The 62,406-nt window shown below is 34.3% G+C and overlaps 5 protein-coding genes and 1 pseudogene across 8 annotated transcripts; 4 read left to right on the top strand and 2 right to left on the bottom strand.

The window, feature by feature from the left end:
* The first annotated feature begins 6,542 nt into the window (after positions 1-6,542).
* LOC127264322 (uncharacterized) lies at positions 6,543-15,351 on the top strand. The gene is made up of 22 exons (XM_051293795.1): positions 6,543-7,070; positions 7,142-7,370; positions 8,303-8,452; positions 8,767-8,948; positions 9,652-9,759; positions 10,535-10,684; positions 10,759-11,304; positions 11,389-11,463; positions 11,560-11,688; positions 11,767-11,841; positions 11,946-12,155; positions 12,348-12,500; positions 12,587-12,801; positions 12,917-13,034; positions 13,125-13,257; positions 13,334-13,529; positions 13,622-13,727; positions 13,850-13,990; positions 14,082-14,207; positions 14,344-14,461; positions 14,566-14,990; positions 15,108-15,351. Exons 2-21 carry the CDS (start codon positions 7,169-7,171, stop codon positions 14,931-14,933), a joined length of 3,501 nt encoding a protein of 1,166 aa, XP_051149752.1. The 5' UTR covers positions 6,543-7,070; positions 7,142-7,168; the 3' UTR covers positions 14,934-14,990; positions 15,108-15,351.
* A 1,237-nt stretch (positions 15,352-16,588) lies between these two features.
* Positions 16,589-20,140, bottom strand: LOC127264367 (ADP-ribosylation factor 1-like; annotated as a pseudogene).
* A 10,341-nt stretch (positions 20,141-30,481) lies between these two features.
* LOC127264470 (cypmaclein-like) lies at positions 30,482-31,700 on the top strand. 3 transcript variants are annotated; one of them, XM_051294018.1, is made up of 4 exons: positions 30,482-30,921; positions 31,011-31,061; positions 31,139-31,193; positions 31,290-31,700. In XM_051294018.1, exons 1-4 carry the CDS (start codon positions 30,859-30,861, stop codon positions 31,469-31,471), a joined length of 351 nt encoding a protein of 116 aa, XP_051149975.1. In that variant the 5' UTR covers positions 30,482-30,858; the 3' UTR covers positions 31,472-31,700. The 3 variants fall into 3 exon arrangements, with proteins under 3 accessions (XP_051149975.1, XP_051149973.1, XP_051149974.1); XM_051294016.1 differs by having other exon boundaries at positions 30,484-30,921; positions 31,124-31,193; XM_051294017.1 differs by having other exon boundaries at positions 30,493-30,921; positions 31,136-31,193.
* Positions 31,701-32,163: 463 nt separating this feature from the next.
* On the bottom strand, positions 32,164-33,705 carry LOC127264469 (uncharacterized). The gene is made up of 2 exons (XM_051294015.1): positions 33,408-33,705; positions 32,164-32,971 (listed from the first exon to the last, which is right to left on the bottom strand). Exons 1-2 carry the CDS (start codon positions 33,471-33,473, stop codon positions 32,390-32,392), a joined length of 648 nt encoding a protein of 215 aa, XP_051149972.1. The 5' UTR covers positions 33,474-33,705; the 3' UTR covers positions 32,164-32,389.
* A 16,073-nt stretch (positions 33,706-49,778) lies between these two features.
* LOC127264461 (uncharacterized) lies at positions 49,779-54,609 on the top strand. The gene is made up of 7 exons (XM_051294001.1): positions 49,779-50,226; positions 51,081-51,890; positions 52,471-52,820; positions 52,910-53,121; positions 53,511-53,767; positions 53,854-54,032; positions 54,149-54,609. The coding sequence occupies exons 1-7, from the start codon at positions 50,013-50,015 to the stop codon at positions 54,224-54,226; spliced, it is 2,100 nt and encodes a 699-aa protein (XP_051149958.1). The 5' UTR covers positions 49,779-50,012; the 3' UTR covers positions 54,227-54,609.
* Positions 54,610-57,467: 2,858 nt separating this feature from the next.
* Positions 57,468-61,639, top strand: LOC127264433 (leucine-rich repeat receptor-like tyrosine-protein kinase PXC3). 2 transcript variants are annotated; one of them, XR_007841701.1, is made up of 3 exons: positions 57,468-60,320; positions 60,402-61,183; positions 61,426-61,639. XR_007841701.1 is itself a non-coding variant. In XM_051293966.1 (2 exons), exons 1-2 carry the CDS (start codon positions 57,767-57,769, stop codon positions 60,698-60,700), a joined length of 2,853 nt encoding a protein of 950 aa, XP_051149923.1. In that variant the 5' UTR covers positions 57,468-57,766; the 3' UTR covers positions 60,701-61,639. The 2 variants fall into 2 exon arrangements, 1 of the variants encoding a protein (XP_051149923.1); XM_051293966.1 differs by having other exon boundaries at positions 60,402-61,639.
* The last annotated feature ends 767 nt before the right edge of the window (positions 61,640-62,406 follow it).

Genomic DNA, 62,406 nt, shown 5'->3' with positions numbered 1-62,406 from the left:
AAGGACTCATTTACATCCAATGTTTTTTACACCACCAAGCAACTTAGCAAGATTCTAGACCTTATTCCATCCTACAGGATCCATCTCATCTATTATAGTATTGAGCTATAAATTAGAATCCTTAGAATTTCATCTTACAAAAAATTTTCAGTATCACTTACAGCTTTTATATTATTGTCCAATCCATACAAATATAGTATGGATCTAATAGAAGCTTGTGAATCTTTATTGATTGATCTTTTACACCCATTTGAGCTAGAGGGGTGTCATTCACAATCAATTCATCACTTGACCTAGAGGTTCAACTTTATAGTGATCACTTTCAGAAATAGAATATTGAAATTGATCACTTCCACTAAGTCATATTTAAGGAACATGAGATTTCTCGATTCCACAAATCATGTGCTACATGATGGACAACGTAAATCTACACCCTTTAGATCTTTAATCCAAAATAAATTATTTCAGTAGTAACATGCATAGAGTTATAGGCAGTGTTTGCTTTGAAAATTTATTAAATAAAGAATATCACATTTTTTTTTAAAAAAAAATAGTAATATTATAGCCATAAACTAAAGTTAATTTAGGATATCACATTTGATATCGGAAATAATAATAGAATTATTAAGTGCAAATTCAAAAAATATACATTCTCATAAGTCGAATTTAAACTAATAAATTACATATTCTACCAATACAAACATGACAAAATGAATTAGTCTAGTGACATTCTACTTGTCTGTGGGCTACATTTTTACTCAATTAGACTCATCATGTACATTAAATCTAATAAAAAATATATGAATCTAGTGACACATTACCTACATGTGGGCTATAGTTTTGTTCAATTAAATTCATTATACAAAACTAAATGACATCAAAATTCATAAATCTAGTGACACATTACTTATATGTGGGCTAAGGTTCTGCTCAACTAGATTCCATTATGCAAAATGAAATAATGTCGTAATACATAAACTTAGTGACATAACATCTACCTGTGGGCTAAGATATTATCCAAGTACATTCAATAAATTGAAATTAAATGATATCATGTCCAAAACAAAATGATAAAACTATCGAATAGTATTCCATCTCTTAATTCCTATGAGTAGGTTAAAAAATATAATATGATATTCAATCATAATTAACCATACAAATAAAATAAAATTCTCGTGGATAGATCTCATCACATTACATATTATAAATTACAACTAATGTTCATAATGTGATTTCAAATTAATATACAAATAAACTCTAATTAATCAAACATGTTGTGGCTACTCCTTAATCAATACAAATTAAATATTCACCAAACATCATTAATATAATATAATATAAAAATAGTGTTATCAAATGATAAAAGTTGAACATGTAATATTTTAAAGATCCACGAATATGAATCAGACATTAATATATACAAAAGAATGAACATAACCACATGAATGGTTGAGACGAATTGGTAGGAGCAAAGTTCATATATATGTGTCTTGAATTATCTATGGTCACAATTGAGGGCTTCTTTGTATTCTCGTGTGGACTTAGACATAGGAATCCTCTATCTTATACTTTATTTATCATTGCTACTAAATTCATGTTTAGAAGCCTCGAGAAAATATTCCATGAAAATTCAACTATATTCTTTCATATGAAGGGCAGGCTACGTATTTCTTATTTAGATTATACTAATGATGCTATTATACTCACTAACACTTACGCATATGGAATATCAGCTATCATGCATTTCTTTGAGCTCTATGAAAGTATGACGGGGAAAAACATTTACAAGAATAAAATTCAATTGTTATTCTCTAAACATTGCCAAATTCAATCAAATTAGACCCCTAGTAGGGGTTCTTAGCCGGTGATCTTCCAATAACATACCTAGGTGCTGGCAGATTTTGTAACAATAAATGTGGGCCACACTCATTACAAACGTACATGTAAGATCTTTTTTAAAAAAATTTAATTTATTTAATTAAATCTAAATAAAATTTATGTTTTAATAATATTTCAAAATTAAATTTTATTTTATTTTATCCGTATCACTTTTTTATTTTTATTTTTTGTCTGCAAAACATATAAATATTTTATTTTTAATACTCCCTCTCATATCTATCTATCCGGTTACTTTTTGCACGAAGTTTTAGGAATATTAGTATTATATTGGATCGTAGTAGAAATAAAAGTAAAAAGACTAAACTAACCTTATTAGTATTGTATGATATAAATGTAATGACATTTGTGTATATTGTAAATTAGAATGATATTTATAATGTTAGATAGATAGTAAAGTTACTAAAAAGGAAATAGATATTTTGTTAAGGGATGAGCCAAAATAGAAAAATAAATATATTGTTAAGGGCCGGAGGGAGTAGAATACTTTTGGTTTGTTCATATTATATTTTTATGTGATATAATTTCTCATAACTATTATAGACAAAAAATTATGTCATTTGTAATAAACACAAAAATTTGTACAAATTATATTTAATTTGGATTTAAAGCGGATCTTATTCTCTAAATGGGTCATTTGATTCTCCTTTCGGGTTGATTTGTTTTCCAACTTGGTTTTTGATGGCTTCTTTGATCCGAAGAGATTTGTTCTTTGGTTTGACTTTGCCAGCATTTGGAGAGCTTTAGTCTCCGTGCGGACGATTCGATCGTCATCTTTGGATTTGATGTCCTCTTTGGACAATCCGAGGCTTTAATCTTTGGTTTGGATTTACCGCTTTTTGGAGAGTTTTGGTCTCCGTGTGGACGATTTGATCATCGGCTTTGGATTTGTTGTCTTCTTTGGACGATCTGTGACTTTGATCTTTGATTTGGCTTTGCTACCTTTTGGAGGGCTTTGATCTCCGTGGGGGGCAATTTGATCATCGGCTTTGGATTTGATGTCTTTTTTGGATGATCCGCACCTTTGATCTTTGGTTTGACTTTGCCGTCTTTCAGAGAGCTTTGGTCTCCGTGGTAGGCGATTTGATCGTCAGCTTTGGATTTGATGTCTTATTTGGACGATCCGCGGCTTTGATCTTTGGTTTGCCTTTTCCGCTTTTGGAAAGCTTTGGTCTCCGTGTGGGCGATTTGATCGTTGGCTTTGGATTTGATGTCTTCTTTGGACGATCCTCGACTTTGATCTTTTTGGAGATGGATTTGGTGCTCCATAACAATTTTGGTGGCGTGTCCCTTTGACTTTTGGATCGAAGAGAGCCGAGTTGATGCTTTGGTGAACAAACACCTCGAAACTTTGGGATGAACTTTGGATGTTCTTCCTTCGCTTTGATAGATTCTTCAACGGCTTTTGGAGCTTTAATCATTGAATAGGTGGATTTGGTATTCCATAACATTTTTTACAGCGTGTCCCTTTGACTTTTGGATCGAAGAGGGCCTGGTTGATGCTTTGGTGAAGAATGCGATGAATACCTTGAACTTTGGGATGAACTTTGAATGTTCTTCCCTTTGCTTTGACGAATTTCTCAACGGCTTTGGGAGCTTTGATCCTTCCTCCGGCTTGAGCATATGATGAAGAACGTTAACTCCATCGATTCGTCAACTAATATTGGATCATTTGTCCAAATCAGTGACTTTCGACGAAGAACGTTTCGAAAGACACAAAGAACCTGAAGAACAATACAGAGAGAGTTTAAAGATTACCCATTTGTTTGAATTCTCGATGTAACTTCGGTATGTCAAATGAACTGATTATGACTCTTATTTATAGGGGAGGAGTGGCCTCGACTTCCTTTTTTAATGGTGCCACGTGGCGTGTTCTAATTGGCCAATAGGAATATTTTACTCCCTCCGTCCACAAAATAAGTATACATTTACTTTTGGCGCGGAGATTAAGGAATAATAGTATTTTAATTATAGTGGGTAGGTAAAAGTAGTAAAATGACATTTTTGCCCTTACTTTTTCGGTATAAAAGTAATGATGTGATGTAAAGTAGAGGTATTTGTGGAAAAAATTGGGTATTTAATGAAATGGTTACATTGTAATTGGACGTCCCAAAATAGAAACATGTATACTTTCTAGCTGGACGGAGGGAGTATAATATTTCCTTTTCCATCAGATGTTTTCCATTCTTAACGGATTTAATTGTGCAACTTATTTTCTCGCCAAAATCTTTATATCATTGTCCTTTTTCAGAAGATTTTAATTTATATACTTTCTTTATTGACAAGATTAATTTATTTTGCTTCAAATTTATTATGGCTCTATTTATGCCCATAATATTTGTACGATATCTTGCATTTTAAGCAGATTTTTGCATTAATAGTTGATATTTATTATACAAAAATTAACATATGTGCATAATTAAATAATATATACTTATTTAATTAGAATTTTATTTTCTTTCAAAATATATAATATTTAATTGAATTTAGATATATATTTTTAGTATCTAACTATTATTTAATAAAATACAATAAATACAAATATTAATATAATCATTCTGTTTACTCAGCATTTCTCAATGAAATAATTCCTCATAAATATTATTAAAAAAATACAAATATATACACACATTAATATAATATATATCAACACTCATAAAAACTAAATCATTCAATACAAAATATTATTTGTTATATTACCAGCACAGTTATCAATATCACACAAAAAAAACCAATTCATCTGAAAACGCTGAGTGAAGACTGAATATATATATTTTTTTATTTATTAATAAAAGTCAATTTTTCAATACAAAATATTACTTTATCCATCACATTTATCGTGTGCACCTTTCAATTTTCGTCTTATTAACTTATTTTGTCATTTTCTCATTTTAGAAAGAATTATACACTTTATTTCATTTTAAATTTTTTACTTTATAATTATTTTAATTTTAATTAGAATAATTAATTATTTTTATTTTTATAATAGGATAATTAATTTCACTAATATTCTTAATTATTTACTAATTATATCTTTATTAAATCCCCATATATACAGTCAAGTGGACACCTGGAGCGAGGGAGTATTATTTTTATATCTAACATAAAAAAAAAAAAATTCATTTAGGGTGTGTTTGTTTGGGGGTTTGGATTTTGAACTGAGATTTTAATAGTAAAAATTTTGAATTGGAATAGTTGTATGATAGTGATATAAATATGAATTGATGTGATGTTTTAAATGTAAAATTAATTTTTAGTATAATATAAAAAATAAAAAAATAAGTATTTAATTTAATGTGTTTTAGAAGAAAATTTTATGTGAATAGTAAAAATCTACCAAAATTCCTCAAACAATGTGTTCTTTCTAATTTTTTGTTCACATGTTTTCTTAAAAAAATAATAAACTACACACATTTATTATTTTTATATTTTCTAATAATTTCTTATAACTCACATAAAAATTTTATTTCCGACAATTTTATAAACCAAACACACCACGGAACAAACCCTTAATATCTGTATTTATTATATTTTTAATAATATTTATGTTAAATTATACCACCTAAAAAATACACTGTGAACAAACCATAAATATTTTATTAAAAATAAAACATTATAAAATACTCAAACTAAAAAATAAAATAAAAGTGATATAATTTTAACTATTACAAAAAATAATTTCGAAATATTACTAACTACATTTAATTTATATTCAATGAAATAAATTATTTTTTTTTAAAAAATCTTATAGGTAAAATTTATAATGTGGAACCTACATTATTATGCAGTCAATTTTACACACGCGGCCTTATACCATGACATATTATTGAATTGATATAACATGTTTGTATTATAGTTAGCTGTGGATAAAAAATAATACTGTAATTTATTTTTTTCGTATAATTTTAATTTTGATAATATTTTTGAATGATATCAACAATAAAAAAAAATAAAAATATTGATTGGAACTAATATTGATGTTTATTCTTTTATGAACATTTTTATCCAAAATTTTTATCAAAACATCACACATCTACGGTGGCAGCCTGCACTGCACCAGTTCTTCTTGTTGAAATTATAAAGAAATATGACATCAGAAATGTTATTGATCCGAAATTTTAAAAAAATAAAAACGAACATCAAATTAAAATCGAATCCGAGCTTCGCAAATGACGCAATTTTCTTGAAGCGAATTCAGTCAATCGAATCCGAGCGTCGTGAATGACGCGATTTCCTTGAAGCGAATTCAGCCGCCACCTATTACCTCCCATGATAAAACAAATTGAAATGAATGACTGATTCTGCGAATCGAAACAAAAAATAGAAATTTCAGATAAATTTCGTCACAATAGAACGAATTGAACGGAATTACAAATTTTGCGAACCGAAACATAAAATAGAAATTTCAGAAAAATTTAGCAAAAATTTTGAAAGAAATTTTTTAAGTAAGAAATTTATTTATTTGTATATCACGTTTTTCACCCACTACCACGATATTAGGCTCAACCTACGTACCCCATGAGCCCTACAACCCAAGGTCCATCTTTTATATATATATATATATCCCAACCAAAGCTCAAGTATTAGCCCAATTCAATCTATTCCCTAATTTTTTTTTTTATTAATTATGGAGTCTAATACAATAAACTCTGTTTCATCTTTCCATGGCGGACAATATCCTTTCATTTCTCTTCCTCTTTCGCCAATACATCCAACGTTTCTCCCTTTCTTCTTTTTCTTGCCCCTATTGCTTCTTTCCTTCCCTTTTTTTCCCTTCTTCACGACTTCACGACTTAACGTCTTCACCCACCCTTCTGTTTCTTTCTGCCGCTCTGCCGGTGACTACCAAGTTAATACATATTTAAAGAAAAAAAGATAAATAAAAATAAATCGCCGGTTTGAACCGGCGGTTTACGGTTCGGAGAAAAATCGAACCGAAACCAAACCGTAATAAAACGTTCGATTTCAGTTCGATGGTGGTTCCGGTTCAGGCCGGAATCGCCGGTTTGTAACCGTCAAACCGGCGGTTCCAACTGCGGGTTCGAAACCGATTGGGCAGGTCCATTGACAATACCGATCGACCGATTCAACTGTAACGGCACGGTTGCAAGTTTTTCTCTTTGTTCGGAAGTAGTCCTGGCTCAACGGATTTGATTTGCTCTGAACCACCAAATGTATGTATGTATTGTGATTATTTGGCATTCATTCATTCATTAGAGTATGATTTCTGATGCGACGCGATCAGGTAGATTGATGAGATTCGCAATTGGAAATGAACGCGGAAAAAGCGTCGTCGTGTAATTTCGTCGTGAATTTCCTGCTGGAAGAGAATTACTTGCTGTCTGCTTTCGAGCTTTTCCACGAGCTCCTCGAAGATGGACGGGATAATCAGGCTATTCGACTTAAAGAGTTTTTCTCTGATCCAACTCACTTTCCTCATGACCAGATCTCCCGCTTCAGCTCCTCCCTCCGAGGTACGTATGTAATGTTCTATACAAAACAGCATTTACCAGGGTTGTAACAAATTTTATTCGTGTCCGTACATGAGGTTCGTTTTTGGTTTCATGCTTTTTTGTTAAAGGTCATTAGTATGGTAGTAGGCTTATTTATATCTCCTGACTCCTAGAGATTGATTGTTACAAGGGGACAAATGAGAAATGGAAAAAAGTTACACATATATGTTTGGAGCACATTTCCAGAATTTATATTCGTTTCCATGAAGGCATCACATTTGGCACTAAAACATATTAATTAATTAAACAACGATGCCCAAAAAGAGAGTCTGTAACTATTACTGAAGCTGCTGCTTCAAACTTGCTGAATAATTGTGGTACAATGCTTTCATCTAGGTCCACTTGACTGATGAAATTTTTCCTAGATTAGATATTTAAAACTGCTTCTTGAGGTCTTAAATAAGTTATATGTGAAAATAAAGCCACATCATTTATGCTTTAATTAGTCAAAATCATCGAAAACTTTTATATGATCCAGAGTCTTGAAATCTTTTCGAAATGAAATTATTTCAGGTAAGATCTCGCTCATGTAATGTTTTGAGAGTGATTTGAACAGTCTGACACTGATTTACTATTTTTACAAAAAAAAAAAATAGAAATATCAAGAAAGCATATAATTTGACTAACGTTCCTCTGCATCACTTTAACCTTCACTTTCCATTGAGAAACTTATTCCAATGATTTGAAGTCAATCGTTTGTTTGGGTGCAGCCAAAAAAAAGTCAATTGTTTGTTGAATAGTGTAAAAACAATGCATAAATAAACTGAATTAAGTGGATATTTAATTTTGTGTCCTTTTTTGTTAGTTTGTTAGTTTATTTTTAATTTTTACTTGTAATATCCTACACCATTTCTTATAGAGCTGTGTGTGAATGTGTGCGTGAAATTTTGCAGACCCCCAGAGTTTGCTTGATGAAAAAGTTTTGGTTGAAGACAAATTGGCTGTCGCAGAATATGAGCTTCGCTTAGCCCAAGAAGACATTCTTAAGCTCGAGGCTGAGGTGCAAAAGAAAACTGACTCCCTCTGCATTAATGAATCATGTGGTAATACAAAAACCTTTTGTGTGTGTGTGTTTGTGTTTATATTTTGTGCCTTTGATATTGGTGCATATAAAGTCTTGTTAGTCTTATGCTACACATTACAATGATTTTGCCAAAACAGATTGTGGTGTCACGAGAAGTCTTGAATGCTAATTCATTATAAGTTTCAGAAATATTATTGAGTTGAATGTGCCTGAAGTTATGCTAAAATTACAACTCATTAATCATTGTTTGTATAACAATAACAAAGTGCTATTTATGCGGGAAAATAAGCAGTGTTTTCTATTCTTGCAATTTACATGTTCAATACGATTTAGTGCCGAATGCGGAAGCCTCCATGGAAAATGGTCCATCAGTTAATCAACCAGTGAAGAGGAATATATCCTTCTCTGATTTGGGGCATCTGAAGGATAGCGAACGATTGGATATTAACTGTGCAGTGAAGGAGTATTTGGTATCAGCTGGTTACCGCTTGACTGCAATGACATTTTATGAGGAGGTATCTTAATCCTAGACTCTAATATATAGCTGAAGTGAATTTGGTTGTATGAATCTCCTGTGCTTTTGTAATAGTATCATCTGGTTATAAACTTCAGATAAGAATACATGAAGCCATAGAGGAAATAGCTTGAAAATGTTCTATATGGTTGATAAGAACTTTTGGCATGGTCAAATGGCTTAATATTGATGATTGGAATTAAAATGATTGGAAGTGGTACACACCCCGAACCTCCCCGACACCCAAAATTTTTAATTTTCAGTACCATCATAAAGTAGCTGCATCAATTTTAATTAGACAAAATTACTCATAACTTACATGTAATTTGAAAATTGTGCACCATTCTCCCTAAAATGTATGAAACTCCCTCGTGTTTTAGAAAATATTGCACAAATCCTCTTTTTAAGGGTTTCTGTGCAATATTATTGAAAATATAAAAGAGTCTCACGCAATTTTTAGGAGATTCTATGTATTTTCTAGAAAGCCAAGGAACCTTATGCAATTTTTAAATCACTGGTAAAAATAGAGCAACGTTTCCAAATTGCAAGTAAATTATAAACAATTTTGCCTTTTAGTTAAATATTATGTTGTAAAGGTTGTCTATTTACTTTCTGATCTGGGGTGAACTATTGGTATACAAAATCTTTTAAGTGCTTATCTTTTAATGTGCACTGTATTTAGTGTCTTCTATGGATTTACGCAGGTAACTGACCAGGATTTGGATGCAAGGCGAAATTCACCTGCATGCATGCCAGATGCTCTGCGACAATATTATTACCATTATATTTCTTCTACTGCAGAAGCTGCAGAGGTACCTCTTGAAAGTGCATCAGTTATTTTATAAGATTCTTAAAATATTATCAGGCCCAAACAACTCAAATTAATGTTGTTGGTATTCAGGTCTCTAGATGGAATGACATTGATATTTTAGTTTTTTTATTAGTTATTCTACTATCTTGAGTATTCGCTGCAATTGCTGAGAAGAAAGAAAATTAAAGTCTAGACTCTACTTCACTTATTAAATTGCAGATCTTCCCCTTATTTTAGTATTAAAGTTGGCAACCTAAATTAATTCCTGCATGTTGCAGTTTCAATTTTGGTATGTCAAAAAACTAGAAATTACATAAAAGTAACTAAAACTGTAAACTATCAGTACTGGCTGTTCTACCACAGTTTGCTGAACCATCGATTCAATTTTCTAAGTAATCTTGTCATTGACCCCCAGTCATACTGAACTAAAACTTTCAAATGAATAAACAAGTAATGGAAGTTCATATGAATTAGCCTTTGATTTTTAGCAACTTGATACAATTCAATACTACTTCATATGCATACAATCAGGGGCACAATATATGTCTTTAGAGTTTTGGAGGAAGTGTTGATCCAATTTATACATATTAGTTTAAGTGTTTAGTTGGCAGATGTTCATCTATCTGATTATTTTATTTAATTTTTTGTAATCATGATACAGTTGTTTGAATTGGCATCTATCTGATTATTTTATTTAATTTTTTGTAATCATGATACAGTTGTTTGAATTGGTTTTCTGCGTATTAAATCTTTGGTGCTTTTTCCATATGCTGCAGGAGAAAATAGCAACACTTCGGGAAAATGGGAAGCTAAAAAAGGAGAAACAGTGTTTGTTGAAGAGCAAGGAAGCATCCTATACCCAAATAACGACACTGACAAAATCACTGGAGGCTCTGAAGAAAGAAGTGAAGAACAAAGACAATAAAGTATTTTCTCTTGATTGAATCATTACAATATCAACTGGATGTTCTAAGCATTTATGGTAAGAACTGGCAATCAGGTCCAAAGCTTGAAGAAGACTTTGAAGAGCCAAAGACAAGAACTGAACGATTGCAGAGCAGAGATAACTTCACTTAAAATGTATATTGAAGGATCTCGATCTGGAAAGCCTTTGTTACCTGACTCAGCACAAGTACAATCAGCGTCTCTAGAAAGTCAGAATGAAGAAATGAAGAATGCTCAGAATGAAACAGAGATACTGAAAACAAAAGATTCCATGAATGTGGAGCTTAATGGAGAGGAAAAGAATGAAGGAGAAGTACGTGATGGGGAAAATCCAAATGTAAGCGACTCTGGTTCAATGCCCGATTCACTAAGAGTGGGTACCAAAGTGAGTGAGAAGCAGGTTCATGAGGAAACAAGTAGTCCACCTGATCAGAGGAGTCCGTCTGAGAAAGTGGAGGAGCCTCTAACACCTCTAACACCTGGAGATGAAATTGGAAGCAGTGAAAATTATCTGAAGAGAAATGGGACACCTTCCCTGGAAAATTATAGCCAAAGTATTAAGTCAGAAAGTGTTGTTACAGAGCTCAGTACTGAAAATATGGCAAGTCCTTGTTCCTCGTCTCTGAAAGATAATTTTAATTTTAATGTTTCTAAGACTAACTTTTAGTTCTCATTGCTTCCTCAGGGTTTGGGAACCATTCAAATACTTGCAAATGCATTGCCTAAAATTGTACCCTATGTTCTTATCAACCATCGCGAGGTTTGCTAATCAGTTTAATTTATCTTGCACATTGCCAGATTTTATACCTTCATAGTCATTATTTGTCAAGAATCTTATTGGACTTTATCAATCTAGGAGCTTCTTCCTCTGATTATGTGCGCTATTGAGCGACATCCCGACAGTGCCACTCGTGATTCCTTGACACACACGCTGTTTAATTTAATAAAACGTCCTGATGAGCAGCAGAGACGTATTATAATGAATGTAAGATTCTGTAGGCCATGCAATTGCTTTTTACACAATATTGAATGCCAGGTCATCTCGACTTTTTTCAATTTTCAGGCTTGCGTTACTCTTGCTAAGAATATAGGAGAGCTAAGAACAGAAACAGAATTGTTGCCTCAGTGTTGGGAACAAGTAAGAACTGTTTCTATGTTTAGATCATTGGTTCATTGCTCCATTTTTTGTTGATAATTTAAAACCGCGACAACTTTGTTAATGGTGACTGTATTCAAATGCAGGTCAATCATATTTATGAAGAGCGTAGGGTGCTTGTCGCTCAATCATGTGGTGAGATTGCAGAATTTGTGCGGCCCGAGATTCGTGATTCCCTCATCCTTTCCATCATGCAGCAGCTCATTGAGGATTCTGCTACAGTTGTTAGGGAAGCTTCAGCTCATAATTTGGCATTGTTGCTGCCTCTCTTCCCAAATACCGAAAAATATTTCAAGGTCAGCCTCACTAAATATGCTTCGAGGCTATCATGGAGAAGCTTTCTGACTTGACCGAATTACCTACAACGTAAGCTCCGTGGTTTAGGCAGTGGAGCATTTTCCCTTGTCATAATATAATGATTTGCGAGAGAAACATAAAAAGGAAAGCAGTCAGAACTTTGTCCAATTCTTTTATGTGCTTGTTGATAGGTTGAGGAGATGATGTTCCAGTTGGTTTGTGATCCTGCTCGTACAGTTTCTGAAACTACAATGAAGGACTTGGTTCCAGCTCTAATAAACTGGGGAAACGAGTTGGATCATATATTGCAAGTTATCATGTCCCGTATTCTGGGTTCTAGTCGGGTATATTTGGTGCACCTATGTATATCCTTGTAAATTTTTGAGAAACTTTGTGCTGTCATTTCTATCTAATGAATTATGTTTTCCAGTGTTGCCCGCCTCTTTCAGGGGTTGAAGGTTCCATTGAGTTCCATTTTCGTGCTTTAGGTGAAAGACAGCGCTGGACGGTTGAAGTTCTTTTGCGGCTGCTTTCTGCATTGCTGGGACATGTTTACAATAATGTTGTCGACACTTGTCCTTTTGCATCAGTTTTAGATTCTGCTGGAAAAGCATTGAGTCCACCTCTACTTGAACTCTATTCAGGGTGAGCTTCGAAGTCCTTTACATTCAATTTCTCCCGAGTGTTTCATCAAATGAAGCATTTTATCTGTGAATTAGGAGTATCCACTATGAACTCAGTGCCTATTGATTTTGATCAGGGGGGATAACGAATGGCTTGCATTCGAGTGGTTGCACAATGAGTGCTTTCCTGGCTTGATTCAATTGGCTTCTCTCTTGTCTCCAAAGGAAGACAATTTAAGACATTTCATAGCAAGAGTACAAGCACAAATTTTCAATTTATTTTGCAATCTGTTGTATATTGTATTTTGTTTCAATATATTTAAATTTTTGGACAATCAAATGCAGTTTTTGTTGGCGGTAACTACACAGTTTGGGGAATCTTATTTAACACACATCATGCTGCCAGTGTTTTTAGTAGCTGTGGGCAATGATGCTGACTTGAAATTCTTTCCTATCAACTCTCACCCGAAAATTAGAGGTAATGATTTCAATTTTTCCAGTTTTCATTATGTAGACACTGTTATTTGTGTTAATCTCATATTCCATTGTGACAGATTTGAAGCCACACACTACAGTAGGTCAAAGAGTTGCTACTGTATGCATCCTACCTCTTCTCCTTGCAGGTGTTCTCGGATACCCGAGCCAGGCTGAACACTTGACAGAGTACTTGAAGAATCTGCTGCTTCAAAGTTGCGCGCAGAACGATCAGCTGGCAAAGCAGGATATTATGAACTCTCTGCATTTCTTGTGGTTTGTGCCTTGAGAAAAGCTTTTGATTCATTCAAGGCAATGTGTCCATGTTTAATGCAGTTGCTGGATCTAATGTTGTTTCTGTGCTGCAGTACTTTTGAAGAACACCACAACACCATGATTAATATCCTTTGGGAAATGGTTGCGGGCACTGAAGCAAACTTCAAAATCTATGCTGCCGATCTTTCAAAAATCTTGGTAAGGCTTGTTTTGAAGAGAACCTCTTATCTATCCCTTTTAATTATTATTATTATTATTATTATTATTATTACCTTATGCTAGCTAGCATGCATTGCTTTTGGATGATATTTTTCTTCAAGGTATCATATATTGAAGCAAAAATGGCCTCTATTCATGTTATACCGGCTCTTGTAACTCTTGGCTCGGATCAAAACTTGGACGTGAAATATGCAAGCATCATTGCTTTCGGAGCTGTTGCACAACATTATAAGAATGACATGGTATGGTGTGGTTGGAATCATCGATGTGATATCAGTAGAGCCCTCTGTTTTGGTATTGGTTTGGTTCAATAAAATTGTCTTTAATTTGCAGATTGTCGATAAGATATGCATTCAGATGGATGCTTTTCTTGAAGACGGCTCACATGAAGCAACCATCGCTGTAGTCCGCGCCCTGTCTGCATCCGTACCTTACACAACTGATAAACTCCGGAATTATATCCTTTCCTTACTAATTATAAATTGTCCACATTTCCTCAGGATGGACAGGACAGGACAGGACAAATTGGAAAACCTTTGAATCTTAATCTTAATCTGATAATAATATTAGGTGTTGTCTTTAACTTTTCGTACATCTCTTGTCCAAGATTTTCCATCTCACAACATCTCGGCCATACTCTTCAATGGATCTACAACGCCAACGTGAGATGGTGAATGCCTTCTGCCAAGCAATCCGTGCTCTCGACGCCACAGGTTAATGTGCTTTTCTGTAGATAGATATATAGATGGTTGCATTGTTCAGCTTCTTCCTCCACATAAAATATTTGTTTGTGTTGTCCATAATTGTATGAATGCAGATCTTCCTTCTTCTGCTAGTCTGAAGGACTTGCTGATCCCCACTATTCAGAACCTACTTAAAGATGGCGATGCACTTGATCCCGCACACAAAGAAGCACTGGAGGTGATGCTGAGGGAACGATCCTTGGGCACACTAGACCCTGCTGCGACCACTAAGGTTCCTATGGGGTTGGCTTCTCACTTGAGCAGTTTCTTCGGTGAAAGTGGATTGCTCGCAAAGACAGACAGTGGTGGTGGTAGCGGTGATCCCGGAGCTCCACCATCGGACATTAACTCTAACTCGCTTTCACCAACACCAGTGGAAGACACCCGATTCAGGCGGATAATGCGTGGTAGCTTCAGCGACATGCTTCGGTCTAAACAGTGAAGTGATCTGTCTGCATAACACTCCAACTCCAACTCCAACTCTTGCTCTTGCTTCTTGGTATAGTACATACTTAAAACATTAATTATATATATATATATAGTAATCAGTTTTGGAAGCTAGTATTTTTTTAACTCAGAACGTGGTTATATATGCATGCGAGTGATGTTATGGCAGGATTAGGGTATGATCGTAATCAGTTGGTCCGCATGGCATGGCATGGCATGGGGACTTATTCTTTAGGTTGCTGAACCGGCTTCAACGTTTCTGCTTATGCTCCAAGAACATGAGAGAAAAATTCCAGTTTTATAGAAACAACCACAAGAGGTAAGGTACGACTCTTCTTTTTTTATTAAGTTTTGACTCAGTTTCATATTGTTTCCCTCTTTTCTAGTTTCAAATTCTTTTGCAATAAACCTTATGAAATACGGAGTAGTTTATTTATTTAACTTTTTTTTTTTTTTTTTTTCTCTCCCTTCAATTGTTAAATAAGTTTTTGTTTGAATTTTGGGTTATGGCATATTTGATAACTATTTGTTATCATCGCTCAATTTAAATGTTTACGCAGTGTTTGTTTAAAATTGATTTAAAATAAAATACACTACCAAAAAAACTGTTTTCTATTACGGCCGGAAAATCGTAACAAAAAGCCATATTTCGTGCAATTTGCGTATTTGCTACGCCTTTGTTACGACTTTTTTCCGTAATGTGTACTCGCGTAACGAATGTTTTTTGCCACGCCACTTTTCGTAACTATTACGATCGGTCAACGCTCCCTGAAGTATGGTATTTGTTACGATGTTTGTTACGAATTTTCTCTCGTAACGAAAGGTAGATCCTTCCGCGCGTGTGGCAGGACTTTTAGTTACGGTATTTGTTACGGAAGTTCCTCGCGTTACAAGTGTTTTCCATTGACCGGTTGTCAGAACTTGGCTTTTGTTACGACTATTTGTAACGGCATTGAACGCCGTAAAAAAAATATTACCTACTTATAGTCACGAAACCGTCTGTAACAACAAATATCCAAAGACCACTTTTTGTAACGATTTTCTGGCCTTTTGTTACGGAAAAATAGCGTATTGTGAAAAACAGGGGGTACGCTGCAATTGAAATTGTTCGTAACAAATGGACCTGCTGTGATGCGTATGATACGAAAATAAATTACGAATACAAAGATTGCTATAAACATCATCATCATTACGCCCCGTGCAAACATTAATTCATATTAAAATCTGAATTCCATACCTACCAACAAAGTAAAGCAACCCATAGAACAAGCCTACTAGTATCTACACATCAACAACCTGTTCCGCAAAACGTGCTTAACAGTTCAAACACAAGTAAACAACGCAATAAGCAAATACGGTTATCCATCAATCCCATTAGGCACATTTTTCACCATACGAATTCAAACCACAAAGGTCTACGCATCAATTCCAGACATAGTTCAACAAAAACTCAACACAATCCATCCAAAGACAGGTTCGACATTCAATCCATATGACAAACGGGGCAATTAATATGGGTGTATCGGTACCAACATTTCAAGCCCGGCGCATGAGCTGCAATTGCCAACACAGAGATTACTTTAAGTCATACTTCTTATAAATTTCGGAAGGCAATACAAGAAAGGTATTAAAGTAGATCCTTACGTCCTTGTAGTTCCACTCAATAGGATCTTCACCAACGACATCGCGAAGGGTAGTCGCCCCAGCAATGGTCGGCAAAATAAGGGGTGTGTCCGGGACTGAGGCGGATGTCACGAAGACCTTGACCAGGAAAAGTGTGTCACCTACAGCATCCACAAGTGCAATTTTTGAGTATATTGAGCCATAGATATCAACAGACGTTCAAAATGTATGTATAACATGCCATAACACAGACATTAGAAGTGTAAAGCTTTGCAACTAGAACAATACGAGTATGTATATTCAGACATGTCGTACAATACATGGTATTATATCCATGAATTAGGTACCAAAGCACATTATGTATCCATGAATTACCAGTCTAGGCCCTCAAAGAGGCCATCTCCCTTTATGGCGGAAGTTTTGAAGATAGACCATTACCGATTCTTAATTTTGTGAAACTCTAAGGCCTCAGTTATCGAAGCATCATCCATTGCTCCAGGAAGATCCTGTAAGTCAGATAATGTTAAGCCATAAGAGAGTACACTTATCTAACTTGTGAGTGGATTAACAAGCAACTTCAACCGACACACAGAGTTAACAAGTATGCAAATGCATCAAGAAATTTATGCTTATCGTATGTAAATTAAGTGCAATGTTAATGTTTATATATATATATAGCAGAAAGAATGGTATAAAATTCCACCTGCTTGTTAGCAAACAAGAGGACAACGGCGCCTTTTAGCTCTTCCTCCTGGCAAGGGACCAATGTAATTCCATATAAGAAAGAGGAAAGTACAGTCAATCATTAACAAAGATCATCAACAGTTTAAACAAACAGTTTAACTGACGTAGGGAAAATCAAAACAACTAGAAACAAGAACAATTTTTCATTTCTATTTAAGTTGAAAACAAACTGCCAAGGCCTAAAATATTAAAAACCAAAGCTAAAGGTAAACAAACTGTTAAGTACTGGTTCAAGTTCCAGGGCCACCTAGGTAGGAACTTACTGTAAGAACACTCAGAGAACTTCAAAGGATTATGTGCAGCAAAATTATGCAAACGGTGGCCATTCAATATTTTACAAAAACTACTAAAGTGTTTATTAAAAAAACATCACTCTAATTCTATTATGTTCTTGAAATTTAAAGCTTCACAATTAATGAGAACATTGTTAACCTTTGACAACTAAAAGTACCATAATCGGGACAGCATACCTGTTGAAGCCAAGCACAAGCAAGTTGTTTACCATGAATATGTGATGGTGACATATGAAATAAAAAATATTTTCATTACATTCTTAAGATCTGTCCAGTAACATAGAGTTTAGCTTATTTGATCTTCCATTAACCTTGGTGTAAAACGGAACAAGAATATCCCCTTTGAAATATATAGGTGATGAACTTTCTTCCATAAGTACATAAATGGAAATATCACCCCCAATATTGCATGGAATTCTTCCTTGGCAACCACTAGTCTATCAGTATGACTTGAATCACTAACATATATTATCGCTTGAGTATTGGGAAAATAGGACCTTCAGTATGGCCTAAGCAACAAAGCAAAACATCTTAGCATCGATTCAAGGGATTAGGAAGAAATAAAAAGGAAAAGATACCGGAAAATAAGAATATCATTTAGTATATGTGTATCATGTGGTTGGTTCAAAGATGAGTAAGGTCTATTGTAAGATGCACTCACTCACCACAAGTCATGTTTTATATAGAAATAAGGATTCTCGCTATAGCATCATCTAGTAATAAAAATATGTAGCACTTTGGCTATCAACAAAAAAATGTACCAGCAATCTATCCAGATTTGAAGGATTTGGCAAAGTGTTGTCTTAATTCAAAATTTTGACTTATCCACTTATGTATATATATAAACACATTCGAGATAAACAATCATTGAAATTCAATAGTTAACCAAAGCTCCTAGTGAACAACAACCAATGTGACTGCAATAATATAGCAAAAAAAAAAAAAAAACTACTGCTAGACATTTTTACCACTTCCATTGAAAAATTAAAGTGAACTTGATGTTGTCAAGCACCACATAAAGTATTAAAAAATATACAAAAGAAAAAAGTTAAAATTTTTCTAAAAAAATAATAACAATAAAAGCAATTCCTACCTGAAAACAGAATATTATTTTGACAATTTCACCTGGGTAAACTATTTATCCATGACAGTAATTAACTAAATCTATCAATTCTTAGATACAGAATAAAAAATAAAACATTCTATTGAAAAGTAAAAAAGTATGAAAAAAAATCATTAGAGAGAGATTTTAACATGGATTTAGAACGAAGAAATGTCATTACTGCACAAATCCAATAGGCAATATTAGACAGGGTACAGACACATGTCAGTATTGTGTGATTGAAAAGAGAACCATTAAATTGGACAAATTAACTAAATAGACGATAGAAATAAAAATCACAAGTAATTACTTGGAACTTTTTTGAGTAATTAGTTACCTGATACTGGTCTGCCCACCTACCACAACAAGGAAAACCACCAATGTTACGAATAAAAAACTTCAAAATGACTTCTTAGAAATGGTTGGAAGAGAAACTACTAAGTAATCACAAAACCACTTAGCATAAATGAAATTGTGATAACAAAGAGCATTCCCATGGTTATTTTCTTGAATGTTATTTTATGACTTCCACAGGTTAAAGTTATAACTGTGTTTTGTAGTTGCATTAAGCTTAATGGCCTAGATGCCTAATTATACTCTAGAATCACGACCCACCCTCATAAGCAAATCGTATGTCTATAAAGTAAATCATAACTTATAAAATCCTTCGGCTCCTTGATGGAAAGAATGAAAAAGAAAAAATAAGGAAGCAAGTTTAAAACATTTACATTCCAATCATTTAGCTCATGAGACACGCCGAAACTGCAAGTATAACAAAACAATATTCCTCCCTCATTGGTGAAGTGATTATATATATTTAAAAAAAAAATATCTTAGGCTAACTAGAAGGATAATGTTGACTTGTAGTCTACATTCTCTAAGATAAACCTACAATTATCTTTTATAATGTATGGCAACATTTGAAACCATAGCCAGTGGCAACATTTAATAGCTGATAGTTGTTACAAATTCATTCCACTGTGTATTAATGTGAATAGTTCATCCATGGACATCATTTGTTTTCATGCTCTGGAGCTCTAATGAGAGTGAAAACCTAAAGCCAAGAAGTCCTCAACTTCTTCTTTTCATAATTTCAACATAAATCACCAAGGGCGACACATGACACAGTCAATAACAACCAAACTCAGAAATTAAAAATTAAAATGATGAACCCCATATGAAAATAAACAAATTCACGAGTCCAAGTCAAACAGCAAGGATCCTGAAAGCCAAAAAACTTTGAAAACAATCCCAATTCTATTAAGGATGATAAACTCACCTAAATCCCAAACTTGGAACTTTATGTTGTTATATTGCACTGTTTCCACATTGAACCCAATAACTGTAAAATGAAAAAGACATCTACTCATTAATCAAGTAAAGCAAAGTTTCCCTAATCATATTTTCAGACTACACATTTCGCATATCACCATTTGTCATATTAAATTCTGCCTATGAAATAGATGCAGCAAATTAATGAACTCAAGAAAGCAACCAAAACAAGCTCAAGAGAAGAGAATAACATAAAACAATTAGAAACAACGCAAAATATCCAAAAATTAGCGCGTTAAATGTCAGTCAACCCACGTTCATAGAATAACAGTATCGAATTGCTTAAAGTGAGGATAACAAGGTAAGTACTTGGAATAGTAGACATTGCTGTGCGCGTTGTTATCTTTCCCAGTCATGATACAATATACTCTCATTATAAATAATTTTATACTCCAGCCATGTATTATTTTATCATTTTTATACTCTCATCACCCATCTTAAACAACAAGACAGAAACACAAACACCTCAACCCATACTGATCCTAGGTTAGAGTCGAACAGGTGCAGATTGAGATTCTTCCCTTTCAAACCAGCAGACCAAAAACCAAAATTCCAGAACCAAAATAATCATGTGATAAAATTACAACATTAATAAATCAAACTTCACAGGGCACTTAAACAATCTGCCTACTAGTTCTCTAACACAAGAATACGTTATCCTACCAACTAATCAAGTTCTGTTTATCACACACAAGCCATACAATTCCCAATACCACATGAGAAAGAAGAAGAATATTACGACGCCCTATATCGATTTCTCCTTACAGAGGACGCGACGAAGATCCGTGGATCGATCCTCATACTACTCGAGATAACTTAAAAACATTACCTGGACGCCGTGCCGATTAACCTCCTCGATCCCACCTTCGTCCAGTGCTGATTGAGAAATCGCGTCGAAGAATGAGATGTGCCCTAACTTTCTGAAATTTGCTAAGTGTGAAATCTATTCAGCACCGAGGAGGGGAATAAGAAAGCCTGCGCGTGTGGGTATGAAATCGTTCTTAGTTTTCCAAAATCGCTATAGCGTTTCTACCTTTTTTTAAATCCAAAATATATTTTAAATTTAAAAAATAAAAGTAAACACCATTTCTTACGAAACACAATCGTAACTAATGTTATTTTGAACAAAGTCTACCAACTCCGTTTTTGTTACGGATTATTTTGCGTAATTAAAGAACCTGAAACGTTGACCAAGAAAATATATATTTGGTCACGGAAATTGTCGTAACAAAAACCATTATTTGTTACGATGTTATTGTAACGAACTGTCGAGCCGTGGTGAAAGATCATTTTTTTGGTAGTGATATTGATTTGAATTTTTTTTATCAAAAAGATCAAAGAAAAATTTAATGAAAACTTAAGTGCAACAAAAAATATTAATTGTTGAACAATAATTGTTATGTACATATTAAAGTAATACGGTAAAAATTATTGTATATTTTATATTATAGTGTTATATTGTTATTATAAAATATATAAATAGATCGAGATTTTATTAGCGATATCGCTTATAAACTTTGAACTAGTTTTCAATCCCAAACCAACTCGGAAACACAAAATCGATTCAAATGCACACCTAACTAGCGACGAACACAAAAGAAACCGGTCCAAAGCACATGACACACAACGAAAAGGAACCCCCACAAAACATACAAGGTAAAACAGAACATAAACAAAAGTCTACAGGTTGAACGAGCCTTTTGCGGCTACAAACAACAACCAGGAGGAAAAACGTGCCATAAAAACTCTACAAGGTTACAGGAAGAAATGCACCGTCGAGAACCGCCGGGAAAAATCGCCGAAGAGATGGACAGAGAGAGGTCGAGAAAGAGAGGCTATAGAGGGTGAGAGTGTGGAAAGAGAATAAGAATGTGTTAGTGAGACGGCGCCTCTCCTCTAGTCCACGATATATAGGTAGGTTAAATGGCAACAGACGGCTGAAATTGCAACCATGAATCGGGCAGACAGGATTACGTCTAAGAAAAAATGCAGATGTAAACCGGATCATGGATAACGGTTCAAAGGCACAGGCATGGATAACGGTTCAAAGGCACAGGCAAGCGGGTGAGGGCACGGGTTAGCAAGCGGGTGTGGGTAGTGGGCCAGGGCCAAGGTTTCTAATGGGCTGCATAATTAGGTGTGTTGTGCCTTATTTTGGGGTGGATCAAATTGACTAAAAATCCAATAAATTCTTCACCTGATTTTTCGTCCAAGTGGCTGGGAACATCATCGCCCATATATTTACATGCATAAAAAGAAAAATACATAATGTTAGGCTAATTAAATGTATCACAGTGTATATTTTTCATATAAGACACAAATTTGTTTGCAGGCAAAACTTTAGTACTCATATAAGTTGGGTTCTACTAAGAAGGAATCATTTTAAGTTTTAATATATATTTAGATACAATATCACGTATGAATGAAAACGAACGTCAATATGTTTGATTCTGACATAGAATATAGAGTTTTCATATAATTGGATTCCGGATTGGTTGTCCGAAAAAACAGTAACAATATGTTGCAAATAACCTAATTCACTGATTAAATCTTTTAACCACAATGCTTCATTTAAAGCCCCTAGATGGTGCTACAATGTATTGTAATTGAGATTTTCAACTTATACAAATTACACAAAAAAAATATATATATAAGAAGTTGTACTCTTCTTACTATCTCTATCATTATATAATTTGAATCCACAAAACCCTCTAGCTTAACATTTTCAGTATGTTTACTAAAGACAAGACCAAAATCTATTGTACCAACTAACTATCTAAAGACTCATTTTAATGCATGTCAATATTCTAAACTAGGATTTGATAGATATTTATTTAAACAACTAATGACATAAGCTAAACCTGACCTAGTACTAACCATTAAGTACATTATGGAACATATTGCATTAAAATATGACACATGTTTCATATATTCACAATCAGATACCAACTTTAGACATTGATCCCTACTTAACACAAAATTATAAGCCATAGGAACATAAACATATTTAGCATCACTCATAGAAAATTTTTAACAATTTTTCCGAAATATAGGTTGACTAGTTTAAAAAACTTTTAAATTTTTTCTATCTCTAGTGTTACTCATGCCTAAAATCATTTTGGCATCACCAAACAGTTTCATGTCAAAATTATCACACAAGTATTTAGTCACTTGACCAATCAATTTTTAAAATGAACTAAAAGATTGTAAGCAATGACGGTTCGGACAATGATGACATCTGGTAATACACAATCTTCCATGCCCAAAAAGATGGAGATTTGTGATGAATTTTGGCCATATGAAATGTTGAGGCTATATACACACAATCGATCTGCCTTAATTGAAGCCCAGATCCGTAAACCGCAACCTGACTTGAACTATTTGTGAGACTCGTTGGATCGTGATTTTGGACCATTCATCTGAACCAGTCTGGTCTGATATATATATTGCTAGACTCTGCTTTGAACCGGTTCATTCAGATTATACTTAACAGACTAGACTCCCTCAATTCGCGATTCTCTCTCAAGCCGTAGTGATTCCGGCGTGTTTCAGTCGATCTTCTCATGCGTTCTACAATGAATTTGTGCGGCGAGTTGGTACATTCCCCTTCCCTGTTGATACGAGATATGTTCCTTGATGTTTCTATGGTTTGGTTTGATCGATTTATGCCTTATTGTTGGTTCACAGTGTATTTTTTCTGTGATGTTGTTAGGCTTTAATTTCGGCAATGTTTCCTTAGATTAGGGTTCGATTTGCGTGTTTGTTGCATTTCCATGGAAAGTCATTTGTGGTCAAGATCTTGGATGTGTGTGATGTCGGTTTGTTTTGATATTAGGGTAAAATGAGTTCGAACTATCTTTCTTCCGTAATAAATCAAAGTTTTCTCTAAATTTTGTTCGATATTGATTTGGTTTGAGAGAAAATTGCTTAGTTGACCTTGGATTAGGAATAACATCTACTATATATCATGGGAGAAATAATTAATAAACATACAACATGTTGAGTTATTTGGGAAGTTTCGCTTCATCTTTTTCTTGCTAGTCCAAAATTCTAGTAGGTTTTCGACGAAAATTTTTTTATAACAACAAATTGACACGCCAACTAGGACCACTAAGCATCTCGTCTTTCATGCAATTACGGAATCGAAATTTGGGAAATCCTTCAATGCCGTAAAAAACTACCATTGTTGGTGCTAGTATTGAGAGGGAAGGGAATGAAAATCCTCGCAATCCATCGTCTTTCTACGAATGGGCAAATATTGAATTTACCACTAGCGAAATGGCCCAAGTTCCGTAGGATGAGCCAATGATCGGAATGCTCGATTGTGATGAGATATCGGAAGCAAGTTTGGATATAATAGCGACCGATCGAGACCTTAAAACGAGCCTTACATTACGAGGGTGACTTCAAGGTCAACATAATCGGTTTTTTACCCAAGGAAATTGAGACTCATCGGGCCCAACCAAACCACCTCCAAGGGGATGTGATAGTCGAAAGGGCCGATCCATTATGTTGTGCGGAGCTAGACGTCGACCTTCCGGAAAACGGCTTAGAGCTAGTAGTATTTCAGAAATTGGCAGATGGAAGCACACGCCCTTGAATGTATTTGGTATAAAAAAAAATAAGAAGGGTTGAATTGGCCTTCCAGACGCACACAAGGCCCCAAATATTTCAGGAAGGTGATACCGTATGGGAGTCCATCCTCCTGAGAGGTTCCAAAGATGCGAGGTTTGGTAAATGATCTCCAATATGGGAAGGACCATTCGACATATCAGCTAGGTCATCTAATAATGCATATAAATTGATGGAACTCGGAAGAGAAGAACTAAAGACGTTTATCAATGGAAAGTACGTGAAGAAGTTCTATCATTTACTTTGGAAATGAAAAATGATACGGAGGTAGCTAAACAGGAAATTGAGACTAGCTCATAACCCTTTAACACTTTGTTGCTGAGCTCTGACATAATGAGAAAAGGATTAGAAAGCCGGCTGATTTTCCTGAGTATAGGCCTGCGCGAAAGGTTAGACAGATGGTCGAAACATCATGTATTTAACAAAATTATTAGGACTGCAAAATAATTTGTCCAAATAATTTTGTGGGGACATTGTAATCCATTAAAAAGAAAAAGCTTAAAAAGCAAGTTGACCCAACGTAGATCTTGCAATCAAAGACCCAAAATGAGCAACCCCTAACCCACATTGCTTACTAATCAAGCCGGCCAGCCTTACGACAACAATCTCATTGAATGTCTTTTATAAAATTTAATAAAACACATTCATTGTATTTAATGATGAACTATTGACCTTAGTACATGCATCAATTCAATTGATGTTGTAGGCTTCGTTTTGCATTATGACATAAGAATGCATTTATAAATTTGTATGTATTAAGTGTTCTCAAGCAAATATAAGTGATGACTAATCAAGGGTATTTTCTTGGTTAGATGGTAATTAAATATATAGATAGAAGTTCCTATTAACACAATTTATTTAATTGATATTAATTTATGATATAATCAATTGTTGGTTATTTTAGCGTAATTGGATTTATTTGAGACCAATGAATGTTGGGATTAAGTGAACTTCGGGATGAGATGCGTGGAGTGCGCACTCGAAGAAACTAATTTTGACATGATTTTGACAAGTAACAAAAATTCTGAGACAAAATGTAATAGCTAACTTAGTCATGGTCATGACTAAGTGGTACAGGCTATTTTGGAATTTTTCCTAAAATTTTAATGTCAAAATTGTGTTTATTTATGAATTGATGTGTCTAATAATTTTAAATTATGAATTCAAACTTTTGTTTGAATTGAATCAATACATCAATTTATTTTGAATTCAAATGAATATTTGAATTGAAAGAACACACCCTTTCTTTTTGAAATTGAAATTTAAATTGAACCTTTGTATTTGTTCAATTTAAATAAAAGGTTATTTATGATCTATAAATAGATGATTGGTCTCATTTGCAGATATAAGAATTAAGAAAGTAAAAAAAAAAAAGGGATAATTGAAACAAGAAAAACACATTCAGTGTTTTTATCTTTGCAAGAAATTATAGCCTTCATACTCATTTTATTCCCTACGTTCACCTTGTCTCGATATTTTCTGCCAGAATTCGAGATTGAATTTTGTATTATCCCAGTACGAATATTGTGTAACCCTTGGTAGGAATTGGGTCAAAATATCGTATTCGAAAAGCTCATCACGATACAGAGTATGCACTTCCTTCTCACAACTTTGAAGGTCGTGTATGTCCTGAGCACTCCATGCCCCGAGGAAACCGAAGATGAATCTTTGGAGGCAACGCGTCGCAGGAGCAAATGGGAGAATGATGACTACATTTGTCATGGTCATATTCTCAACGCAATGTCTGATCCACTTTTTGATATTTATCAAAATTTGGGTTCAGCCAAGGAACTTTGGGAGGCACTCGAATCTAAATACATGGCTGAAGACGCTTCCAGCAAGAAATTCTTGGTCAACGACTTCAACAACTACAAGATGGTTGATTCGAGGCCTGTGATGGAGCAGTACTACGAGCTCCTTCGCATCCTTGGTCAGTTCATGCAGCACGACATGAAGATGGATAAATCCATTGTTGTTTCATGCATCATCGACAAATTGTCGCCTGCATGGAAGGAATTTAAGCGAACGCTTAAATACAAGAAGAAAGAGTTGACACTAGAAGAACTCGGAAGCCATCTGCGTATAGAAGAATCTATAAGAATGCAAGAAAATGATCAAGACAATGATATTGTATGACCATCTGTAAACATGGTTGATGAGCATAAAGAAAAGAATTTCAAGTTCAATCATGGTAAGAATTGCAAGCATTCTGAATCCAACAAAAGATCTACGAAGAAGTCAAAATTGGCTTTGTGGAAAATTCGGTCACCTCAAACGTGATTTCCGAGTTGGAAAGGGGAATCACCGTGCAAAGGAATCGACTTATTTTAATAAGTCGAATGAATTCTAATTACTGAAACTAATTAGAGGTTTATGTCTTGAGTCTCAAGACATTATGTAGATAGTTGATAATAATTACTGCAAGTAATTAGTAATTAATGTCTTAAAATGATTAAGACATGTTTGTATATAAATAATATATGATCGACATTGCGTAGATTGTCGAGTGTATGCTGTAACTTCAAGCATGTTAATGTTAAGTTACTTTACTTACATTCGGTTAGAATGTTTCTTTGATTTTATGGTTGAAGTTTGTGAAATAGATATTTTCAATATATGAAATTGATGCAATTGAGATTATATGAATTGAAACATCTGGAATTTTATACAAAATAATTTTCAAATAAGGTTATTGAGATTATTAGTAATCTGATTTTTATAACCTTACAAGTGAATTTGAAATGGATGTGAGAAATCTCCATGGATTGTTGTTGGCTACTAGATTAAGTGGCGATTACCAATATTGCCTTATATCATTAGTAGCGTTCGAAACGCCAACAAGAGTGCAGGTTGTCTGGCAGTAACAATTTGCACACCCATACTGCAATTGGGGAAGTTCCTCAAATTGTGTAGGGGATTAATATTAAAATACTGTTAATTATGGTTTTTCATATTTTGGTTTTCCTTCATTTTTGGAAGGATACTCGAACGCGAGTTGAATAAGCAATGCAGAAGATCATTCTTCCAACACTGGATGGACGTTTCTGCTTAGGGGAGGTGCAATTTGTTGGGCTTCCAAGAAGCAAACGTGCATCACAAGTTCTACGATGGAATCTGAATTTGTAGCATTAGCCGCGGTTGGAAATGAAGCTGAATGGATTCATAACCTAGTATATGAGATTCCGTTATGGCCGAAACCGGTGCCACCCATCTCTATTCGTTGTGATAGCGCCTCAACAATGTCTAAAGCTTATAGTGAAATTTATAATGGTAAGTCTCGACACATAGGTGTGAGACATAGCATGATTCGTGATTTAATCATGAATGTGGTGATATCGGTTGAGTTTATTCGGTCGGAACATAATTTAGCCGACTGTTTGATAAAAGAGTTGGCGAGAGACTTAGTGCACAAGTTGTCGATTGGGATGAGATTGAAGTCCATTAAGTTTTCCTAGTGTGAGACACCCAATTCCCTTCTAGTTTGACGCTTGAAGCTGAATTCAATGTGGAAAGCTCATATTGGGAAGATTGGAATGCATTTTATTCAAACATCCCGGGTATGCGTTCAGACCTGCAAGAACCGTAGGTTGAGATTTTATCTCTTAATAACTCCTTTGAAAAATTGCTTATGTAGGAGCGAGACTAAAGGAGCTACCTATACGACCATGAAGTTTTGCCGCTTCAAGAAAATTCGAACTTGCTTTCGATGTGCTTGCGAATGGATATGGACACATGGCTTGAAAAATGTCAAGTTAGAACCAAGGGAATTGTAAATTCGTGTGACTTTGCCTACATGTATTCAGATAAGTTGAAAGGGTTCAATCCTTAGCGACACCCTGATTCTCGAATATTTGTAACGTGTATTGTACTAATGCGAAAATTCAATCTTCATGACATTCTCGTTTATGCATGGATTTATTGTGTATGGTTGTGATTTAATTGTGAATAAATCAAGGATTACACTAAAATGGGGGAGGATTGTTGGTTATTTTAGCGTAATTGGATTTATTCGAGACCAATGAATGTTGGGATTAAGTGAACTTCGGGATGGGATGCGTGGAGTGCGCACTCGAATAAACTAATTTTGACATGATTTTGACAAATAACAAAAATTCTGAGACAAAATGTAAAAGCTAACTTAGTCATGGTCATGACTAAGTGGTACAGGCTATTTTGGAATTTTTCCTGGAATTTTAATTTCAAAATTGTGTTTATTTATGAATTGATGTGTCTAATAATTTTAAATTATGAATTCAAACTTTTGTTTGAATTGAATCAATACATCAATTTATTTTGAATTCGAATGAATATTTGAATTGAAAGAACACACCCTTTCTTTTTAAAATTGAAATTTAAATTAAACCTTTGTGTTTGTTCAATTTAAATGAAAGGTTATTTATGATCTATAAATAGATGATTGGTCTCATTTGCAAATATAAGAATTAAGAAAGTAAAAAAAAAGGATAATTGAAACAAGAAAAACACATTCAGTGTTTTTATCTCTGCAAGAAATTATAGCCTTCGTACTCATTTTATTCCCTACGTTCACCTTGTCTCGATATTTTCTGCCAGAATTCGAGATTGAACTTTGTATTATCCAGTACGAATTTTGTGTAACCCTTGGTAAGAATTGGGTCAAAATATCGTATTCGAAAAGTGAGCTCATCACGATACAGAGTTATATCCGGCCATTCTCGTTGTTAAAATCCCCAACATAAATATGATTAAAATAAATTTTAAATATGTATTTAAGTCCTGATATATGAGTTTAAATACATTAATGACGACTTATCATATAATTTTTAAAAGCCTACTTGAAAGAAGCAATATGCATGCACAAAAATAACTTGTGTTAAGCTACTCAGCGAACTGAAGTACAAATTTAAATAGTAAAAAAAAAATAAGCACCCCCTTTGAGGCTTTGAATGTATATAAATATACATTATTGAGAAGAATGAAAATAGATTATCATATATGGGTAGTTGATGAAATATTTAAGGAAAAAACAAAATTATCTTTTTTTGCCGTAACAAGATATCATTTTTTATGTTAATCCGTCCTAAAATAATTTTGTTTTTAATAATTACTAATTTAACATGAAACATACTTTACAATTTACAAATATATGTTATTTTATCCACCATTTCTTCATATATATATATATATATATAACACATATACATACATAGATATACTTAAGTATATCCACATTTATGCTTACCTATATATGACGTATTATTGTATTGTGATGGTATAATATAACAATATGAGACAGAAAATTATGGACAAACATACTCACTACATTGTATTCGACACACAGCTAGTTAGCCACACAAAGACTTTGGCCATTGAGAGACCCCAAAAGCTGTGAATATTCATATTCATACTCATTCCATTCCAGCATTAATTGTTTCATTTTCATACAACCTTGTCTCTGTCTTCTTGGCTATCAAATCAATCTGGTACCATCCAATATCCCAACACACACAAACACACGTGAGAATTAGCCATTTCTGTAAATGCTAAATTCATTCATTCTTCAAGTTGGTTGCCATGCCAGCACACATCCAGACGTGCAGGTAAAGTAGAGAAATAGAAAGAGAGAGAGAGAGAGAGGATGGGTTCAATCAAAGTTATATGATCCCACTCACCAAACAGATCATATCCATATAATGTGTTCACTAAACTAAACAGATCCTATTCGAAAACCAAAACATGACAATACAGATTCATTTGAAATGCAAACATGTGCCTTTGCTTTCTCTTTTTTGTTCATGGTCATGAAAATCATACAATGCAACAAGCAAGCAGCATGCCATGCTTCCTTTTCCCATCAATGGGGTCACGAAAAAAGGAAAAGGAAAATGAAAATTCAAAGGGACCATACCTTTTGTTTTTCTCCATTCATAGTGACAGAAGCCAGCCAAGGAAGCAACAGCTGTTCCCAAACCATGGAAAAAGGCAGTCCAGCACACTAACTCTCATACCAGAAACCTCCAAATACCATAAGTGCAGGTAGGGTTGCCTACCTTGCCCATGATTATTTACTTGCCCCTGCTGAGTGGTGAATTTCCTATTCCTACCCTGTAATTAACCACAACGAGAAAAAGGGGAATGTGGGTTAAAGGACACCCATCTCTATAAATAGATAGTTAGACACTCATCTGAAGCCCAGTAGAAAACTTGGCAAGGCAATGATATACACAAAAATGATAAAGCCCCTGTCAGTATTGCTTGCAGCCATTCTATTCATCCAGGTATCGTTCGTTCATCAGATGTCCTCCACTGGATTTCCTGTATCTCTTTGTTCTGTTAGCCATTTCATCTGCATTGTGACGTTTTTCAGGTTTTCCTGGAAGCCTCATCATTCAGTGATGCTGCAAGTCCCCTTCTGCAGGTGGTAAACATTTAGTTATAACTCAAAATTGCTTCTCAGTCTATTTACTGAAGAAAGTATAGGTGCTGATACAGCAGGAGGATGTGGGAAGAAACTCTGCTGGCTTTCTCACAAGCCACCAGTCTAAGATCAGTAAGTTTCTTGTCTCAAGTAAATAACATAGCTATAATCCACTTTCATATAATATATATTCTCTGATGAAATGCATATGCAAAACTGGGATGGCAGACTGTGATTCTGAATGCAAAAGAAGATGCAGCAAGGCATCAAGATTTAAGGTTTGCTACCGTGCCTGTTCAAGCTGTTGTGCAGATTGTGGCTGCGTGCCTCCAGGGACTTATGGAAATAAAAACGTTTGCCCCTGCTATGCCAACCAAAAAACACATGGAAATAAGCCAAAGTGTCCTTGATTATGCCATAAAAGCTTTCAGTTTGTGAACCTGAACCGGATTAGAGGGAGAGAGAGAGAGAGAGAGAGAGAGGATTGTGAGTGTCTGTGTGAAAGAATACACGAATGAAGGGGCTTTGACCGCATCTGGCTGTCAAAACCTGCAAATTTGTAATAAATGGGCGATGCCGCTGTGTAAGTATTGTTATAAAAACACTGCTAGTATTATGAGAATGGGGTCTGGATTTGCTCACCTTTTAGCTCCCAACCATTTGAGACAAAATCACACAGAGAAACTGCAGCACTCTAATCTCAGCATCTTTGATTTCAAGAAATGGGATTGCAAACCCAAAACTGCAAAACTATCAGCAAAACACAAATCAGAGTTAATATCCATGCTTGCTTCTTATCTCCAAACAGTTACATTGAGTTCTATTATGAAAAGCAACCCATAAAATTATAAAGCATAATGAATTGGTGATGAGCAGCAAATACCTGACTCCAAGAAGCAGTGAAATTGTGTGAGAACATTGAAGAGATTAACATAAGTTGCAGAGGACATGGACAAATCCAACGGTGGCAGATGCCAAGGGTAAATATTCTATATACAAGTAAATGACACAATGAATTGGTGATGAGCAGCAACTACCTGGCTCCAAGAAGCTGTGAAATTGTGTGTGAACATTGAAGAGATAACATAAGTTGCAGAGGACATGGACAAATCCACTGGTGGCAAATGCCAAGTGTAAATAAAACTATAGAAATCAATCTAGAGTGAATATCTTCTATCAATGTACAACCTGTTCTTCGTGTAGCATGGCATAGTATACATGAACTAAGCAAAGAACAAAAATTCCATAAAACCTGGCCAAGAATGCCTACATACATGCAACATAATAGGAATTTAGGAATGAATAAATCATTTGTGCCATGGAAGAACTTAGAAGCGAGCCCAGCATCGTGTGCATTGTGCCATACAATCTCCCTTACAATCAATATTATAACCCAATACTCTGGGATTGCGAAGGAGCAGGTTTCTAAGTGTCTTTCCTTTGATACTCCATTCTTTTTCCAAGATCTGGACATTTGTTCTAAGTTCATTTTCGAGGCTGCACCCAAGTACCTCTGGGAATTTCTTGAGAAGTTTGCTAATATCTTCATCCGTGAGACCTAATTCCTTAAGATAACTTAGGATTTCACTCACTGCCTCCAACGTTGGTGCTTCTTTCTTTCGCTCTTCACCCCAGTAAGGAGAATGGATTTGACCAAATGCCTTGCCCAGAATTTTATCTTCTTCAGCACTATCAAAGCCAAATGTGGAGAGGGCTTGTTTACAAGATTCCCAAGCCTTGCTGTATTCATTATCAATAATTGCACACTCAGATGGAACAGTAGAGTGCAACTTCCAATTCCTATATGTGGAAGCAATTATCCCATATCCATGGAGGACATCCACAGATACATGGATAAAAGGATTTGCGTTGATAACGAGCTTTCTGGTTGCTAATGAGGCTGAACCAACCTGGACACGAAGTAGGAGCTGCTCTGATCAGGAGTTTAACATTGACAGTAGATAACAGTGTATCAATTCATCATCATCTAAGTCGCTCGCATTTTGCCATTATTGGTAGACATGAAATGAAACACAGGTGTATAGTCCAATATTACTGCACATATATATACATACATAAAATACATGCTTTCATTCTTTAATCATAACATTGGGGCCATCTAAGCACACCGGGAAGAATCAAAGTGATGAACTTTTCAAACGTTACCTAGATTTTTTCTTATTTCTTTGTTCACATTTTTCTTATTTGTTCAAATTGAACTGCTAGGAATTAAAACAACGATAAGAAAAAAAATTTGTTAAACATGCAGTCACGGTGAAACCTATAGATGTATATATACATATATATATATATATATCCAGTGCATAAGTTACAGAAGAAACATACATTAGAGCAAAACCGAGCTTGAGAATCAAACGTCAACGGGGGAGAAAAGAATGATTTAACCAGCATCCTAGGGAAGCAATAAAAAACAAGTTAGTTAGTATCCGAAGAAATTAAAGGGTGGAGAAGGAAATCGGCATGAAAGTTGCAGCAAGAGAGTCCGAAGAAGGCAGCGAGAAGAGAGAAAGAGTTCAGTTAGAGATTGAAAAAATTGAGGAAGGTAAAGGAAGGATTAGATGGATGGACGATTGGAGCAGAATGGTGGCGTGGGTATGGTAGCCTAGCCTGGTAAGAGAATGCCATTTCATCTAATCTCATCTATACCTGTGAAAGCGCAAACGCGATTTATCCAACTCCAATCACGCTCACACACGCTCATGGTGACTCACGAAAACAACAACAACGACAAGGAAAAAAAAAAAAAAAAGGCCATTTAAATGGATTATATAAATTGTATATTGACAACAAAAAAAAATTTCAATCGTGCATATATATATATATGGGCCAATGACAATATATAAAAATATGGCCAATAACAATATATAAAAATATGATAGTATACATATATATATATATATGACCCAAGTGACAATATATAAAAATATGCTAATATATAGAGTGTGTTTGTTTCGTGATATTGTTGAAAAAAAAAAAAATTATAAGAGATATAGGTATCGTGTAGAAAATAAAATGTATATAATGTATTGATTTTTTAAAAAAATATATATAGAAAAAAAATTAGAAAGATAAAGCCATAAAACATTTGTTATAAAAAGAAGTTAAAATTGTAATTTTATTTTAAGAATTTATTTTGTAAAATTTTAAATTTAGTTAAATAATTTAATTTAACTAAGTTTTAAATAAGACATAAATTAAAAATATTATCATAATTAATTAAATCAAAATAATATAGATTCAAATGTTATTCCAATCTTATATCTATTACTTTTTATTTATTTTTTATAATGTGGAACCTACATCGCTACCTGAAAGTGCGCACTAAAGTAAACTACGGCCGAATCTAATATCCTATAAACTAAGCCCGACAGATAAATTATTTATATCTATTACGCTGTGTTATTAATTTTATGTATGGTATATTTTATATAAGTTATTTATTCAATAATCATTATGAAAAAACGAGATTGGAGAAATTTGAACAAAATAGTAACTTGGAAATCAAACACAAGATCCGATCAAATATCATATTAGATTTACGGATTATAAATGAATTCAAGTCTCATGTTGAACACAATTTTCTTAAAGCAAATTTGGTCGGCCATTGATTGTTTTCCGAGATAAAGCGAATTGAATTGGGATCAAGAATCTCACCACGAATCGAACCAATAAATATGGAAATTTTGAAGAAGATAATAACTTTTTTTTAAGAGAGAATGGATAAAACAATTTTCTTTTATTGAAAAAATAAATTAATAATTAACAATTTTTTTAATCACAATGTTTGTTGTGTATTTTAAAAACTTTGAGGAAAAAGTTAATTCTCATTGTATTCGCACCAACGGTTAACATGCTTCAATGAATTGCAACAATTTTTTTTTTTTATCCAATCAATTTGATTATTTTTTTTCTTTGAATTAGTCAAAATAGAATAATAGCATAAAATAAAAAATTGAATTAATTGAATTTTCTTGCGATTGGATTCAGCCCACGAGCCCTAAGATACAAGCCTAATCTTCATTATATATATATATATATATATATATGAGTCCAAGCCTAGTTGAGCTCAATCCAATCTAATTAATTCTTTTATTGTTAGTGGAAGCAAGGGTTGTAAATAAATCAAATAATTTTGTTGATTCAATATTCGATTCGAAATTTTAATATTCATATTCGAAATTTTATGATTCAAATTCGAATAAAAATATTATATTCGATTCGAATATGAATCAAATACAAATATGAAATTTTAATATTTGATCCGTTATTCGTAAATATTCGATTCATTAATGAAAAAATATATACTCCCTCCATCCCATTGAAATGTTGTCATTTTCCATTTAGTTCGTCCCAAACAAGGTTACTATTTCCTAATTTAATAATTGTACTACTTACCTAACACAATAAATATCCTTCCAACTTACACTATATTACACAAATGTCATTACTTTTATATTACACAATACTAATAGGGGTATTTTTGTCTTTTTCACTGCAACTCATTATAATACTAATATTAAAAAATTTACGTGCAAAAAGTAAACGACAATATTGCACCACGACGTAGGGAGTATATAATATAAAATATAATATACATATCCATGTAGTTTCCAATAAAGATAAATTAAACTAAATTAATTAATCATAATACTTTTAAATTTTATATAACTAAATACAATATAATTAAAACTACACTTATACAATGATATATTTAATTATATTAAAACAAATAGTCTTTTTTTGTCAATGTAAAAAAAATAAAAAATAATAAATATATACATTTTTTATCATTTTCTCAAAGTATTATTATTAAAAAAAATTAAAAATAGTCCTAATCAAATCGAAGTAAAATAAAAAACTAATTACATTTTGAATCAAATATTTATATAATATTAAAATTGAATCGAATACTCGAATCGAATCGAATAATTTGAAGATTATTTCGAATCGAATACGAATATCATTTTAAGATTCGAAACGAATCAAATATCGAATCGAATATTCGAATATTTTTTCGAATCGAATCGAATACTGCAGTATTCAATTTGATTTGATTCGTTTACAACCTTAGTGGAAGCATAATACACATAAAGTGGGAGATATTTGTTTGTTCCTCTTACGTGGGACAAGAGTTTCATTTATTTTTCTTTTTCCTCTCTCTCACTTATACATATAATAATATTTTGTTATATTTTGGGTGACTTTTGAAGGAAAATATAGGTAAAATTGCTCATAATTTCTCTATGGTTTCAAATTTAAAAATTTCATGGCATCCCTTATACTTTCAAAAACATTGTATGAAACTCCATCACCATGAAACCTCTCTTGTGTGATGAGAAAATGATTTTCTATCTATATTTTTTGCATAGCGAGGGATTCATGCAACATTTTTAAAAAGTTTAAGAGGACGTCATGCAATCTTTAAAGTAAAGTGGGGATTTACGCTGAGTTTTGAAACCACAGGGGAGTTTCAAACAATATTTTTGAAAGTATAAGGGGGCTCCATAGGAATTTATGCTGAGTTTCGAAACGACAAGGGAGTTATGGATAATTTTACCTTTTATATATGCTCCTGGTGTTGTATTTTTTTTGTTATTTATTCGCTTTGTGGAATAGAAAAATTTTGGGCACTTGCTATGGAACAAAGGGACAAAATGCATAACAGACTTAAGGTATGATCACGTATAAGGACAACACAGTATGAGAAGAATGAAAATTACAAAAAAGATCATTTAGGTAAATTGGTAATTTAAGGATTATTGGGTATAAAATTGCAAAATGAATCTAATGTTGAGAAATAAAAGCACAATATGCAATTGAAGAGAGATGGGAGAAACGCATAATCACATTTTATACACGACAAGTATGTCGGAAAATAAGGCTCCACTAGTCATCAAGAATTGAAAGGAGAACAAGACGCAAGCAAGAGAGAAGTGTGGAGAACTTCCAAGCACAATGCAGACGATTTTCGGGTATTCCTGCTTTATTCTTAGATTGGTATTTTTTAATGTTTTTCTAAGATTGAAGACATGATAAACTTCTTAATTTGTTTTGCGTTTTCAATTTCTATGAATTGTGAGTAATTTGTTTTCTAACTTAAGTATTAATTGAAGTTTGGTATATGGATTTGTAAGGCGTTGATTTGATTTTAATTTAATATTTATTGGTATTAGGTAATTTTAATTTCTTCATCTTACAAGATTAGAAGTCTTAAATTGATATTTGTGGCCACATATTAGTTTGAAATTTATAACTATATTGAAGATTGAAACCTGTAATTGTTTAATATTTTAATTGAAGTATCAACCTAGAGAAAGAATAATCTAGGGAGAAACTAAAATCAATTTTGAACAGATTCTCGTAGGAATATTGTTAAATTGAATTGTTTTTTTTTTTTTTTTTAATTCTCAATGTTGTTGAGTTATTAAACATTACGATCGTACCTATGGTTCTCACTCGATTAGGCAAATAGCTAACAATCATATCTTAGCTATCGAAAAAGTAATGAAGGGTTGATTGTAAATGCATCTAGATCAACGATAACTAATTTATCTAATAAATCAATAAACTTGATTATTGTCGATGAACAAATTTTTATATCCCGGACGAAAATTCGTGCTTAGGCTAGAATTTAGTCAATTTTGGAATTTGGTTATCTTGTAGTTTGATATGTTTTCTTTCTAGTTTGAATTATTTTTCTTTTTTATTTAGCGTAGCAAATCAACTCCCCATCATTATATATATATATATTAATACAATTATAAATAATCAAGTGGTCAAATCATGATTGCTTCCCTATGAAGACGATCCTACTCACTACATTATATTGCGTTTTGTATTTTTTGTGATATAATAACTAATGTTTTATTTTGCAGTTGTACGACAGGCTAGCATTCGCATTCACAAACTAACAATCCATCACATAAAAAAGGAAAGGATGATGACTCGACGAATGAATTTTGCTTGGGACAAGTAGGTTCCCCTTTGACTTTCCCTTGAACATATGTAGTCTTTACTAACTATCCAGTAGATATGTTATCCTTGAATTGTTCAGTTTTTAGTAATTGAATTACATTCTGACAAAGAATTCATATTCCTAGTTTGGTCCATTTTGGTAATGAAACTTATCCTAATTTTGCCAAACTTTCTAAAAAAACTAAGTCTAAACAGTTCTCCTTTGAATCGGCCACACTTTTTTCTCACATATGTGATTTATCTAAGTTTTGGGTAACCCAACACTCATTTAGTAATCTTTAAAGTAATCATTTGTTATCCTCTTATCATTGTTTGTTAGAGAGAAATAAGTCGAGGCTTTTCAGTCCCCACAGTGACACACACAAGTCTTATAGCAAGATTGTCCTATTGAACCTAGTTCTTGGCATCTCCAATCTTTCCATGTTAGGTTTTCTTTTATAAAACTTATACTCTAGCTGGATTAAGCCTCATTTCTCTAGTCAATTTGTAAACTGCATTACGACTTAACTATTGATTAGTATATCCGTTAGATTGTCCTTTACGCTACATGTTCAATGGCAATAACCTTTGTTGTAATCAATTGTCTTACGGAATTATGTTTCCAACAAATGTATCGACTCTAACCATTATACATTGTGCTCTATCCGCTCTACCAATAACAGATTTATTATCACAATAGAGGGTAATGACAGATATAGGTTTATCCCATTCTGAAATATCCTCAAAGAAATGGTGAATCCATTCTGTATTTCCTTCAGCTTTATCCAATGCAGTATTTTTAGGAGAATGTTGCATTAGTTAGTGTGAACACATATCTAATAGTTGATCGTGAATTGAGTGTGTCTAATGTTCAACTAGCATTTGAGTAGCATTATACTACAACTGGATGTTTTCTATAATGCATCTCATAATTTCGAGTGTACCGTAAGTACCTAAATACGTGAGCAATGGTTTTCCAATGCTCACGATCGAATTGCTCATGTACGTACTCAATTTTCTTATAACATAAGTCAGGTCTAATACAGCTTATCAGATATATCAAGCTACCAATTATCTAAGCGTACTACATTTGAGATACGTCTTCTCCATGATTTTTAGATAAACAGATACTCGTGTCCAGTGGGGTTCTTACTAGTCTTTATCATCCTTGCTAAATTTATAAAGACTTTGTCTATATAGTGAGTTTGAATCAGTATCAGACCATCTTCGGTTCTTTTGATATTTATTGCTAAGATCACATCAGCGAGAACCATGTCTTTCATATCAAATTTAGAATTTAAAATGTCTTTGGTAGACTTGACAATTTTATCGTTGCTACCGACGATAAATATATCATCTACGAAGAGGCATATAATTACATAACCTGACTGAGTGATCTTTACGTATTTACACTTATCACATTTATTGATTTTGAAATCATTATCCATTATGGTATGATCGAATTTCTCATGCAATTTCTTTGGGGATTGTTTTAGTTCATACAATGATTTCACAAGTCTACAAACTTTTTTTTTCTTTTTTTAGAACTTTAAAGCCTTCTGGATGTTTTATGTAAATTTCTTTATCAAGCTTTCCATTCAAGAAAATCATTTTTACATCCATTTGATGTACTTTAAGATTCCATAAAGTGGCAATCGCTAGGATTATCTTAATGAATGTTATTCTCGTGATAGGAGAATAGATGTCAAAGTAATCTTACCCTTGTCTTTGTTTATAACCTTTAATTACAAGTTATGTCTTGTACTTGTCTATTGTATAATCCGATTTTAATTTTCTTTTGAAGATCCACTTTGATCTGGAGTTTCGAGCCAGGTGGGAGATCCACAAATTCTCAAGTTTGATTCTGAATAATAAAATCAATCTCGTTTTTTACTGCTTCTTTCTAGAGAGGCACTACATAAGATCCCATAGCTTCAAATTCGTCTATTTACATTCAATTTTCATACACTATTTTGTGTTTCCGGTTGGCTAAACTAGATTTAGTGCCTACATTTTTTGAGAAGATGTTTTCAAATAATGATGTGTTCTTTGATTCAATTATCGTATTCTTTGGGATATCTGAAATTTTTTAATCAAATACTAAGAAATGATAAGTAGTACTATTATGTGCATATCTAATGAAAATATAGTCCATTGTCTTAAGACCGATTCTCACTCATTTGGAAGGTGGTACGGTACAACAACTTTAGCAAGACAACCCTACACTCGAAGATGTTTGTAAAATAATTTTTGACCTTTTCAAAACTCATAAAGGGTCTCGTCCATCTTCTTTCCAAGAATTAAGTTAAACGGATAATTACTGCTTAAAATAACTTCCCCTACATGTTTTGGAATAGTCCACAACTTAACAACATCGCATTCATCATTTCTTTTATGTGTGATCCTTGCGTTCATCAACACTATTTGATTAACATGAATAAAGTGGAGTTATTTTATAAATTATCCCATTTTGTACACAAAATTAACCAATCGGAGTTTCATATACTTCATCTCTATCACTAATAATTCATTTAGTTTATTATTTAAAGTGATTTTCCATTTTATTTGTGTACAAAAGAAATTTACTTAATGTCTCATCCTTACTTTTAAGTGAATACACATATCATAATTTTGTACAATCATCATGAATATAATATAATATTTATTACAACTACTTGTTTGTACAATTTTTAAATCATATATGTCACTGTGAACAAATTAAAGTGGTTCAGTTTCATATCGAATTTTTTAAGAATGACAATTGCGTTTGTTTTGCTTCAATATAAATTTTGCATTTATGTTTATTTAATTCGCATATTGGAATGTGGTTCAAGTTTATTAGTCGACATATTGAATCATAATTAACATGACCCAATCGATTATTCCATAAAATATAAGACTGAACAATATAAGCAACAATTTTATTATTATTATTTTCAATCACTATCATAATACAGAATTTCAATAATTCATCCTCTACATACTATTTTCCTACATATGCTCCTAATTTAAGCAAAATAAAATTATCTCCATTTATATTAATATTGAATCCATGTTTATCAGAAGTGTCCCCGAGACTAGGTTCTTTGTTATCGTTGACACGTAAAGAATGTTGGTCAGTGTCACAATTCTTTCGGATGTTATCTTCAGAATATCTTTTTCTTTCCATTTAACTTCAGCATAATTTTCATTCCCCATGTACATCGTTTTCCTTCGACAGGCTCAAACAAGGATAAATGATTTATATCTATGCAGATGTGGGGTGTTGCTCCCATGTCGAGCCACCACTATTTCTTATTTGATCCCACCATATTTGCCTTAGATAAAACACATGTTAGGACAAGCAGCTCATCTTCTTCAATAATGATATTTTCTTGGTTACCTATTTCTTCTTCTTTGGTGTCTTGCAATCTATCGAATGGTATCCCAACTTTCCAAAATGAAACAATTGCCCTTAAAGTTACTATTTGATTTTGCTTTTGTTTTATCAACTCTGCTAGATGGCTTCATTTTTTCATTGACCTTGTATGTGGGCTTCCAGTACGTTTTAGGCTACTCATTGTTCATTGGTGCAATTTTGAAACGAGTCTTAAAATTTGTGTTCAATCATATTGGACTTACTTCAAGCATCATATGTTTCCGACTAGGCAGGTTTGATCTATGGTCCTCTTCAGTTTAGAGACAATTGATCAGTCTCGCGATGTCTATTTTCTTATGTTTGCATTTCAAATGGATCTTGGAATCACTTCAACTAGCTAGTAATTTTTAGTTATCATCCCCACCTGAAGACTTCACTTAGCTCTATCTTCCTGGTTTGTACTTTCAAAAAATTCTAAGTTAACGTTGGGTCCCGAAGGTATCAAATCAAGAATAATTTCCAGAAAATATGTTTTTCATTGAACAAAATGATCATAAATATATAAGATAGGTACATTAAAGTACATTAAAGAATATTCTATATTTTACAACAAATCAATCAATCAATCTTAATTATCAAGTCAAATCCTAAAATCATGCAACAAATCAATCCTAAAATTAATGTACAATAATTGAATAGATATAATATTGACATCCCCCCTCAAATTGATATGATTGAATCAAACAACATCAATTTGTGTACAAAAAATTGATGACGAGCACCAGATAGAAGCTTTATAAGAATGTTAGCAAGCTATTGATTGGACGAAACATGAGGAAGCGTAATAAACTCATTGTCTACTAATTCCCAAATGTAATAAAAATAAAATTCAATGTGCTTAGTACGTTCATGGAAGACCGGATTCGCTACTATCTGAATGGAGCTAGTATTATCTGCATGAAGATGAAGTGGACCAATTTTTCAGAACCCCAAGTCAGAGAGCAGACCGCGTAACCAAATAATTTCTGATCAAATAGCGGACATAGCACGATATTCTGACTCAGCTGAGGAGTTGGAGACCCCGTCTCGTTTCTTGCACTTCCAAGAAATTTAACCAAGGTATATACACCATATTGTAGTAGAACGGCGTGTATCCAAGCACCCCGCCCAATTAGCATCCTTTTAGGCTAGGAGATCAATAAAAGAGTGTGTTGAAAAATAAAGACCTTGGTAAGGAGTACCATACAAATATTGAACAATTTGCTTCATTGCAGCCAAATGGAGATGCCGGGGTGAACCCATGAATTGACTCATCAAATTCACTGCATAGGATATATCAGGCCACGTAATTGTTAAATAAACTAGACTTCCAACAAGACACCTATACAAAGTCGGATCTTGAAGGATTTCTCCCTCACCCTTTCGGCATTTTGACATTTATTTCCATGGGTGTATCAACAGGTGATGATGCTAAAGATGTGTTTAATTTTTACACAATTCACAGAGAATTTATATTAAAAAATCAGTGAGTGGGGATTTATAGAAAACGATCAGATATAGCAATTTTTGTGGTTGTAGACCCTGAGTAGTCATCACAATTATTTATACTCTTTTTACTGGTGAGTTTCCAGGTCGAACACAAGGATTTTAAGTCATGAATTTCTACGGTGAAGATCTTGAAAAAGCGATGAGAATGCGAAAAGGGATCCACTTACAGCGGATCCAATAACTAGATTATAAAAAGCGGTAAGGAAAGCGATAAAGATGAGATGAGCGGGGGTGAGCGAAGCGAATGCGGAAGATGAAGTGCCAGTGGTAACCAGATGATCGGGACATGAGCAAAAACGGGGACCAGATGAACGGGACATGAGTAAGTGGCGGTTACCGAGTGATCGGGACATGAGCGAGCGGCACATTATATGTATAAGTATATAGATATATATATAGGTGAGCGACCGAGAGTGAAGGAGAGATGTTGTGTCTGAACTGTGCGTTACTAAATGGCTAGATGTCCCTAGAGGCAATGAGCGAGCGATGAAATTGTGTTATCAGAATTATATGTATTTACAGAAGCGGTGAGAAGGAAGTAGTGTAATTATATAAACTGAATATAAGGAATTCATAACACTGGAATTTTTGACCTTAAGGGATTTACAATAAGACTTCAATGACACCCAGATTCAAGATATTATAAGAAAGAAACCCCATTGTCACTAGGAATCTCTGCGACCTAATAGACCACCGCCTATATCCAATTAATTTTCCCGAAATCTGCCTCATTAGTGGCTTTACCCTTCTGTTACCTCTTTTTAATCAAAATTGAATTCAGAACAGCAGTTAAGCAGGTTGACAAGGCTCCCGCGTACTTAACTACATTGAACTACCTTGAGATCGCTTTTGGCGCATAACAAGGCTTAAATAATCAATTCTTCTTTAGCTCTAAACCAGTGAAATGGAACTCTTTAAATTCAAACTTTATATAAGTGTGTAAAAATGGTGGAAGAATTTATGATGAAGAACTGAATGATATTATCTACTACGAAAGCATGAAAAGATTAACGCTACAAAGCTGTAAAACGAAAACAGTAATCTATTCTAAGAAAAACCGTAAAGACTTAGCCAAGGGAGAAGAAGGACTCCTACTCCCTTGGCCATTCCTGTGGAGAACTCTCTTACAGGATTGGAGCTCTCAAAGACAGGAAGACGAAATTGTTGCGTAGTACTTGCTAAGAGTGTTTAAAATCGAAGTATCGATTCTCTTTTTACATAAAGATATCTGGCCCTATTTATAGCAGGTGAAACGGGACAGTTGCAATCGGTTGTTGGGCAGTTCCAACCGCTGGGCAGCTAGGCGGTTGCTGGTAGTTATTCTGTTGAGGCAGTTGCTGGCCATAACTCCCAGGGCGCTTGCTTTGATTGCTTTGAACTGTAGGGGCGCAGATCTTCCTCGCTTGCCGAAGGGCTGGAAGGCATCAGTGCAGCTAGGCTCGCTTGTTCTGGCTGGAATTGGAATGGCTGTACCGCTGCAGTTGAAACACTTAGTTGGAATCTGGTGATAGTCTGCAGCAGTGGGTGTCTGGGCTATCGCTTGCAAGCGGGAGAGGCTGTCGCTTGCGGGCGGTGAAGACTGCCGCTTGCCTCTCATGCCTTAGTGTTTCCAGGCTGTATTCTGGGCGCTTGCTAGCGGAGGTGGTTGTCGCTTGTGGCGTCTACCTTAGTTTTTCTGGCACCAGACTGCCGCTTAAAAAGGCAAAAATCGTTAATAATCTCAACAACGACTTCTGGATCATGCCAAGCGACATATATCAATAATGTATGCCATTGATGATTCATTGTGATGGTTTTTATGCAGAAATTCGAGTAATACACAATTTTTTCAAGCTAAGAATATGCTCCTATTTGGAGTTATCAACAAGTGTACTATTTTCTAATCCAGCCAATTGAATAATATCCCTGAGATACTTATGCTGATTTATGAAAATTCCTTTCTCACTTCTAAGAACTTCTAGGCCCAAAAAAAATGAAAGAGGTCTCAAGTCTTTCATGCGGAAAGTCATTCAAAGATATCTTCAACTCATGAATTTTGTAAATCTCAAAACAAGTAATCAAGGTATCGTCAACATAAACAAGCAAAAGAACCATCCCATAAGCACTTTGATATTTAAACCAAGAGTGATCATAATGACTTTGCACAAAACCTAAATCGTGCAACGTTGTTTTTAACTTTTCAAACCATGCACGATGAGCTTGTTTAAGACCATACAATGAACGTTTTAAGTGGCATACCATATGTGCAACAACTGTCAAACCAGATGGAGAACGCATATAAATATTCTCAATTAAATTCCCATGACGGAATGCATTTTTCACATCCATTTGATGTTGAGGTCAGTTCTGAGAAGATGGGGAGCCAAAATTGTACGAACAATAGTCATTTTGGCAACTGGAGCAAATGTTTCATCATAATCAACTCCATATTCTTGGCGATTTTCAAAAGCAACTAGATGAGCCTTACATTGTTCAAGTGATCCGTCAGACTTTAATTTGACTGAAAAGACCCATTTGCATCCAATGAGAGTGATATTAGAAGGGCGAGTGACGATGTCCCAAGTTTGATTGTTTTATAAGGCATTAAGTTCTTCCTGAATAGCGTCTTTCCAACATTAATGTTGCATTGCTCCTGAGTAAGATCCTGGGATCTTCATCGAGGAAAGAGTAGCAACCATAGATTTATAATGATGAAATCTATCAGGAGAAAATCCATACCTTTCTGGGGGCGTGAGATGCGGGTGGATCTCTTAACTAAAGGTGGATCCCTGAAGGCAGCTGGTGACGGGAAAGACAAAGTAGGTTCATGAAATTGTTGGGGCAAGATTTCCTAAACCAAAACTCCAGATTGATCATGTCGCTGATTACGCCAGGTGTACACAAAGTTGGGGTGAAATCTTGTAATAGAAGATAAAAGGACATTAGGTTTGTCAGAGGAACATTCTCAAAGCCAGGAAGAAGAGAATGGGTAGAATTTCTTGACTGGACAACATGTGAAAGGAAAAAATATTGATCATCAAAGAACACAACATTACGAGAAACACGACAAGATATGAGATCAAAACATATCTAGCCTTTTTGACGTGGAGCATAGCCAAGGAAGACACATTTGACGGACTGTGGAGAGAGCTTATTGCGTTCTTGAGAAAAGCATAACAAATCAAACACATCCAAATGGATGAAGATGATGGTATGTCGGTTGCTCTTGATAGAGTATGGAATACAGTGTGTTGTTTTCAAGTGTAGGGGTAGGAAGACGATTGATTAAATGAACAAATGTAGACAAAGCTTCAACTCAGAATTTCGGTGGAACACAAGACTCAATGAGTGAGGATCGAACCATGTCAAGAAGGTGCCAACTTTTGCATTCGGCAACCCTATTTTGCTGAGGTGTATAAGGGCAACTTCTCTGAGAAATAATGCCATTTTTTTGAAGGAATTCTTGAAAGTATTGTGACATATATTCCCCACCCAAATCAGAATGCAAAACCTTAATATTTTTGGAAAACTGATTTTTAATCATGGCCAAAAAGGTTTTGAAAGATTCAAAAACCTCAAATTTGCGTCTAAAAAAATAGACCCATGTAAAGCGGCTGTAATCATCAATAAATGTCACAATATACTTATACTGGGCATGAGAAACAATTGGTGAAATTCCCCAAACGTCATTATAAACTAAATCAAAACATTGAGAGACACGGGTATCGTTGGAAAAAAAGGGAAGTGTCTTACTTTTAACTAATTTGCAAGTAGAACAAGCAAAATAAGTATCATCAGACGACAATTTATGTCCCAACATGCCAAATTTCAACATAAATGACAATGTCCATCATTTAGATGTCCTAACTTCATATGCCAGTACTTGTGGACAGGTTGAATAGGATGGGAAAGAAAGAAAAACACACTCCTAGGCTCGGATGATTTATTAAAATTGAGTGGAAAAAGTCTGTCCCATTTAGGTCCCTCAGCTACTATCCTCCCCGACTCCAGCTCCTGCACGACTCAACCAAAAGAAGATAAAGTAATCTTGTGATTGTCGTCTACTAATTGTCCAATTGAAATCAAGTTAGCAGACAAATTAAGAGCAACAAAAATATTCTTCATAGATGGAGAAGATGAAATATCACCCGTAGCAATGATTGGAATATGATCCTCACTAACAGTCTCAACTTTGAGTTGACCATCATATTTTTTGACATTATGCAAGTGATCAAATGATGATGTCATATGATTTGAAGCAGTCGAATCAAAAAACAAGATCTTAAATTAATTTTTACTAATAAGTCCAATAGCTGAAAGGGCCAAAATAATCATCTATTGAACATTCTCTTGTGTAAGAGAAGATGCAGACTGCTCTAAAACTTTTCCAGTTATGATGCTGTTGGAAGTTGTGGCATGAAAAGCACTCGAACTTCGATTTTATGGGCGCTTCCGACATTCAGAAATGATGTCCCTTCACTTTGCAATAATTGCAAAAATTTTAGAACATTGACTCGCAATATGCCCGAACTCTTTACAACTGTAGTATTGAACACTAGCCATATTTCATGATCGTGGTTTACCCTGCGTTGTATATGCTACATTGAGGACATTGGTAGATTTCTCTTGTTCCAGCATAGTTTGTGTCAGGATTCACTATTATTCTCGAAGTAGTTCATTCAGAAAATCATCCATAGATGAAAAAGATTTTCTAAGCAACAAATTTAATCTTACAACTTCAAACTCTAGTTCATTCCGACAATCATCCACAGATAGAAAGATGTCTAAACAACAATTTTAACCTTAAAACTTCAAACTATGGCCGGAGTTTCATTAGAAATTGATCCATTTGACTGGTTTGGTGAAGAGTATTGACAGCTTCCAAGGAAGTTGCTGGAACGGACGCATAAACAATGCTTGTATATTCAGTCCACAATGCCATAAAACCCAAATAATAATCTTGAACGAACAAGTTTCCCTGAGAAAAATTAGTCATTTTGTATTCCAATTGAAAATGCCTCGCCGAGCTACTTTGGCCATAAACTTTCTTGAGATAATCCCACATGACTTTCGTTGTCTTATAAGGTCTGAGATTGACAGCCAAAGATGGATCCATGGTCTGTAACAACCAAATTTTGACACGAGCATCCTTCGTTCTCCACTCAGTAGCCTTGATTGGATCAGTAGGTTGTGTTTCTGCTCCATCAATTATTCCCCGCAATTCTTTTCCTTGAACATAAATTTGAAACTGAAATTCTCCAGAAAAATAATTCTTCCCCGAAAGTATGACACAAATGGATTTAGATTTCTCCATAAACTTAAGATCAAAGAAACAAAATATTTCACAAAGAACCAAATGAAAAGGACACGAAAAAAAATAGAGATAAGAAGCCATCGGGCTCTGATACCATATCAAATCAAGAATAATTTTCATATTCTTCATTGAACAAAATGATTCTAAATATATAGGATAGGTACATTAAAGAATATTCTATATTTTACAGCAAAACAATCAATCTTAATTATCTAATCAAATTCTAAAATTAATGTATAATAATTGATTAGATATAATATTGGCATAAGGTACTCCAAGGATCCCTTCTGAATCCAAAAAAATAAAATGGTTGGCCTGAACTTCAACGGCGAGAAAGTAAGCTGGCCTAAATGGTTGCAGGCGCTTGAGCTTCAATGGCGAGATGAATATTTGTCTAAAGTTGGATTAATGATTAACTAAACTATAAAACTATCTAGGACGCGATACGAAAAAGATACTACATTTTGAATATGAATTGGTTGAATTACTTTTTATTGATTGTTCTTATTTAAAACGAAATATCACACACCTACGGTCTTATTTATATACACAATGCCGAATTAAAAAATAGTATGAAATATATATATATATATATATATATATAAAACTTACCGATTAAATAAAGAATTATTCAAAATTCAAAACAAATCTTATCAAATGCATTATGATAAGCTTTATTATAACCTTTTATGGATAAGTATTGACATTCCAACATATTCCAATTTATATTATGTCTTATCCATTAAGCATATTTTTCGAAAATTTTGAGACAAGTTAATCTTTACGGCCTAAAAATGAAGATATAATCAGTATCAATTCAATATGTGTCTATTACGTTCTGACTTATCTTCCGGGTTGTTCATAACAATCTTTTGATCGTACTCAAGCCAATCAACATCATGCTAACAAACTCTTGGTCAAGCCTAATCATATTCCTATGATTATGTTATTTGTTATCAACTCTTACTAATCCTAGTCATATCTCTATTATTATCTTATTTATTATTCTAACAAATTTTGGTTTAATTTGATTTATCACTTTTTCAAGCCCTTTTATAAGATGCAGATGGAGTTAGTAATATGCATATTAAGAGCATCTCCAATCACACCACAATTATGACGTCTGAATGCCAGCAAACTCCAATTTAGAGCCAATTGCTACACTATTTTTGGTGTTTGCTAGCAAACGCTGTTTTTAGTGTGCGTTTTATTTTTATTTTATTTTTTTAATTTTTAAAATTATAAATTTGATTTTTAAATTTAATTTTTATTTTTTAAAATTTTATTTTAAATTATAGAAATAAAAAATTGTTTAAAATAATAAGAAAAATTAAATATTTGAAGAATAATAGTGAAAAATAAAATTATAATTAAAATAAAATTATTATAACAATTGAATATTTGAAGTTAAAACGGGATAAATGGAATTGATGGTTGGATATGGCCTATTAATATTAATATTAGCAGTGTGCGCGTATTTGTAGGTGGATTTCGTCCCTTAGATTTATCTGCTATTTATTATCCGCAGTCAGAGTGTGGGATTTGGAAATCTGGGGGTATTTCAGTAATTAACCAAGTTCGATCTCTACCTGCATTTATTGGTACGGCGTACATACATACGCTACGGGCCCCCGTCCTTTCTTCCTCCGCCCCTCCGCTCCGGCGAATCGGAATCTACTCCCTCTTCTTGTCCAGAATGCCCCAACCTCTGTAAACTCAACTCCAATCTCCTGCTGCTCCACGTGCTTAGTTACGTCTGTCTCATGCTGCTGCAGGGATGGCCCAATACAGGCAGTTCGGCGGCAGCGCTAATGGCTTCCGAAACAGCCTCGTCTTGGATCACGGCGTCCGTTCGGCTTCCCGCCACTTCCACCTGCGGCGATCCAAACACCTACCGTTTTACCGGAGGGTTATCCTCGGATTCTGGCTTTTGGCGCTTTTTCTCATTCTATTTATGTTGGCGTTCTTCTATTTATCCTTGCAAACTAAAGGTACGGAGATTCGGAATGTCTGCATTTATCGTTAAGCTCTAGTTTTGCCTTGCGATTTTTATTGCTTGCTTCTATTATATGTTAATGGAAAGCGAGGAGGAGCGGATACATATATGTGTATATGTTTATTCTAATTTTGACTATGTTGATTATTGCATTGATTGCGATTAATGTTTACCCTAATTAGAAAATACTATTTTTTATTTTTTAGTTTTTTGAAGTTATTCATAAAAGGGTAAAGCTTTCTTGTTTAGTAGAAGCGATTGCTGTGATCTCTTTCTTTGAGTGCATATTTTGATGGAAGCATTTTTTGTAAATCTCTTGACTTGATTTGATCGAGATTTGGAGAATGCTCATCACTGTTTTCAAGGTTTCAAAAGAACAACCTTTTGTGTATTGAATCATAATTATCAGTTGCTGACATCTCTTAATTAATTGCATATTTTGATGTTAGATTTCAAGCCTTGTTTGTATTGTAGAATGCAGATCACTGTTTTCAAGGTTTCAAATCTTTTGTATTATGAATCATATGTAATGTAACAATAGCCAATTTTCCGATTGATTTTGATTTTCCAGCTGATCCTCTACAACTTATGTGCGATCACTTGTTGATGTAATTCATAGATTTATCAGTGGGTGACAGCAGTGTGTTCTTTCCAGATTTTAACTTATTTCTGTCTGGCTGTGTGAAATTGATCTGTGGTTGTTGAAGCCTAGGAAGTAAATTTTTGTGAATTAGAGTGAAGATCTATTTCTTGCTGTAATGTTAAGTTCTCAGTCATCGTATCAATAGAAACTTCTGTTGGTCCAGTCATTTGATGGTTCTTTATCTTATCTATTTTTCGCAACTTTAGGCGGTGAAATAAATAGACAACAAGTCCAAGATGACAATGTGGGTGACATGGGCATTGATACTGACTTCCTCACAAATGTGACAAGGACACAAAAGTCAAAGGAACCTAAATTTGGTCGTGGATCAATTGCTCATGGTGAGAATTCACGCTACTTGGCTCGAAATGACGGGAGAAGAAAAAATGACTATGATGAGGATAAATGGATACCACGCCACGATGATTCTGAGGTTAATGATCACACAGCAATTAGCAGCAAGAATATAAAGTCTTTTGTTGATAAATCTGATAAAATCTTGAGTCAACGAGGAAATGACTTATACAATGAGGCTGGACGTAAGGAATTGAAATTGTACGAATCTGAATATGAAGCCTCATCAAAGGGTATTGGGAAGTCCAAAGATGCAAGTGGTGAAAGAAATCAACATTCTATTTCTGGTGATGACATTGGGAGGAAACATGAAGCTCTAGACGATTCTGATGAATATGATGATGGCTTGGACTCGCAGGATGATCACATGGAAGAATACAATGATGCCAGACTTGGTGATAGGGACCATACTATTGCCACTATTGAAACTGGGAGTTCTCCTGATCGGTATCATGCTGGAAAGAAGAAGAAAGACAATATGAACGAGGCCCATGAAGCTTCCTATGAGTTGTCTAAAAAAGAATATCTACCAGATACTCAGCATTCTAGTGAACGCAATTACTCTGGAAGTTTGAGTATTAATGAAGATCAGCCCACCCAAAAGTTAATTTCTGAAAGGCAATTCGGTTCGAAGAAAAAGTCAAAACGTCGCAAATTTTCTGGTAATGGCTTGTTTACACTTGCTTGTGATCTATTTAAATATCAAGGTTTATGAATCCAGTAATCATTTTCAGTTACACATAAATTTCAAAATATGATCAATATGATCTAATGTCGAAATTGAGAATGAATATCTAGAAATCAGCATAAATATATCAGTTAAAGTTTGTCAATGTCAGACAAATATCTAATTCACTGCAATACTATTCCAATTGCATGAGTAGCATCATATAGGTTTTATCTCTTCTAAAGTGCAGTAAGCTTCATTTCATCCATTTTTTATTGAATATCATATATATATATATATATATATATATATATGTGTGTGTGTGTGTGTGTGTGTTTAGTTTAATGCACTCCGTCTGACTTGCCCATCAACATATATTTGACAACACCCAGTACTCTGCATGGTGAAGAACTAATATGTATCTTCCCAGTGCTTTCCTTTCAATGGTTCAAACATGAAACAAAGTTCACTGAAGGTTTCATGCTAATATGTTCAAAGAAAGCCTCAACTTCTCGTATCTTCTCTGCATATCTGCTAATGGTATGGATTTAAACAGTTGAACACAAAAATTGCAGGTTCTTGTGACATGAAAATTTTGAATGCTTCTGCACTGGTAGAGCCATTAGAAAGTCGAAAATTTGCAAGATTTTCCTTGCACTATACAGAAGAAGAACAGAAGCCCAATGAGGATCAAGAATGGGCAGCTAGATTTGGTGGACACCAATCTCTCAAAGAACGGGAGGAATCATTTTTGGCTCGAGATCAGAAAATAAACTGTGGTTTTGTTAAAGGTCCTAAAGGTTCACCAAGCACTGGATTTGACTTGGCCGAGGATGATGCAAAATACATTAGTAGCTGCCACATTGCTGTTATGTCTTGCATATTCGGGAACTCTGATCGGTTGCGATCACCTGTCGGAAAGATGGTACTAATTCTTTATACTAATTAATGATGTTCGATGCACTTATATTGTTTAATAAGAACAACAATTGTCACCAAATCTCAATTTTGTAGGTCTCGCGCTCTTCAAGGAAAAATGTATGCTTTGTCATGTTTGTCGATGAAGTGACTTTGCAAACCCTTTCATCAGAGGGTCAAATGCCAGATATGATGGGATTTGTTGGGTTGTGGAAGATTGTGGTGGTGAAGAATCTTCCTTTCTCTGATATGAGGAGAGTAGGGAAGATTCCTAAATTTTTGGCACATCGATTATTTTCTTCTGCCAGGTAGAAAATGCTGATTACTCACGAATGACTTGTTTTCTTTATAATGATCTCTACATGTGGTGGATAAATGACTTTGCTCCTTTCCCCATTTCTGATTTCTATGTGTCTATCAAATGCAATATGTGTTTTAAGTTTATTGTCCACAGTTTGGTCCTGTATAATGAATGGGTAAATAATCTAAATTTATTTTGGATAAAATTTGCTTTCACCATGTCATTAGAGCTAGTTGTCTTGGAGATCCACTTTGAAACATCCATGTGCTCACCCTTTCTCACTTCTTCTTTATCAAGATTTGTTACCTGCGTGGTGCTTATTGTGTTATTTATTTCCTGTTTTATTTGAGTGCTTGTTACAATCCATTTTTCAACACTGTGCCAATATTATTTCAGGTACTCAATTTGGCTGGATAGTAAACTTCGCTTGCAACTTGATCCAATGCTTATCTTAGAATATTTCCTGTGGAGGAAAGGTTATGAATATGCTATTTCCAATCATTATGATCGGCATTGTTTGTGGGAAGAGGTTGCACAAAATAAGAAGCTTAACAAATACAATCATACCATTATAGAAGAGCAATTTGCATTTTATCAAGCAGATGGAATGAAGAGATTCAGTGCATCAGATCCGAACAAGCTTCTGCCCAGCAGTATGATTTTTTATTGATTTCATTTTAGCTTATTTGGTTTTATTATTGGTTTCTTTGCTAAATATAAAATATGTTACGTTTGGCAGATGTTCCAGAAGGCTCTTTCATAGTAAGAGCTCATACACCAATGTCAAATTTGTTTTCCTGCCTCTGGTTCAATGAGGTTGATCGGTTTACACCTCGTGACCAGCTAAGTTTTGGTTATACATTCCACAAATTGAGATGGATGAATCCTGATAAACCCTTCTATCTGCATATGTTCAAGGTGCATTATTGTATTTATTTATTTGTACTTTTTCTTTTTTCCCCTTCACCTGCACAAGCACGAGTAATTTGGTAGAGATTGGTTAATCTCTGAATATAAAACTATCTGTGTTTTAGGACTGTGAGAGGCGAAAAATTGCCAAACTCTACCATCACAGATCCCAAGAGAAGAGGAGGAACCCTCAACAGATGTAGTTCTATAGATGCTGTCTACCTTTCAGGAGCTGGCTCATTCTTTTGTACTATATTTTTGGCTACAGTAACGCCCATTTCGTTTTTGATTGGTGTAGAATGTAAATTAACAGTTCAATGCAAAGGATGGATAGGATTCATTCTTCCATTGGGCCAATGCAAACTAAGCAAGGTCAGTTTTACTAGCTTCTAATAGATAGCATTGAAGCATTGACATTAAAATCTAGAAATCCTGATACCGTTTATTTTTTACGTTCATTCATTATGTGATCATAATATTAAGCTTCTTATATAGTGTGTGTGTCACACTCACAATATTGATTTCATTGAAACCTGGTGGAACATTGTTTCTTAATGCTTACAAAGTCTATCTACACCTTTTTATATAGCATTGTTTCATTATGATGCTCTTTTTCTTTATCTGTGTTTTATTGGTTTGCTTGATTGATTGTCTCAATGATGTTTCTGTTTTTCATGTCTTGTTGGATTAAGGTAGTTAGCTATATATACCATGCATGAGACATGATATTTTTGAGCCTTGGAAAATCACACTTGTTGGCAAGTATGGAAATTGCTTGGTCACCACTTTAGGGAACATCTGTTAAAAAGGTTTAGGGGAAAACAAGAACTGAAAAATAAAACCTCACTCTACAGCAGGCAGGCAGGCAGGCTCTTTACTTAACCACTGGAAACACAAATTTGCAAACATGAAGATGAATCCAGTTCTCTGGCCCTAAATCCTAACTTGAGAATCCAGTTCTAGCTTAGCTTAAATGATGTTAGAGCAGCATGAAGATGACTGACTGATTGATTCAACACATTACTATACTATACTATACTATACTATGCTGTTGTTAAGATAACAAGGGACAACGAATGGAACAGATACATACATACATATATGAGGAGAGAGAGAGTTTTTATTATATAGTTCATAGTTGGTCACATAAAAAAGAATTCCTACGAGTAAATTAATAAATAGATGAATTGAATGCATATGTTATCATGATGCCATCTCAGCCTATGTTATGTGTGGCGTGGATAAAAACCAAAAATCCAAGACAAAAATGAAACATCCATACAATACATGTTTTTAAGCTCGAAATTGAGAGTTATTATTGTTAAATATGCTTTGTTTTGTTTTGTTTTTCTTTCATGACAAAAGGAAGAGACAAATGCAATGCAATGCAATGCAATGCACTGCCTGTGGAAATCATTCCTTCATATTAACAATATTAACAGTATTAATAGGATTGATTGATTAATCACTGGTCTGAGAGAGAGAGACACACACACACGGCTATGACCGATGATCCTTCCTAATTCCTCGGTCAACACAACGCTTTTAATGTCTTCCTTCCCCACCATCAACAAAACACGAACATTACTGTCTTTCTTTTTACAAATTTTAATACTCCATCCTTTCCATCCCTCCCAGATCTTTGTTTTTTCACATAGATTTTTAAATATTAGTATAAAAATAAAAATACCCCTATTAGTATGATGTAATATAATGTAAGTTGAAAGGGTATTTATTATATTAGGTAGGTAGTACAATTACTATATTAGGAAATGGTAACCTTGTTTTGGGACGGACGGAAATAGAAAATAGTAACCTTTCAATGGGACGGATGGAGTACTTCAACTTAATTGTATTTTTCAAAAAAATAATACATACATATATTTTTTTATAAAATATCTAATCAAATATTCCATTTGTTCCAATACAATAGTCTTATTTACTATTTTTGTTCGTCCCAAAACAATAGTCTCATTTCCATAAATACTCATATCACAGTAAAATTATCTCTAATTTTTCATTATTATTACACAAATACCACTGTTTTTACACTAATGTACTCACAATGCAATAAAGTCTTTTATCAATCTTTTTTATTAACTATCAATATAATATCAATATTCTTTAAATCTTGTGCGAAATCCAAATAAAACTATAGTTTTGGGACCGAAGGAGTATTATTTTAGTACAAAATTCAAATAAAAAATTACATATCAAATTAAAAAAGTTCTTTAAAGTGTTTTTCTTTTACTGATTTCTTTACTACTTAAATTTTATATATTTTTTCGTACAAAATTATCATATTAATATTATTTAAATATTCAAATTCTATAACATTGAATAACACACAACTTGTTCATGACTACACTTACATATCTACTTTTGACAAGTGTGAATCCAAAACATTTTTTAATGCACATTATTAGATTAGTATAATTTGGTTTATCGGATTTAGTTTACAAATTATCTAATTTGCAGGTGATCCCTGTTATTTATTTTGTTGGACCTAGTTTATAAATTATAAAATCGACAAAAATCTAGTTTGCATTCAATTTCATAAAAAAATAAATAAATATAAATATTTTATATTAAAATAATAAAATTAAAATAATTGTATTATGTATATATATTTTTTAATTGTCACTGTTACTTACTATTTCTCTTTCTTAAAAATTACATTCTCCCCGTTTCAAAACAATAAAAATATTTGACATAGACACAAAAATTTAAAAATAATAATATTATATAAAAGATCATATTGTCAATACTTTATATAATTATTGTGAAAAAGTAGGAATATAGTTGACAAAAATAGAAATGAGACTATTGTATTTTTTAGAAGAACAAAAATGCAAAACAAAGAATATTATTTTAAGGCGGAGGAAGTATATCATTAAATATTTATTATTCTAAATATTATACTCCCTCCATCCCGGTGCAAGGTTGTCGTTTACTTTTTGCACGTTGATTTTTGAATATTAGTATTATAATGAGTTATAGTAAAAAAGACAAAAAATATAATATTGTGTAATATAAAAATAATTACATTTGTGTAATATAATATAAGTTTGGAATAATATTTATTATGTTAATTAGATAGTACAATTAATTATTAGTAAAGGATAACCTTGTTTTGAGAGAAACGAAAATAAAAAATAACAATTTTTTCAATGAAAACGAGGTAGTAGTATTAATTATTAATATTTATCATTTTTATACTTTTTAAAATTATAAATCTCTAAGGATAATATCTGTATAGTATGTATTTGGTAAACCCCAAAAATTAATACTAGACTGATAAGACAAATCACAAGATAATTCAGTTGAGACACTAATCATACGTAGCAAGTGAATCCGAAAATATCGGAGTTTGAACTATTAACTTCGCGATGACGAGATAGCAGCTCCACGATGATTATTACAATTTTTGGAGAGAGAGAGAGAGAGAGAGAGAGAGGAGGGAGTGACCGAGTGACGGAGTAGTTTCCAGTTTCCACGCCAAAAAGTCTTTTCCAGACTAGACTTGGAGACGGTTGGAGTCAGTCAGCTCCACACTACACTCCCTTTCTCTTTCTCTTTCTCTTCATCTTCCTCTTCCTCTGCATCCACCAGTCCAGTCCAGGCACCGCCATCTCCACTCCTTCCCCAATTCAATTCAATTCAATTCTTCTGAAACGCTAACTACATAATTCTCCATACCTGGAGACTGGACTGTCCATCTGTATTGCATATTCTTACAAATTATGGCGATGTGGTGTACCTTGGCTCAACTGCTTCTCTTCCTGCTTTACCTCCACCTGGGATCATCTCAACCTCAACCTCAATCGTCGCTGCCCTCCGATCAGGTCAGTCTTCTCACTAGGGTTTATCGAATTGTCCGTGGAGGAGTTGCGGTCGAAGCCTCCCACCCACCCTGTTCATGGCAAGGGGTTTCCTGCAACTCTTCCAATTCCACCATAATTAAGCTCTCTTTCAATTCTCTCTCAATTTCCTCCTCTCAATTCCTCCCGCTCTTATGTCCGCTCACCTCCTTGGAGTCTCTCGATGTTTCCAACAACACTCTCAATTCCATCCCTTCCGACTTCTTCGCCCCTACTTGTCGAGTCATCGCCGGCCTCAAGGTTTTGAACTTGAGTAGAAACAGCCTCGGCGGTCCTCTGCAGCCGTACAGCGGATTCAAGAGGTTGGAACACTTGGATATTTCTTTCAATAATCTTATCGGAGAGGTCGATTCTCAGTTGAGCGGATTGGATTCTCTCAAGAGCCTGAATCTCTCGCACAATGATTTATCAGGAAGTCTCCCTATTAGCCATGGGAATTTCAGTCTTTTGGAGGAGCTTCAGCTTTCTTCCAACCTTTTTTCAGGTCCAATTCCTGTAGAAATCACGAAACTCAGAAATCTGCAGCTGATCGATCTCAGTACAAACATGGTTTCAGGCTCTGTTCCTGGAAACATTGACGCCCTCCCCGCACTGGAAACCTTGTTGCTGTCCTTCAATCTATTGAATGGTGAAATTCCTGCAACAATTTCCAATATCACCACACTGTCGAGGTTTGCAGCGTATCAAAACAACTTTACTGGGAAGATACCGTCCGGAATTACTACATATCTCCAAACGCTGGATCTCAGCTTCAATGGTTTGGCAGGGGAAATTCCATATGATCTTCTCTCCGGCTCGAATTTGCGCTCCATTGACCTTACAGACAATCATCTTACAGGGCCAATACCTGTGAATATTTCCAGGAGGTTGTTCAGGTTGAGGTTGGGTAATAACTTTCTTAATGGTCGCCTTCCGGCAGGATCATTCAGAAGCCTCGTTGACTTGATGTACCTGGAGTTGAATGGCAACAGCTTGTCGGGGCCGATACCTTCTGAATTGGGTATGTGCAGGAGTTTGGCTCTGTTGAACTTAGCACAGAACAGGTTATCCGGCCAGCTGCCTCCGGTGTTGGGCGATCTGACGAATCTCCAGGGCTTGTTTCTTCAGATAAATGATTTCACTGGACATATCCCACCGAATATTATGAAATTGGATCGATTGTTGAAGCTGAATTTGAGCAGGAACTCGCTCGAAGGCGTGATACCTGCATCGATTTCAACTTTGAAGAGCCTTCAGTACTTGCATTTGCAAAGCAATGAGCTTAGCGGTTCTATACCTGATTCTATTGGAAGCTTGTCTTCTCTGCTGGAGCTCCAGCTAGGAGAGAATCGACTTAGCGGCCGAATACCCCGAATGTCGTATACACTGCAAGGTGCTTTGAATCTCAGCCACAATCTGTTTAGTGGAGGAATTCCAGATTCTTTATCTGCACTGCAGAATTTGGAAGTCTTGGACCTTTCCAACAATCGATTTTCGGGTGAGATACCGGGGTTCTTGGCATCAATGGCCAGCTTAAATCGATTAGTTCTATCAAACAATCAGCTGTCTGGGGTTGCCCCGGACTTTGCACACTTTGTGGATCTTGAAATAGAGGGTAATAATGTTTCAGTCAGACCAAAATATGATGGACAAAATCATGGCCGGGCATCGAAAAGAAAGAAGATATCACTTCCTTGGGTTGTTTCCATTGCAGTCGCAAGTCCTGCAATTGCGGTTGGTTTAGTCGTAGCGATAGCTGTGATGATTCTAAGAAAGTACCACAGGGTCAACGACGAACATCTCCATTTGGAAGAAGAAATAGCTCCACCGCAAGTTGTCCATGGAAACTTTTTGACTCTAAACAGCATCCACCGGTCCAATATAGATTTTGAGAAAGCAATGGAAGCTGTGGCGAACAGAGCGAATATAAGATCAAAGACCAGATTCTCGACCTACTACAAAGCTGTAATGCAGTCGGGCACCACTTACTTCGTCAAGCAGCTCAATTGGAGCGACAAAATATTCCAATCGGGCAGCCACGAACGACTTGGAGAGGAGCTGCAAGTTTATGGGAAGCTCTGCAATTCTAATGTTATGATCCCGCTTGCGTATGTTCTGACAGTCGACAGCGCTTATCTGTTCTACGAATTTGCCGCGAAAGGCACCCTTTCTGAAGTTCTTCATAATAGAACAGATGGTCTGTTGGATTGGGCTAGCCGATACAGCATTACTATCGGAATATCTCAAGGTTTGGCCTCCCTCCATGAGTGCAGCTCCGGACCAATACTTCTCCTTGACCTTTCCAGCAGAAGCATCTGGTTGAAGTCCCTCACAGAGCCTCAAATCGGCGACATTGAGCTGTGCAAGGTCATTGATCCTTCCAAGAGCACCGGCAACCTCTCTGCTATTGCCGGCTCGGTTGGTTATGTCCCACCAGGTACTTTCTTGAGAGTCTTTCAGTTTCACCACTTACTTTTACTTGAGCATTACTTGATCATGTTCGGTTCTGGTGTTTCAGAATACGCATACACGATGAGAGTGACAGCAGCCGGGAATGTGTACAGCTTTGGCGTGCTTCTGCTGGAGCTGCTGACGGGTAAGGAAGCGGTGAACGGAGGGACTGAGCTGGCAAAATGGGTGCAAAGCAAACAAAGCAAATGGGATCAAATTCTTGACAGTAGCATTAGCAGGACGTCGGCGAGTGTTAGAAGCCAGATGTTGGCGGTTCTTAAGGTTGCCTTAGCTTGTGTTAGCGTCACCCCCGACCTGAGGCCGAAGATGAAGAGCGTTCTGCGGATGTTACTCAATGCAAGGTGAAGGTGAAGGGGATGAATGATCATGGCAATGGAATCTGCAGCAGGTATCTTCAATCAATTTTGACACTAGTGTGTGTGTTTGTTCGTTTGTGCCATAATATCATTACATTACATAACATAATCCATGAAAAACACTGGTGCATTTTATTATATGTATGTATGAAAGAATGAATATAGACAATGTCAAGTGTAGGTAGATAGATTGCGAGTTGTCTCTTATGTGCTTGTGTTTGTTTATAGGAAAAGGAAAAGGAAAAGGAAAAGGAAAATGAAAATGAAAATGAATAATAAATATAGGTTGGTTTGTTATTGGTGAAATGACTATTGTATCCCTCCCTTCCCGTCTAGTATAAAATTAAAATATACAGAGATTCAGAGTTGAGGAGGGAGGGAGGGAGACAGAGAAACTTAACCCTAGCGGTACCGATGCGTTTCTTTCCGCCGCCTCAAAGGACATTCTTCCTCTTCCTGATTGGTTTTAGTGGTAAAGTTGAAATATTGTGTGTGCTTCTCTTACTTATTCTCTTCCCGTCTATCATTGATTCTCGATGTATTTTTCTCACTGTGATTGTGCATTAGTTAATGGTGCTAGACGCGAATGCGCTGTAGATATCTAGTGAGATTTGCTTTTCTGTTTTTCGCGTGCGTTTGTGTGATTATGTGAAGTGGAAGTTGATGTTGTGACTTGTTGTTGCTGCCACATGATGTTTTGGGACATTGCGCAAGGGCTTTGAGGTCCTCCTCGTGGACTATGAAATAACTCAGCATATCCATTCCCTTCTGATGGCAGAGCAACAGAACGAATACTCTATAGTCTATTCTTGTACTTTCTCAGTACATCCCTACCTCCTTCAATGGGGAGGATGAGATCAGTCTTCCTGGATTCCTGTGTTCCTCCGTTACTTTTCTTGTGTTTTCTCTAAATAAAATGAAAATTGTATGTAAATAAAATACTCCCTCACTCAATAATAATTCTTAATTACTTAATAATAATAAATTATAATAGGTATTTAAATATTATATTGTAATAAATAATTTTTTTTTATAATACAAGTGAATAAGAAAATAAATTTATTTATTTATAATTAATATAAATAAATTTATAAAAAATATAGAATTTTAAATGTAAATAAAAATAAAGATAATTTTGAGTGAGTTTCACATAATACATCAATTTGTTTTTTTGCTGAGTGTAAGGTATATTAGTATTATATCAATATGGAATAAAGTTAAATTAACTAAATAATAGTATTGTATGATATAAACTTAATGATATTTATATAATATGTTGTAAGTTGTAAATGTGGGTTTGATCCAGAGAATAAAATTGCACAAAAAGAAGAATTCAGTAGAAAATGAGAACTGTTTTTTTTTTTTTTTTTTTTTTTGGGTAAAATAGAGAATAGTTGAGAAATATATATAAAAAAAAAAAAACAAACGCATAAATAGAATATACTAATTGAAAAAATACAGTCATTAAGAAATGATAAATTAGATGAGAAAAATATTATTGTATTTTTTAGTTTGATAATTTATTTTAATAATAATTTAGATATGATATTTTATGAGATTTGAATAATATAAAAATTAAATAATAATAAGAAGAAAAATAAAAAAAAATTAAATTAAATCGTAAAAGTTAAATATAATATAATAAAATAAATATATAAACACATTGCATTCTTTTAATTTTATTTCTCTCCAGGT

The sequence above is a fragment of the Andrographis paniculata genome, unplaced genomic scaffold, assembly GCF_009805555.1.
Source record: "Andrographis paniculata isolate CXL003 unplaced genomic scaffold, ASM980555v1 Contig70END, whole genome shotgun sequence".
NCBI lineage: Eukaryota > Viridiplantae > Streptophyta > Magnoliopsida > Lamiales > Acanthaceae > Andrographis > Andrographis paniculata.
This window is presented reverse-complemented; position numbering and strand designations above follow the sequence as displayed.

Excerpts from the sequence above, each read along its gene's own strand:
- LOC127264470 (XM_051294016.1), top strand. The coding sequence starts at position 30,859 with ATGATATACACAAAAATGATAAAGCCCCTGTCAGTATTGCTTGCAGCC. Across the intron at positions 31,062-31,123 it reads CTGCAAGTCCCCTTCTGCAG|GTGCTGATACAGCAGGAGGA; the intron begins GTGGTAAACATT and ends AAGAAAGTATAG. Across the intron at positions 31,194-31,289 it reads AAGCCACCAGTCTAAGATCA|ACTGTGATTCTGAATGCAAA; the intron begins GTAAGTTTCTTG and ends CTGGGATGGCAG.
- LOC127264469 (XM_051294015.1), bottom strand. The coding sequence starts at position 33,473 with ATGCTGGTTAAATCATTCTTTTCTCCCCCGTTGACGTTTGATTCTCAA. Across the intron at positions 32,972-33,407 it reads AAGCTCGGTTTTGCTCTAAT|GTTGGTTCAGCCTCATTAGC; the intron begins GTATGTTTCTTC and ends CTTCGTGTCCAG.
- LOC127264461 (XM_051294001.1), top strand. The coding sequence starts at position 50,013 with ATGGCCCAATACAGGCAGTTCGGCGGCAGCGCTAATGGCTTCCGAAAC. Across the intron at positions 52,821-52,909 it reads GATCACCTGTCGGAAAGATG|GTCTCGCGCTCTTCAAGGAA; the intron begins GTACTAATTCTT and ends TCAATTTTGTAG. Across the intron at positions 54,033-54,148 it reads TCTATCTGCATATGTTCAAG|GACTGTGAGAGGCGAAAAAT; the intron begins GTGCATTATTGT and ends TCTGTGTTTTAG.
- LOC127264322 (XM_051293795.1), top strand. The coding sequence starts at position 7,169 with ATGAACGCGGAAAAAGCGTCGTCGTGTAATTTCGTCGTGAATTTCCTG. Across the intron at positions 12,156-12,347 it reads ATACCGAAAAATATTTCAAG|GTTGAGGAGATGATGTTCCA; the intron begins GTCAGCCTCACT and ends GCTTGTTGATAG. Across the intron at positions 12,501-12,586 it reads GTATTCTGGGTTCTAGTCGG|TGTTGCCCGCCTCTTTCAGG; the intron begins GTATATTTGGTG and ends TATGTTTTCCAG.
- LOC127264433 (XM_051293966.1), top strand. The coding sequence starts at position 57,767 with ATGGCGATGTGGTGTACCTTGGCTCAACTGCTTCTCTTCCTGCTTTAC. Across the intron at positions 60,321-60,401 it reads GGTTGGTTATGTCCCACCAG|AATACGCATACACGATGAGA; the intron begins GTACTTTCTTGA and ends CTGGTGTTTCAG.